At 46.5% G+C, this 69,863-nt stretch overlaps 4 protein-coding genes across 8 annotated transcripts; 2 read left to right on the forward strand and 2 right to left on the reverse strand.

Moving 5' to 3' along the window:
* The first annotated feature begins 770 nt into the window (after positions 1–770).
* On the forward strand, positions 771–15,493 carry FUNDC2 (FUN14 domain containing 2). Of its 2 annotated transcripts, XM_074964301.1 has the most exons (5): positions 771–891; positions 3,509–3,659; positions 6,423–6,498; positions 8,194–8,328; positions 8,999–15,491. In XM_074964301.1, exons 1-5 carry the CDS (start codon positions 876–878, stop codon positions 9,074–9,076), a joined length of 456 nt encoding a protein of 151 aa, XP_074820402.1. In that variant the 5' UTR covers positions 771–875; the 3' UTR covers positions 9,077–15,491. The 2 variants fall into 2 exon arrangements, with proteins under 2 accessions (XP_074820402.1, XP_074820401.1); XM_074964300.1 differs by lacking the exon at positions 771–891 and having other exon boundaries at positions 3,487–3,659; positions 8,999–15,493.
* CMC4 (C-X9-C motif containing 4) lies at positions 14,818–34,156 on the reverse strand. 3 transcript variants are annotated; one of them, XM_074964304.1, is made up of 3 exons: positions 33,914–34,012; positions 18,836–18,903; positions 14,818–16,185 (listed from the first exon to the last, which is right to left on the reverse strand). In XM_074964304.1, exons 1-3 carry the CDS (start codon positions 33,916–33,918, stop codon positions 16,016–16,018), a joined length of 243 nt encoding a protein of 80 aa, XP_074820405.1. In that variant the 5' UTR covers positions 33,919–34,012; the 3' UTR covers positions 14,818–16,015. The 3 variants fall into 3 exon arrangements, with proteins under 3 accessions (XP_074820405.1, XP_074820406.1, XP_074820407.1); XM_074964305.1 differs by lacking the exon at positions 33,914–34,012 and adding an exon at positions 19,989–20,157 and having other exon boundaries at positions 14,819–16,185; XM_074964306.1 differs by having other exon boundaries at positions 14,820–16,185; positions 34,012–34,156.
* On the reverse strand, positions 18,837–21,228 carry MTCP1 (mature T cell proliferation 1). Its single transcript, XM_074964307.1, has 4 exons — positions 20,731–21,228; positions 20,455–20,625; positions 20,244–20,295; positions 18,837–18,903 (listed from the first exon to the last, which is right to left on the reverse strand). The coding sequence occupies exons 1-3, from the start codon at positions 20,848–20,850 to the stop codon at positions 20,248–20,250; spliced, it is 339 nt and encodes a 112-aa protein (XP_074820408.1). The 5' UTR covers positions 20,851–21,228; the 3' UTR covers positions 18,837–18,903; positions 20,244–20,247.
* A 97-nt stretch (positions 34,157–34,253) lies between the features above and the next one.
* On the forward strand, positions 34,254–48,420 carry BRCC3 (BRCA1/BRCA2-containing complex subunit 3). 2 transcript variants are annotated; one of them, XM_074964309.1, is made up of 8 exons: positions 34,254–34,409; positions 35,719–35,838; positions 37,459–37,546; positions 42,119–42,207; positions 43,297–43,352; positions 43,863–43,994; positions 44,795–44,838; positions 47,122–48,417. In XM_074964309.1, exons 1-8 carry the CDS (start codon positions 34,305–34,307, stop codon positions 47,271–47,273), a joined length of 786 nt encoding a protein of 261 aa, XP_074820410.1. In that variant the 5' UTR covers positions 34,254–34,304; the 3' UTR covers positions 47,274–48,417. The 2 variants fall into 2 exon arrangements, with proteins under 2 accessions (XP_074820410.1, XP_074820409.1); XM_074964308.1 differs by having other exon boundaries at positions 34,290–34,457; positions 47,122–48,420.
* Positions 48,421–69,863: the final 21,443 nt, after the last annotated feature.

Raw genomic sequence — 69,863 nt, forward strand, 5'->3', positions numbered from 1 at the left:
GTTGGTGCCTAAGGTGCCACTTTTGATGTGATCAGTGGGGGGAGCGGCTCCTCCCCCTGCTCCCCCCCAGCTACGCTACCCTGCACCTAGGAGCCAGAGGGACCTGCCGGATGCTTCCCGGGAGCCGCCGCAGATAAACATCGCCGGGACTCCCGACCTCGTCCTCCGCAGGTCCCTCTGGCTCCTAGGGGCGCGGCGGGCACCTACTACAGTGGCCCACGAGACCCTCCTGCCCGGTTCTGGGGGCGGACAGGGGACGGGAGTGGATGAGGTAGTCGTCCCGGGGGGGGTATCAAGGAACACAGGGGGTTGGATGGAGCAGGACTCCCGGGGTGCGGGGCAGGACCCCCTCATGGGGTGAGGAGGGAACCGGTTGTTAAAATTTTGGCAGCTCATCACTGAGCCTACCCCCACCCACAAGGGCTGGGCAGAGGCCAAGGTCACCCTCCAACGCTGGGCGGAGGCAGGAACACGTGAGATTCCCATTAGAACCCATTGAGGTGGGACCTCCCACAGAGCCTGGGTCACATGCCACGCTGTAGCTGTGTCTGTGGTGGAGTGGTGATGACCACGAGTTGGGTGTACATCGGCGGGAACGAATCATGATCACGTGACAAAGGAGGCTGAGGGACGGGATCACGAATACACGCCGAGGGTACGTCGGTGGGGAATCAAGGCCACATGACCAGGGTATCTGTGTGACGTATCTCAGCTCAGGTGTCACGTGGCGGGGGCCTGGCGGAGTCCGCCACGGGTGAGATGGGGGGGAGGAGGAGGAGCTTGTGTCACGTGTCCAACTCCGCTCCTGCGCCTCGCTCATCCGGCAGCAGCAGGAGGCGAAGCGCCGGCGGTGGGCGCGGCAGCGAGCGCGCGGGATGGCGGCGGGCGGAGGTGAGAGCCCTGCTGGGGTCTCGTGCTTGCGGCCTGCGCGCAGCTCGCGGGCCTGACCGGGGGGCTCTGCTGGAGGCCGCTGCTCCCCACCACACTGGGCCGGGCTCGGGTCCGTCGGCACCGTCCTAGTGCCTGACTGGGCTCAGCACCCTCTCGGCCCCCAACCGTGGGTGTTAGGCGCTCCCAGCCCGAGGCCAGCGCCGCTCTTAGCGGGCGAGCGCTCTCTGTTCTGGGTCTGTGCAGGGCCTGGTCCGCGACTGGGGCTCCCGGCGCGGGGGTCAGGCCACAATCCTCTGCCTCGGCCTGCTCGGCATGGGGGCACGTATGCAGCCTTCGGTGTGTCCGAGCGTCCCTTTTTACGGGGGCTGCCGCTGTCAGCCCCTCTCTGCCGCGCCCGTGCCGCCCACAGCCTGGTGTAAAACAGCTTGTAAACAACAAAACGTGTTGTGTAAACTGTCAGACAGGATCTCTCTCCCAGTGAAAGATAATGGCGTTTAAAAATAAACGTGGTAGTCGCTAAGGTTAACTGGGGCTAATTCTGCTGCTGTTAGCCTGGTTTCTGTGGTTTTCATTTTTTAAAACCTGGTAGTGTAGATTGTGCTGCTTTGACAATGGCAAATATAGCCTTGTACATTTAGTGAAATCCTTTTTTTTCAGACAAATGGTTGGTGTCAATGGACCATGCTTACCTATATGAAAACATTTCCCCATCAGTGAGAATAGTAAACTCGGAGTGTGGTTTCAAAACAGCTAAAGTTGCCTTAGTTTGTAAGTTTTAGAATGTTTTAAAGCATCATTTTAATTGGCTCTTGATCACTGCTTGATTGTGAATTTTTAATGTTGATTAGGTAGTATGGTATCTTTAATATAAAATCAGACTCAAATTTCTAGTCTGGGTCCATTCAGAGTAAATGTTTCTTATGGGAGGTTCCATGTTCTGGCAGTATATGAGCAGATGTCCTTCTGTCTTATCTGTACATCCTTACTTGTAGTATAATGTGATCCACAGAGAATTGGACTTCTGTGCAGTCTCTTTTAACCATTTTTATCATCATTCCAAGTCCTGTAATGAGGAATATTTAGGGGGAGGGAATGGGAAAATTAGTGGACATCATAGTGATAGCAGTTCCCTCTCCCCCCTCCCCCCCCTTTTCTTTTTTAAAAAGCAACTGTTACAGCTGCCTGGACATCTGAGATACTGATCTAACATAGCATACCTGGCATCTGAACTCACCAAGTAACTACTTCCGCAGGGCGTGTATTCCCCAGTTGCCAAAGACATGAGTCCACTGTGATCTTTTCAGCTTTTGCCTCTTGTGTGTAGTATTTCATCTCCATGTTATAGGTTAGCAAATTCTGTGTGTATCTGAGACTGTTTGTCTGACTCAGCATGTTATATTGTAATCATATGGTTTCCAGTGCTTTCAGTTAACAGTTAAGGAGTCAACATTTTCATTATAAATCCCCTCAGCTGTAAAAGTTTTTGCTTCAGGCTAAAACTTGGTGTATGTCCATCTGCCAATAGATTTTATTTTTAAAAGTTTGGCATCTTTTGGTCCCTGTCTCTAGGCTTTTGAACTAGCATATTTGAACTCTTAGGATGCATCCTGCAAACGAGCCATCTATTAGCATCTCCAGAATACCCAGGGACGCAGGGTTATGTTGACTGTATGTTGCAGTGCTAAGATGTGCAGTAGACCATCTCTGCTGGAGAAGGACAAGAAGGACAAAAATAGGATCTCTAGAAATGGTGCAACTGGCATTTTTGGGCCTCTTATTCTTGGGAGGCTGTCGTATATGAAAAATCAGAAGAACAATTGTTTAAAAACCAAGCCACGTAAACATTCAGAAAGCCAGAACATGAAAGCTATGGCAAAACTAGTAAGCGTGGGATGAACGTCTATTTTGACTATATCACAGCTAGTCTTTACAGCAGTGCACTGAGTGCAACTCCCAGGAACAATGGAAAGTGATGGTTGAGGCTGAATTCTTTGGATTTTTTGTTGGTTTTTTTACATGAGATGGGGGGAGGTTTTTTTCTTGGTAGCAATTTGTGAAAGACCCATACCTTTTCTCTTCCCAATAGAATTTAATTTAAATAATTCAGAGATGGGAAGGATGGTTTCAGCACTTTAGCTACAAACTGGGAATTAGAAGACGTGTGTTCTGTTTCTGCCATTGATATACTGAGTGGTCTTTGGCAAGTCACTTACCTCTCTTTCTTTTTCCCTGTCTGGGAAGATGGAATGGGAGATTTGCTTAACCCCACAGAGAGGGATATGAAATTTTGTTTATGAATGTTTGCCCAGTGCTTTGAGATCTGAGGCAGACATTATGTAAGTATAAAATGTTATATTAGGAATTTGTAAGACTGTATTTGAGCTGAGAACAGGTGACTAAAGCCACCTGTTCTCTTTAAGGAGGTTCTGTTCCTGCTTCTTAAATTTCATCAGGACAGTACCATTTACCGTGCTCAAAGGCTCCTCATCTGAATGCTACTGGCTGAGAACAGTGGGTTGAAGTACGCTTGACTAGAGAATAAACCTAGTCTCTGCCCTTCAGTGTCATATTGCCACACTAGATACACCTATGCTTATGTGTATTTTCATATTCACAGCAAAGAAGGAGGACTCCTGCGAGGTGCTGGACCTGGCAGAGTACACCAAGAATCAGCCCTGGTGGCGCAAGCTCTTTGGGCGGAGCTCTGGCTCAAGTGCTGAAAAATACAATGTAGCAACTCAGCTGGTGATTGGAGGAGTCACTGGATGGTAATAAGTCATGGTGTGGTGGTTGTTTTTTTGCTCCCATTGGCAGGCATAGGGTTTCTTTAATGTATGAATGGGGATGGAGTGCTAGACATCAAAAGATCGCATCTGTTTGGTGAGATCCCATGAAGCATATGCATGTGGGTGGCAAACAGCATTTCAGAGGTGAAGGGAGATTAGACTGAGCTCTGTGTCTTCAGGCATATCCTGTTCAGTCACATGAGCTTTTCATAGAATTTAAGGCCAGAAAGGACCATTATAGAATCATAGAAATGTAGGTTTGGAAGGGACCTCAACAGGTCATCTAGTCCATCCCTCAGCACGGAGGCAGGACCAAGTAAACCTAGACCATCCCTGACAGGTATTTGTCCAGTGCTGCCAATGTTGGGGATTCCACAACCTCCCTTGAAAGCCTATTCCAGAGCTTAACTATCCTTACAGTTAGAAATGTTTTCCTAATATCTAACTTAAGTCTCCCTTGCTGTAGATTAAGGCCATTACTTCTTGTCCTATCTTCAGTGGACATGGAGAACAATTGATCAATGTGCTCTTTATAACAGCCCTTAACAGAGTGGTGCCAAATTTTTTCCTGTCGTGCCCCCCCACCCCCTTACCAGTAATGGAATCTGTCTATGCTGTGCCCCCTCCCTCCCATTACTGCACAATGCTGAAGGCAGAACTGGGGCAGAGCTGTGGCCAGTGGCAGAGCAGAGCTCCCTCCTTGCCCTGCCTGGGGGCTGGCCCAGGCCCTGCTGCCCACCTCCTGAATGTTCCTTTGCAGCCTGCCCCCTCTCCATCTTCTTTTCTCAAGACTAAATATGTACAGTTTTTTAACCTTTCCTTGTAGGTCAGGTTTTATAAACCTTTTAAGCATTTTTGTTGCTGTCCTCTGGATGCTCTCCAATTTGTCCATTTTTCTTAAAATGTGTGTTGCCCAGAACTGACCACAGTACTTCAGCTGAGACCTCACCAGTGTTGAGTAGAGCAGGACAGTTACTTCCCGTGTCTTACATATGAAACGCCTCTTAATACAGAATTATGGTCATCCGGTCTGACCACCTGCATAATACAGGCCATAGAACTTCATGCAGTGATTCCTGCATCAAATCCAATAGCCTGTAATTGAAGTAAAGTGTATATTTTTAGAAAGATATCCAGTCTTGATTTTAAAGGCTCTTAAGTTGTGGAGGATCCACCACATCCATAGGTCAGCTGTTCCAGTTGTTAATTATCTTTTCGGACAGATGCTTCTGAGTCTTCTAGGATGACCAAAACTTTGGGGCTATGCACTGGACCTATGCATTGTCTCTTGGGAGTCAGGCTACAGTATTTTCCCACAGAATTTTCTTGTCTCATCTTCTGAGAAGAGTTCGACCTAAAGGGTTCAGTGTACTCGGAAGCAAATCTTCTGCTGTTGAGAGGAAGAATTGGCTTGCTTGTGACCCTGAGGCCACTTCTAGATCTTCCTGTTGGAATATTCCGCTATCCACAGTGCCACTGGGGTGTTCTCTCTTCTAATTAAGATATAGTATAAATCAGGAAGTACAATCAGGACTGCTTTTCCAGCACATTTTTGCTTTTTGCCATAGTTCTCCCCATTCTACTCCAAAGATAAGCCACTTAAAGCATAAGATGTACCCCTACAACATGTATCTGTTCGCAGTATGAGCCTGTAACTTCTGTCTTGTGTCCTGGCCGTTTGCACCTGTTTGGAAAAGGATTGCTCTTCTGTTTTACAACCTGAATAGTGCATCTGTATCACCTGAAATAATACTTGATGTGGGTGATGTCAGACAATATATATAGGGCCCTACCAATTTCATGGCTGTGAAAAACGTGTCCCAGACCATGAAATAAGCCCTTCCTCGTGAAATCTGATCTCTCCCATGCTGGAAGCACCCCAGCTGGGGGGCTCCTAGCTGCAAGTCCTGGCTGGGCTGGGGAGGGACAGGACTTGTCCTTTCCCTGCACTGCCTCTCTTGGGGGGAGATCAGACCTCTCTGGGGCTCGGCTCTGGCTGTGAAATTGATCAAAATGGACCATGAATTTGGTAGGGCCCTAATTATATGTCTCCTTACTGCTTAACCAAGTAGCAAGAGCTGTGTTCATCTATGTCTTGATGGCGGGGATGTTCATGTGGGTAGAGGGGAAAAATTTCACAACACCCAGGTGGAAGCATAAAGGGGCACAGTCCAAATAGTCTAGACCTACATCTACTCAAGACTATCAGTCTTTAAACTTTTATCTTTACAAACTATCTTCTTCTCCCTTTTTGAGAAACTAAACAACTGCCCTGGAATGTGCAGGATCTGCTTCACATGTGAAGCGCTCCGCTCCAGAAGCGGCCAGAAAAAAATACCAATCCAGTTACAGTTTTATTCTCTCAGCTGAGAGGATGTTATCCAAGATTCTTGGTCAGAAATGACCATCAAAAAAAAAAATCCCATGTTAATGTCATTTGAAAACTTGACAGAAAATCAGTGGTAAAGGGATAAAAATCTATAGATGGAGTGAGGATATGCATGTGAAAATTTAAAGGGACTCAGTTTTACAGTCTGTTGTGGGGTCCCACAGAGATGGCTGCTTTGCCCTTCCTTTCCCTAATCCCAAATTGGCTCTCCTTATTCATCTATCTTTCTTGGTCAGTGAGGCTGTTTCTGGAGTCTGAGTGGTGTTTGCAGAAAGATGGAGTATCTATAGAAAGCCAAAGTGTGTGTGTGGTATTTGGTTGAACTCACTTTCTGGCCTGTCCTCCTTTGATTGTAGGTGTACTGGCTTCATCTTTCAGAAGGTTGGAAAGGTGGCAGCAACAGCAGTTGGTGGTGGCTTTTTCCTACTTCAGGTGCGTATGGTTAGTCTAGGCTTTGTGAAGACTGCTCCTGGGGATAGTTCTGAGCTGCACAGAGAGGTAGGCTGGTCCAATGGTTAGGGCACTAGCCTGGGTATCAGGAGACCTACATTCAATTTCTTGCTCTGCTAGAGATTTCCTGTGTGACTGTGGGCAAGTCACTTTAGATGTCTGTTCTGCAGTCCAGGTCTGCAGCTCAGGCAGACATACTGCACTAGCATGGCTAAAAATAGCAGTATAGATGCAGTGGTGAAGCCTTTGCCACTGCATCTACAGTGCTATTTTTAGCTGTGCTACTGTGACTAGAGCTAATGTGGGTATGTGGCTGCCCAAGCTGCCATCACACCTGGGATTCCAGTATAGACTGTACTTTTCTGGGCTTCAAGTCCCTCTCTGTGAAATGGGGATAATAGCACTGCCCTGCCTCTGAGGTGCTGCGAGGGTAAATACATTGCAAATTGTGAGGTGCTCATATACTATGGTAGTGGAGTTACATTAGTACCTTTATACAAGCATGCAGCATCACAGTGGGTGGGGCTTCTTCACTTTTAATAGCTGCAACTGAGTCAGATTTGCATTGTCTGAAGCTGCTGATTTTTTGAAGTTAAGGCCTGTTTTCAAATCCCAGACTGGGCCTCTTCCTCTCTGGACTAGCAGCACCGCAGAAACTGTGTGCTCTTAACTGAGCATTGGAGGGAAGCCATGTGCTCAGTAGCGACTACTGGCCAAGGCGAGGGGCAGCACTGAACTTCACAGGGCACTGTCCATGTCTGTTCAGCCAGGCTGAGTTTAGCTTTACTGGAAGGCCTCAGAGGGCACCACCCTCCAGAGCCTGGTTAGGGACAAGAAGCCCCCTGTTAATGTATTCTTTGGGGGCAGTGCAGCAATAGAAATTACTCATTTTCTCAACTATATTTTCTTTGGCTTTAAAAATCCTACCCTCCCGGAGCAGGGCAGAGTTTCCTGTGCTGGCTTTCTGGGCCAGGAGGGCAGGAAACTGAAATCTAGATTTCACTGTTGTATGTGAGACAGAATGCAACCACTGGACCCTACCTAGTGATCCCCTTCTTTGTTTGTTCCAGCACTTAAATCGTGTATAACTGCTTTCCCTCACCCCACTAGTTCTCCTTGTTCCGTTAAAGGTGGATGTCTCTTTAAAGCATTGCTCAGGCAGTGTTTCACTGTTGGCCCACCATGACAAGACAAAATACTTATACGGAGACAAGCTATTAATAAACCATGCCTTCCTATAGCAGCAGGAGATCTGGAATGTGACAGCTGCGTGTAGGCTTTGAATGATACCAATATAACAAACTTGGGGGTTAATAAATGCAGTTGGTGCCAGCTCTGTATTGCAAAGCAGAGAGGCTGACATAGGTTAATGTTAAACAATATGTAAAAATCTCTGCAAATGAACTTCCATTGGAGGATCCTACAGATAGAGGTAAGCTGAGGGGTCCTATGTAACTGAACTACTGAGTTAATTTCTCCATGCCTCTAGCCCATTTATATTCCCTTTCCATTAATTGAGTTAGTAGAATGGTTCTCTCATTATCCAAGATGACATGATACCTTTTAGAGTTGAGTGTGTTATTTGGGTTAGCAATGTGGCAGGAGGGAAAGGAAGGTCTTGCTAGCTAAAGGTTGTGCAGGATTCACTTCATATTTCTTACCACCCCTCAAATGTAGATTGCGAACCACACTGGATACATCAAAGTGGACTGGAAGCTAGTAGAGCAGGATGTGAGCAAAGCCAAGGAGCAGCTGAAATTTCATAGCAGTGGCAGCAAACTGACCCCAGAAGTTAAAAGCAGAGTTGATGAGGTGAGACCACTTCTCCTTCTCAGATCTTTGCCTGGATGTATCCAGATGCTGGAGAGAAGGGTTGGGAACTACTTCTGTGGCTCTTTAAGGATAGCTACACATTAGCAAGATAGGGTAGTGGGCAAATCTGTTAGATGTCCTGTGAGATCACCAAGATGGCTTCCAGATGGTGTTTCACCATACAGTGCCCTGTGGGAAATCCCTTGGAATCCAGAGAAGGACCTCCTCATAGCAATTAAGACAGCTAAGCAGATAGCACAGTATAAGAGTGGATCAGTCACTCTAGATTCCCTCTACACTCTGGGTCAATGTGTGCAGGGGGCATTTGTCCCCATGCCTCCTGTCTTCTAGATCCTTGACTGTTAATTGTGTACAGCTATAAATGTTTGAAGTCCCTAATGCACATTCAGCAGCTGGTCAGAATGTCTGCAGCATGTTGTGATGCCATAGTATGCAAGCAATGAATGAAGTAGGGAGGGCCACGTCTTTGCCTCCCCTCCTGTGGAAGGGGGGCAGAATAGCACTAGCTCTCCTGCTATTAATTTTGGCCATTAGTTGAATTAGGTAGGGATAGCAGCAAGCTGGGTGCAGTGGGTGGGAGGGCTCAGTGCTCATCTGACCTGAGTGACTGGTTCTAGAGTGTTTTGACTGTCCTCTCCCCCCTGCCCAGGTGATAACATTTCTGAAGAAGAACGTTATCCTGACTGGAGGGTTTGCTGGGGGATTCCTGCTTGGAATGTCTTCGTAGAAACTACACAGAACTGACTACTCTGTCCTTTCTCACCCCCTCCCACTTAGTAAACAGTGGATTGTGCTGACAGACTCTGCTTCCTCAGGTCCTCTTGCTCCTCCTGGGTTCAAGCCCCCCGCTCCCTGCAACACTGCCGTTAACTTTCCTCCCTTTCCTTTCTCTGTACCTGAGTTCTGTTGGTGCTGGAATCAATCTAGAGGGTCGTGACCCTCAGTGTCTGCTTGTCGATCTGACTCCCTATCCCACTCAAAATGCCTCACTGCAGTTTTCAGGATCAGTTGCAACCCCATGAACAGCCTGCAAGAGAGAGATCTGAGAACAGGCCCACTGCTGTGCTGCACAAGACTGACCGATATAAACTCTCCTCTTCCAGTGCACACAAGGTTCGTCAAGCTCCTAGTTGACTTGTATTCTCTCTTCTCCGGTAATAGGAAAGCCCATACTTCCTCCAGGAAAATGGTATTTTCATGTCTATCAATGGATGGAGGCAGAACTGTCAGAGGCTGTCTTAGAACATGCTCAGAAATGGACACAGGTGTTTGGGGAAACAACTAATTCTGCAGTGGGTGGTGGCAGAGTGAGTACATGGCAGAAATACTGTTGTAGATCTGTTCTTCTGCCTTCACTCCTCCCTAGACTCTTGCCATTATGTTACACGCAGATGATCACTTATCCGTGTTATTTATATATCCCCTTAATGGAATTGTAGCATTGGCACTGGTAATAGAAATTGTGAGTGTTGCATGTCACTATCCCAGATCCTTTCTTATCATACGTTTTGAAAGTCATTGGGCATCCCACCATTTAGAAGGTATTCTCCTCTCTCATTCTCTAGCTGGTGTCTCAGCCAGTGAACTTTAAAATGCACTGAGGCTGTACGTGTGGCAGAAAGGCTGCCTGAAATGTCTGTGCATATGACTGAAACCTGCACTACCAGCCCATCCAGTCTGGGATGCATTTCCATAGTGACAATAACTGTAACTTATCCCTAGCATCGTACCAGCATTTCTGATACCAAAGCCTTTCTCTGGCTAGTATGGAATTGCAGCTACCTGTAGGTATCTGGTGCACATGGGGCAGGCTTTCTGGAAAGTAGTGCCCTGGGCAGATGGAAGTGGGTGGGTTTCTTCTCTGTGTAGTACAACCTGGAATATGGTATCCTGGAGCAGGATTCCAGTTTGAGTGCAGACAGCAGCTGTTCGGGATTCACAGTTTACTTTGAATCCTGAAAGCCACTTCTCTCCCTTTGCAGAGCAGATTCCATCCGTCCTCAGCGAAAGGCTGAATCTTCCAGGCAATCCCCCATCCAGCTGCACCTTAAAATCTCTGGTGATTGTCTGTCTGTCTGTCATATAAGCCTTTACTGGGCAGTAGGTGACACATGCTCTTATAATCATGAGATCCTGTGTTTAAAGAGCTACTGGGCATGTAAGGGGAGCCATTCTCATGCATTCCTTCTCCAAACAGAAACTGGCACTTTAGTGCCATAGACAAAGGAGCAGGCATCCCAGAACAGCTCAGTCTGCCTGCCCCTCCCTGCAAAAAATGATAGCATGCTTACCATCTTATCTCTTTGGAAGCTAGAGAGTGGGTGATGGGAAATGCAAGAGCATGCTCTATGCTGCTGTCAATCTGGGTTAACTCTTTCCCCTTCCTCAGCTCCATTGACTTCTCCGATTCATGCAAAAACAAGCATGTGTGTCCAGTTGTCCTGAAGTTTATTTAATTCCTGCACCTGCAGACCCATCACTGGGCTATAACATGGAGATGGGTTTTGCTTAGCTTGGAAAGGCAGGTTAACTGTTACCCAATCCTTCAAGAAAAATGTAAAAATAACGGAGATCAATTCAGTATTGCCTAGTACTGGGCTTTGCTGATCCCCCTGCTCAGATGTAGTTTGGAGAGGAAGGAGCTCTAGCTGGTGATAAGCACATTCTTGCTGAAGGTTGGTTCTGTTCCCTTCTGAAATCATGCCCCAGAATTGTGTTGAACTCCAGGAGCTAGTTGTGTGCATGGCTGGACACTGTTCAAATGTAGTGTCCATGGCACAAGGATGCACTTTATTGTGCTACAGTAATTCCATGTTTACAGTATTTCGCGCTTGACCTGACTGGAAGCAAGGGATGTCCCCAAAAGAATGTGAGGAGCCCTGAGTACTGGTCCTGTTAGAGCTGTGGCAGCTTGGCAACTGCAGCTGTTTTCAGGAGAGCCCCTGACATTTCATCTGTGTTAACTTTATTTTGTCCTTAGTCTGTCCCCTAACATACAGAGTTTAGAAAGTTGGTCACATCACTTCAGCTTTTCTTTCCTCTCTGATCCCATAGGTAGACAGTAGAATACGCCTTTACACAGTCAGAATCTTTGCTGTCTTGCATTCTCTGGCTGTCTACAGCAGGGCAGGAGAAATTGGGCTTATAGCTTGTCTAATGATATACAGTCAAGTGCTACAGGAATTGTGCAGTGATGTAGGTGCATGATAACTGTTGGTTAGGGAGTGGGGCGGCTAGCTGCTGTGTAGGAAGAAATTCTGTACAGTGGAATGATCTTGATTTTTATAAGAACATATCGTGCTGGAACTCTCCTGTTCAAATAGGAAAATAGTGTACCTACACCTCTGCCTGGTGTACTAGCTAACAAAGCTTTTTATTCAGACTTCACTCTTCCAGCCTCCCTCCAAAGACAATGCTGAGTGGAAATGGCCCTCCCGCTTTTCCCTTGGGAGCGACAGTTTTGGGATAACAGCTGTAACTTGACCAATACCTTTGGCCTGGTACCTCTCTCTCCCCCATTAGCCTGATAATCTGCTGGAAATTTAGCAGTGAGTTCTGCTCATGTGGGTATAAAAACTTGCCACGGTCTCTTGACTTCAGTGTCTTCCTTTCCAGCTGCCGTTATATTCCTTTTGATGCACGCAGAGACTACTGTGCATGCAAAGGCACTGCTGGTGCTATCTTGCTGTACCCTGAGAAGCAAGCAACTTGCCACCAGACCTCAGGGTTGTTCCTACAACTTCCTGCTAACTGATGCCAGTTAATCAGCCCAAATCCTGGGCATAAGGCTCATTAGTCTAACAAGGAATATATTGGGAGTCCACTCTGACCCTGAGATATTTAAAAATAGCTGCTATTTGGAATATTATAAATGGGTGCCATGGAGCTAAGCAACTGCAAGAAGGAGCTAAAACTTTACTTCTCAAAGCTGGAAGGGTGATCAAACAAGCAGTTTAAGTACAGCCACAGTAGTTTCTGATATGAAGACATAGAGGGAAAGCATGGGGCATCCATGTGTTGTTACCACCAAAAGTGTAAAACTGCCAAACTGGAGCTTCCTTAGTACCTCTCATGAAACTCTGTATGCAGCTAAGATAGTTTGTCATGGCAAATGTGATTTTTGTACATAGCATGGAAATCAAATACAATTTTTGGTCATGTCATGGGTGCCAAGATGAAATCTTAATCCCCCTTCTGTTTTGTTTCAACAATCTCTAGCACCCATGCCAGGAAGTTGTGGTTTTAAAAATACACTAGGCTTTTAAGATATTTTTGTACTATCTATGTAGATGCTTGTTGAAGTGATATATTATTAAACTGTTGCTCTAGTCGCATCTTTTGGAGGTCTGTTTTGGGAACAAGCATCGCTTTGCCACTCCCTGCACTGCAAACACACTGTCTGTATAGCCTAGAGGAGTGAAAGTAGGAGCAGTATCCAGTACTGTAACTGAAGGAGCAGTCCCTGTAATTCTGGGGAAGGCACAACTGGGAATAAGACCAAGATCATTAGAGGTATTTAGGAGCCTATCTCCTGTTGAAATCAATGAACATGCTCCTAAATACCTGTGGGGAGCTGGGCCTTGATATCTATGAGAGGGGTTAAGTGGGAGTCTCTCAGCTGTGTGCTCCATGTAACCATACTTCAGTCAGATCTTGCATAGGATACTAGCCTATTGTGCAGGTGCCAGTCACAAGGCAGATGTGTGGGTGAACTGGGCCCTACCTGAGAGCTTTTAATTCACATTGGTTGTGAAAGGAAATTTTTCCAAACATCTCCTCCTATTTCTGGGCTGCTAACAAGCTCTAATAAGCTGCCTTTCGTGCAGTGTCTTATGTGAGCATGTTGGGGGCAGTCATGTGAATTCATGCATTTCTCAGGCTGGGTAAATGTGGACCTCAAAGGTAATCGTTCTCTTAACTAACCCTGGCTTATCTATGTTTGTGTTGATCCTTTCCCCAATGGGGCAGTTGGTGCAATCTCATTCAGCATATGCCTAAGGGGTCTTAGGTTTCCCTTGCTATTTTGCCTTCTAGGGTAAGAAATCAATGACACCTCTGCAAGCTCATGCTGTAAGAGTCTCCCTACTAAACAAATGTCAAACTCCATCCAGTCAAGGAAACACAAAAGTAACTTGTCCTAAGGCTTCTGCATTGGACACAATGAAAGGAAACTAAGCAGTCATGGGATAAGAGAGAAGGTCCTCTGGTGGATCATTAACTGCTTGAATGATAGAAATGGTCAGTTTTTACAAGGGAGAGGTGAACAGCAGGATTCACCAACAATCTGTGCTGTTCAATGTATTCATTGATGATCTAGAAAGGGGAGCAAACAATAAGGTGGCAGGGTTTGCAGATGATACAAAATTACTCAGGATAGCTAAGGCCAAAGCAGATGGCAAGGAGTTACAAAGGAATCTCACGAAACTGGCTGATGAATTTCTATGTTAATACAAAGTAATGCACAGTGGGGAAAAAATAATCCCACATATGGATACACAATGGGTTCTAAATTAGCTATTCCCATCCAAAAAAGAGATCTAGATGTCATCATTAATAGTTCTCTGAAAATATTTACTCTATGTGCAGCAGCAGTCAAAAAAAATTAGGCAGCATTAGGAAAGGGCTAGAAAAGACAGAAAATGTCACAATGCCACTATGTAAATCCATGGTGCATCCACACCCTCTGTACTGTGTCCAGTTCTGGTTGCCCTATTGCAAAAATATAGGAGAATGGAAAGGGTTCAGAGAAGGGCAACAATGATGATCAAAGATATAGAACGGCTTCCATAGGAGGAGAGACTAAAATGTTTAGCTTAGAGATGACTAAGGGTAGATATGATAGAGGGCTATGCAAAAAAGTGAACAGATAAGTGTTGCTTACCCTTACACAGAATACAAAGACCTGGGGTCAGCTGACAAAATTAACATGCAGTAGATTTAATACAAACTAGAGGAAGTACTTTTTCACACAGTGCACAGTTAATCTGTAGAACTCATCACTATAGGATGTTTTGATGGCCAAAAGTATAACTTGGTTCACAAAAGAACTGGATAAGTCTATCAATGGCTATTAGCCAAAATGTTCAGAGCCAGAACTCCATGCTTGGAACAAAGCTGGGAGCGGAAGACACTCCATTACTGACCTGTTGTACACCCACTCCCCCAAAAGTTCTGGTACCAGCCACTGTCAAGAGACAGGATATTGGGTAAGAAGGACTACAGTCTGATGCCATCAGGAAGTTTTATGTCCTTAAGGCAAAGTCATGGCTGTAAAAAAGCTTTGAGCCAGCCCTTTGTGCATTGCTGCAGCTTCTCTTTGAATGGGAAATGAGGTAAATATGAAAAAAAAAATTGCTGTAAAAAGCTTCAAAGCCACTTCACTTCATTACTTTCCTAGCTCTTAATCAAAACAAGATGCTAGGTTACTCCTGTGACAAATTAATTTATTATTACAGGCTCAGGATATAAAAACACCAAACAGCTTCCAAAAATTTGTGGGTGGGGGCCTGAATCATGAAATCAGCTAAGCTGCCTGACCACATGAGAGAAGAAGTTATGCTCTGACCAGACAACAGAATAAATACCCCTAGTGAGAACTCAGATTATTCCAGTCATTTATTTTGTATCATGGTATTTAGAATACAAAACATAAATGGATCTATCATCTGTGCTTTGATGTATCTGCCTATTATGTCCAGTAACTGAAGTGGTCTGTTGTGGTTCATAAAAACCTATATTTCTTAACTAAGTTGTGCTTGATAGTGTAACAATCACCCTGAAGAGCTCAAAGTTGCTTAGGCTTTGTATGACAGAACTATGTGTAAAGGGGCATTGTCGTCTCACAAATTCATTGCATGTCATATTGCTTAGAGATGTTCAGTCATACAAGATGACTGCTGCTCTCAACATCATAAAAATCCATTTTATACCAACACCTCAGTTTTCCATAAATATTACTTTAAAAGAATCTATTCCTTTAACAGTCCCTGAAATAAAATACTTCTGCAACATCTTTAAGATCATACAAATACTATTGTACAATGTGGTCCAACTATTCATTAATCCAATACCCCATTGCACAACTGAGGAAACAGGCACCTCGGTGAAGTGACTTATGGGCACAGACGAACTGTGGCAGAGCTGGGAATAAACCCCAGAGCTGAATCCCATTCTTGCTTTAAGCACTAGAAAAGCAGATCACGTCTTTGGGAAACTATGGCTCAATGATAGGAATATTTCTGCTACTCAAAGATGGTCTTGCTTAATGCATCACATTCAATAGACTCTCCTTGAACTTATTTTCTGTACGTCCTTTGCCAGAAGGCTGAAAAAGTTTTATATTTCACCCTCAAATTCTTATTCTGAGAATGGATTACTGAGTACATTAAGCATCAGAAACAAACTGTATTTAGAGAGATGTAATACACTGTAAGTCACAATAGTTTGGGATAGAAAACATAATCCTTTGAACAGCCCATCTGTTGTATTGCATTTTACATTTGGTGCACAGGACGTTTTATTCTATGATGGATTCTTCTCTGGCTTCCTTATCAGTGTGGATAATGCATTATTTTAACCGGTTTATTCTTATTTGCCACTTGCATGCTACTTTGTCTGTAGGAGAGGCCCATGCTCCATAACCTCCTGGAGCTGGAGCTGCAGCCTGTTACTGTGGTGCTGCATGAATCCCATTTGAAGCTGCCTTAAGCTTCTCCCTCTCTCTTTCCTCTTTCTCAAACCCCGAACAACAGATGGATCTGCCCTTGGGGTACAGGGCGCAGCATCTTCTCATGTCTTGGAGCACAGCCTCACATCTAGCCTCCAGATAGTTGTTGGCTGTAAAATAAAAGAATGGAGATGCTAATCCTGCACTAGAGAGCAAATTGCATGAAAAAGGGGGTTCATCTAACCCAGTTAAGTTCTTTCACATTGTGGAGTGAGCTTGATCCTCTTGTGGCCACTTCCCCATCCCATCCACATCCCTGCTCTGCAATAGCTATGCTGCTTAGTTCTGGGGAAATGGTGTTGAAATGAGGTGCAAACAACTTGCTTTAATGGAGGGAGTACAGCTAATGGGGTTCATGACCCACCTCCCAATTGTGTATCTACCACTGTTAGGTGGAAAACTTCACATTTATTAACAAATCTTCACTGATTCCCTGCCCTGCAACCCCTGCTCTCTCTAGCTGGGTTTGGACTTTGGTTCTGTTCTCCCACGGATTTATTCCCCATCCAATTCTGAGATCACCCATAAATGATTACAGTTGAATTTAAACCTTAGACACCAAATGAAGAACACAGTACAAATGCAGAGAGATGCATGGTTTGGTTTTTTTCACTCAAGTTAGTCAAAGAGGCCTTTGGGCACCATAAGAGGGGCCAGAGATGGGTTGCAACCAGCAAGAAGAATCATTCCTGGGGGGCAGGCAGAGAGCTCCGCAGAGCAGTGCGAGGCCCCCTGCACCCTTTCCTGTGTGAAATACCTTTTCTCACAGAGCCATCAATTAGCTCAAAAGTGCTGAGACTAGGAATGAGCAACCTTCTAGTGGATGTCAACTCACATATGCACACAGCTCTCTCCTTCCCTTCCCAGTGTCTACCGTACCCCAGGTTCTAAGAAGCAGCGATAGCTGTGGCACTCGTTGAGGCCATAGTGCCTCAGGGTGCTAAGCGTTCTCAAACACTGCAGAACATAGGTTACTTGTCCAACACCACCCTTAATCTTTACGTTCTGAAACTGACACTCGGCTTGGCAGCACAGCTTGTTCGATCCTGTAATGTCCCAGAATGTTTTACAGGTTCACCATCTTCAAAGAACATGAGAATTTTGAGGGAGGTAGCCCCTAGCATGACTGAGCAGCTATTGCTGCAGGTGGAACAGTGGTGCTAGCTAATAAAGTCTCTGTCTGCAGGAAGCTTTCCTGGCCAGAGGGTTACCTGCCTCCCCTATAAAGTAGGCTTGAAAGGACTAGATTTTTATTGGTAAATGTCACTTTCACCCTACACACACACACAAACTGAGGCATGCATCAATAATCATCAAAATTTCCAGATCAGCAAAGGAAGAAAAATGCTGCTTGAGAACTTATTAGAGTTTGATTTAAGGATATTTATCTTTTTGAATTTCAACATTTAATGACAGTCAATCACTGATCCCCCACACCCGATTTCCTGTAATTGTGAAAATTTAAATGGATAAAAATAAAAAATGTTTAAACCCCATAATTGTGCAATTTTGAAAATAGTTACAAATTGAAAAAAAATGAAAATTATTCGTTGAAATTATAAAAAACAGTGACAGGTTTCAGAGTAGCAGCCGTGTTAGTCTGTATCCACAAAAAGAACCTGTGGTCCCTTAGAGACTAACAAATTTATTTGAGTATAAGCTTTTGTGGGCTTATGCTCAAATAAATTTGTTAGTCTCTAAGGTGCCACAAGTACTCCTTTTTATCAAAAGAGCAAACTCTAATTCTGCCAAGCCTAGTTAAGAGAGATGGAGATTGCACTGCCCAAACAGGCACTGCTATAATCATTCTCCCAAGCTTTTTGAAGACTAAGAGGGAGGAAACAGTGACCCAACGAGAGACTAATAAAGAGCAACTTGGGGATTCCAGAACAAGCATTAGAATCTTTCCAAGAGAAGAGTAACTCTGTCTGGCTTACATCCTTCCAGGGTAACCCCAACTAGAGCCCACAGCAGTGATCTAGCCTAGGAGCAACACAGGCCTCCTGTCATCTCACCTGTACATCTCGCTGTGCGTAAACAGGAGCTGAAAAGACCAAAGGAGGGTACATTGCTCTGGTGCTTTCCCTGACCAATGAGCATCCCTTTCAGGTTAGCTGGAATGAGCCCTGGCCAGTTAGCTCTCATTCACATCCCAGCTTCTCTCAGCCACTGGGAAAGCAAGGAGGCTGATGAATCTAGGCTTAATGAGGAGGACATCTACAGCTCAGCATCATCTCTCCACAGAGAGCCTCTTGTGGTTTCCCCTACTGGCTGCAGACATATATAGAACAGGGGAGGGATGACAGACTGAAACCCTGGGCCTTGGCAAGAACAACTTACGGGAGAGAACCCGCACACCTACCCGAGATTTTCCAAGATGAGTGACCTGTGGCTCATTTTACCATGTGTGAGTAACGTGACCATCCCAAATTCAGGTTAATGCAAACTTTACCCCATACTACAACACCACTGCCTCTCCTATATATCTATCTCCAGACACACAAATAAGTACTATCCTTTATTGTGACAAACTCTTTGTCGTGCAGTAGTGGAGTTTAGTTACATCACATCAAATGCAATGTGGTGATATTAAAATCTGATTTTACAACTACATTACATTTGCAACTAAGTTATTTTTTGTCCTTCCCTTATTCCTCTTGCTCGGGAGAAAGGAGGATGGGGTTAAATTTAAAAACAAACAAACATACCAAAAACAACAAAAAAAAAAAGACACCAAAAAGAAAAGATTGCACATGGTACCTTGCAAGCATTTCTGTATTTCACAGGCTTGTTTCTGGCAGGGATCCTTCTGGGGCATATCCACAGAACTAGAATGATAGGAAAATGTTACTATACAAACAGTGGGGTGTGGGTTTTCTCTTGGGGCCGGGCAAGGCACTGCTTAAGACTTAGACCCTATGGAGCTCACATTTTCCCTGCTCATACACCCTCCTCACAATGGACAATTGGATGGGTCCCCATTCAAAGCCAGTCTCACGTTGCTTTAGGGTCACTGTGAGACACACAAAGAATTCCTTATCCCCACAAGCCGACCACAGAGCCTTCCCCACTTTCCTGTCCTCCACTGGCCAAGGGAGCAACAATGCTTTAAACACCCTAGGATATCACTGGGGACTGCTAGAGTTAGGCAAGAAATGAAAAGTGGATGATGGGTATCTTGAAGGGTTCATCTTGTAAAACCTGAAAATCTCTTCCTGGTCAAATCTAGTTCTTTTTCCACTTGGCAATTAGTGAACTCTCACCCACGTTGAATCTGAAGGATGCTTAAATGAACATGGTTGTTTTAGTTTAAGAGCTCGACTCAGAGCTTATTATGCTCAAATATCTTTTGATGTACTAACATTGCTGGGGGGGAGCGGCGCTTCTAGGGAAACAGCATTTGTCATAGAACTGCCTCTGGAGAAGGAATTTATAAATAAAAGCATCATTTTTGTGGTCCTAGAAAAGGATTACTTTTTTAAAGAAAATGTCTTGGCGATCAGTAGATTAAAACAACCTAGCAAAAAATGCAGCAGATGATCTTATCAGACTCAAACCTTTTTTAAGATAGGGTTTTTGACACCCAGTTTGACCTGTCTATCGTCATGACACTTTGAGATCAAAAGGAAAGCAGAGGTGGATGGGATTAGTAGTTGGATGGAAGACTCCAAAGAAAATGCAGATGCTGCAGGAAGTGGTGTTGGGGCATCACTCTTCCCTCTGAGCCACCATTAAGCCAAAGTCCCCACACACAGTGCTAGGAGATGCTGATGTACTGTCTTGTGGATAGGATATGAAAGACATTCTGACCATTCATGGTCATTAACAATCCCATGGCACTTTTCAAAACAGATGGGGCATTAGCCCCAGTATCCTGGCCAAACTCCAGTCAGGGAAATCACATTCTGCCTACCTAAAACTGCCCCTTGTAGTTTCAATTGGACATGATACTCTTCTTCACTGCCTGTCCTAAACTCTTGTGTGGTGCTGCTGTGTGCTGTTAAACAGCTGCCACCTCCCACCTCTGAGGTGAGAGAATCATATATTGTACAAAACAAACAGGGACATCTTCCTAGAGGCACCGCTCCTGAAAGACAAAAATTCATATTAAAGGACCACTACAAATAGTTAAAGAAGAGTAAGAAAGAGAGGAAATGGCAACACTTACCAGGTTAATCACCGGGCATGAGTCTAAGCAGCAGCTCCTCAACTCCCCTGATCTGTATATGACAAGGAAAAGTTCAGTACACCTAAACCACTGTGGCAAAGAGCTAATATACCTCAATAATAATATTTCTTTGCCCTACTACAGCACCTTTCCTCAAGGATCTCAAATCACTTCACAAACATGAATGACTCAGGTTTGCCACCAGTCTTACCATTAGATGGTGCTGTATCTCCCAAATGCGAGAGTTACTATCCCTGTACTGCTCGCCCTCGGAAAGCTGCCACATGTGAGGCAGTTGTGATGGGGGAAGTTGGCTGGGTCGCAGGGCCTCACCCAGGGGGACCCGAACTCGTTGAATCCGGGCCCTCAGGGTACCTGCCTCCTAGGGGAAAGTACACAAGAGAAGAGTAAGTCAGTTATTAGCAATGCAGTAAAGACATCCACAATATCAGAACTATGATCACTGAGAAGCTTGAAAGTCACTTGCCTCTTCCACAGCCACGAGCCATGTTTTACGGCGTTCATCACAGTAGACGCCTACCCGTCGCACCCACAGATGGATGGGCGGAGCACCGGCGTCCCCTCCTTCTGCCATTCCCTCAACCATTTGTTATGACACTCCCACTAGGCATGCAGCATCAACACACAGGACACACGCATGTTTCCCCTCAGCTCTGAACAAATTCATGGAGCAAACTGTTAGGCCTGAAAACTACCTGGTTTCAATGGTGCCATCGTGTGCTCACAAAAAGAGTTACTAGCAATATACCCAAAAGTCAATTCAGGAAACTAACAAGATACCCAAATGTTATGAGATGCTCATAGTTTGGAGCATATGTGGCTGTATATAGCTTGTAAGGCATTTTGGGATCCTTTGGGATGAAAGCTCTATATAACCATCATTACAACCCTTTACAATCGGTGTTACTTATTCCATTAACAGTTCTAATTAAGAAACAGGCTTTGTGCAACAATACCTTATTTTACGAAGTGCCTTTAAACAAGAGTCCAGAGCCAAGGATGCTCATACTCCCAAAGGCAGGACTGGCAACCAACAATAGGAGAAAGTAGCTTAGAAAGAACCAAAGTCATTCCAGAAACAATCCTGCCTATGCAGCATACGGCTCTGCAGGTCTGATTATCTCATACTTGGCACTTGCAGTGCTGCCACTCTGAATCATCAGATCTCTTTGAAAGGCTGGGAGAACTGCCCATTCATTTACAAACTTCTTGTCAATAGCCATTACTACTTTGTGCATTTCAGATCTTAGCTGCTAATTGAAGGGTCACGGATACCAGTGAGGGCAACAGAATATTAGTCACTGAGGTGGCTTTTTCTATTGGGATTCTTGTTTAACAGCAAGTTTATCAGCGCTCTTAAGACTGGCATAAGCTGACCTGTTAGCATAATGAAGGTCAAGAAAACTACTCCCCTTAGAACTACATGAGGCAACCAAAACAGTGTATTCTTTTTCGAGTGCTTGTTCATGTCCACACACATGCACGGTAACCAGAAGATTTTCCCATAGCAGCATCCGTCAGGTTGGTCTGGGTGTCCCCTAGAGTTGCACCTTTATGGCGCTCAATATAGAGCCCTGCCGACCCGCCACCCCCTCAGTTCCTTCTTACCACCAGTGACGATTTGCTGGAACTTCCCTGTGCTCTTGTCTTGGCAAGTGCATTTAGCAGTCTATATACATAGTTTTCATTAGCTCTGTAGTGTTAATTAAACAGTTAGGAGCCCTTAGTATTAGATTAAGTTTTCTTGGGGAGGGGGGGGTCCCCTCCTCACTCTCTTGACGCCAGGGCATGCCAGGGTCTCCGGGCTTCAAAGCCTGTGAAGTCTGCAGCAAGTGTATGCCCAGAAGCGATCCTCACACTTCATGTTTGAAGTGTTTAGGAGAGAACCATCAGAAGGATCGTTGTACCATCTGCAAGACCTTTCGGCTCAGGACATTAAAAGGACAGAGATTAGTGCCTGAAGGTCCTGTTAATGGAGGCTGCACTCCACCCCAAGTCTGACCCCGGGTCGACTGACCTGCACCGCGTTCCTCTTCCTCGATGCAGAGCGCTCCAGCACAAGCACCGGTGCTGAGTAAGGACAAGTACTCATGGCACCGACTCCATTCATGGCTCACATGCCACATGGAGTCACCGGTACCGCAAAAGAAGAAGAGGCCGGAGAGGGGTCGCTCTCCCCATTAGGCCTAAGGAGCTAGCCATCGTGAGAACCAAGTTTGGCTACACTACTTCCGCTCTACCACCGGTGACAGTCATGTAGACTCCTGCCCACGCGGAAGGACGGTTGAGTTCAGACCCTCCTCATTTGCCGAGGCCAACCTGGGAGCTGCACCTCCCTTCAACTCCGAAGGCATTCGAGGCAGCCCAAGAATTGCTCCATCTCATGGCACCGTTCTCCCCTCCTAGATGGGACAGGTCACCAACACTGGTCGCTCGCAGAGCGCCTTCAAGGGGGAAAGCCCGCCATGATGCCCTGCTGATCTCCAACTCCAGCGCGCCACTCCTGGGCACTGGAACAGATTCAGCAGCTGCGATGGTCCCCGAGCCCTCGGCACGAATGGTCGGCGCCCAGAAATACTGCTCCTCTGTGGTCCTCTTTTTCAGACACCTCAGAGTCAGACTCCTATCGGTCAAGTAGGAGCAGATGGTCCATGTCAACACAGGACCAGCACCCTTACCTGGCACCATGGCCCGCACAATGGCAGCCCCTGGCGCAGTGGCCCTTTTGGCCTCCCTGGGCTTTTCATCAAAGCCAAGGGTCATATCCCAGGGCAATGTTAGTGGCCTCAGCCATGTTTGTACCCCTGCCAGCACCATTGGCATCAGTAGGATCACGGGTAGCTGCATTGCTACCCAATGTCACCATCCCATCGCCTCTGGCACCGTGGCACTGGCATGGCCTGCACCAGCCCCAGTTGTTTTGGCTCCGACGTCTCCAACACTGACAACGGCTCTGGCACCAGCGACAGCCTCGGCACCGATTACACTTTGCATACACTGACACCGGTGCTGAGTCCTGACACCGAGGGGCACAACGCCATCTGAGTGGGCACCGGCCCAAGAAATCCAGGTGCTGCAGAACCCTTTGGGTGCAGAAGGAAGGGAGCAGCCACCCCTTACGTGGGTCTCTTCCTCGTCCTCACCAGACGAGGCGCTGGTGGGCCCGGCTACAGCCCCAGCCCTGGAGGACAGCAGGGTTCTACAGCAATTGCTGCAACGGTTGCCCAGGGCCTGGGCATTCAGGTGAAGGAGGTAGTGGAGGACGCAGATCCAATGGTAGACACCCTTAACCCCTCCAGACCTGCACGTATCGCCCTGCCTCTTACAAAGAACATCTCCGACACCACAAAAAACTTTGTGGCAGACCCCAGCCTCATTGCCCCCTACAACTAAGCACAACGAAAGGCGCTACTTTCTGCCGTCCAGGAGCTATGAGCATTTGTATGCCCATCCCCCACCTGACTCTCTTGCTGTTGATGCTGCCAACCAACGTGAACGCCAGGGCTTCCAGGGACCCTCCCCGAAGAATCATGAGGCAAAAATGATTCTACTTTTATGGGAGAGAGATCTATTCCACCGGCAGATTGCAGCTCCACATCTCTAATCAGCAGGCCATTGTCAGCAGGTACTGCTACAACACATGCGGGACAATGGCAAAATTTGCAGAGCTGAAGGACTCCTGCGCCGAGTTTTTGGCTCTGGTGGGAGGAGGAGAAGCTCATTTCACAAGCTTCGCTGCAAGCCACACTGGATGGAGCGGATGCGGCTACCTGCGTGATGGCTATGGACATAGCCATGATTCAGGGGTTCCAGGTCTCGGGCCTGCCATGTGAGGTCCAACAGACTGTTCAGGACCTCCCATTCGAGGGTTTGGCTCTCTTTTTCCAGAAAACAGACAAAAGGCTGCATAGCCTAAAGGACTCAAGAACCGCTCTCAAATCATTGGACCTCCATACTCCAACTATGCAGCAGAAGCATTTTAGACCACAACCTCCCCCACGCTTCTGCCAGCGGAACCATCAGGACGGTTTCCAGAGGAGGAACAGGAGTGGCAGGAAAAGGCCACACCCATCATCAGGCCAGGGTTCTGGCCAATCCAAGCCACCTTCCGGTCTGAAACAGGCCTTTTCAAGGTGCAGTCAAGGACGGCGCACCAGAACAAAAACTGGATCTACCCCGCCTTACCTTTTCGTCCCGACTGTCCCCTTTCTACTGTGCTTGGTCCCGTAACACTTCAGACTGCTGGGTGCGCCATATGGTAGAGAGGGGATACTTCATCCAATTCTGTGCCCTCCCACCATCCTTCACTGTCCCTCTTCGGGGATCCCTCTCACAAGCAACTCCTTATACAGGAGGTGCACTCGCTCCTTTTGCTGGGGGCAGTGGAAGAGGTTCCTCAGGAGCAGAAGGGCAATGGTTTCTATTCTCGGTATTTCCTAATACCGAAAGCCAAAGGCAGGCTCAGGCCCATCCTAGACCTGTGAGAACTCAAAAAGTTCGTGAAGAAGCTTGAGTTCCACATGGTCTCTTTGGCCTCCATCATCCCCTCATTAGATCCAGGAAACTGGTATGTCGCCCTCGACTTGAAGGATGCATACTTTCACATAATAACTCCATCCAACAGAAAATACCTCAGGTTTGTGGTGAACAACACCCACTACCAGTTCACAGTCCTCCCATTTGGTCTTTCAGCTGCACCTCAAGGATTCACCGAGTGCATGGCAGTCGTGTCCGTGTTTCTCCGCAGGCGACAGGTACAGGTGTTCCTGTACCTCGACGACTGGCTGATCAAGGCCTGATCCAGGACTCAAGTAGAAACGCAGTTCGCCTTCATAAGAGCTTCTTTCGACGAACTGGGCCTGCTACTGAACGAGGGGAAATCAAAGCTGTCCCCGGTTCAGAGGACAGAATTTGTAGGGATGCTACTGGACTCAACACACACCAGGGCATTCCTTCCAGATGCGAGATTTCAAGCCCTAGGTGACATTACTCAAGGTCTCAGACAGTTCCCACCACAGCACAGAACTGCCTGAAACTTCTAGGACACATGGCAGCTTGTACCTACTTACTACAGCATGCCAGACTTCGACCTCTTGAGTCATGGCTGGCATCAGTGTACCGGCCAGCCCGGGACAGTTTAGACAGGATTGTAACCCTGCCTCACCCGGTACTCGATTCCCTCCTGTGATGGCTCGATCCACAGGTAGTACGTGCAGGGGTCCCTTTCTCCGGCCCTCGGCCATCCCTCTTGCTAGTGACGGACACATCAGACTTGGGCTGGGGGGGCACATTTGGGAAACCTCAGAACACAAGGCCTCTGGTCTCAGGCAGATCTCACTCTCCACATCAATGTCAGAGCTGTACGCCTGGCATACCAGACTTTCTGAGCACACCTAGCAGGGAGATGTGTATCATTCATGACAGACAACAACACGGCTATGTTTTATATCAACAAATGGGGGTGCATGCTCCTCTCCCCTGTGCCAGGAAGCTTTTATACTATGGGACTTCTGTGTAGAACACTCGATACACCTGCAAGCATCGTACCTCCCTGGAGTACAGAATGAATTGGTGGACCATCTCAGCAAGTCGTTCCACGACCATGAGTGGTCCCTTCGCCCAGACATTGTGAACTCAAACTTCCATCAGTGGGGTTTTCTCCAGATAGACCTGTTCACCACGCGACACAACAGGAAGTGTCAGCAGTTTTGCTCCTTCCTGAATCACAGCCTGGGATCCATCGTGGACATGTTCCTCCTCCTATGGGGAGGCCATCTCCTATACGCGTTCCCGCCCATCCCTCTTGTTCACAAGGTGCTCCTCAAGATATGGAGGGAAGAAGCTTTGGTGATTGTGATAGCTCCAGCCTGGCCCCGCCAAGACTGGTACACATCACCCCTGGAAATGTCTGTCGAAGCTCCAGTCACCTTGCCACTCCTCCCAGACTTACTAAGTCAGGATCATGGCTGTCTCCAACATCCAAACCTAGAGTCGCTGCACTTTACGGTGTGGAAGCTCCATGGCTGAACCCAATGGAGCTCTCCTGCTCAGACTCAGTTAGGCAAGCCCTCCACCAGGGCTACCTACCTTGCTAAGTGGAAGAGATTTTCAATCTGGTTGGTGCAGCATCATTCACCCAATGCTCGCCTCTGTGCCACTTATATTAGACTATCTCCTCCATCTCCATCCAGGGGCTGTCCATGTCATCAATAAGGGTTCACTTGGTCATCACCTCTGCCCTTCATCCAGGTACAGAGGGCCACACAGTCTTTGCCAAATCTATGGTCAGCCGTTTCCTTAAAGGGCTCGACAGGCTATACCCGCATGTCTGGCAGCCTGTCCTGGCTTGGGACCTCGATCTGGTCCTTTCCAGACTCATGGGACCGCCCTTTGAACCTTTGGCAACATGCTCCATCTCTCATACAAGGTAGCGTTTCTGGTAGTGATAACCTCAGCCAGGAGGGTGTCTGAGCTCAATGCCCTGACTTCAGAGCCCCCGTACGCTGTGTTCCATAAGGACAAGGTCCAGCTCAGACCTCACCTGGCTTGCCTCCCAAAGGTTGTTTCCCAGTTTCACATCAACCAGGACATCTTCCCCCCGGTATTCTATCCTAAGTTGCACTCGAGCGGCAGGGAGCAAAGACTTCACTCATTGGATGTCCACAGAGTGCTAGCCATCTACAGCGAGAGAATGAAACCATTCCGAAACTCGGTGCAGTTATTTGTGGCCGTGGCAGACAGAATGAAAGGTCTTCCTGTCTCTTAACAGATTTCGTTGTGGATCACGTCCTGCATCCAGGAGTGTGACAACCTAGCAGGGGTACCTGCTCCTTCAATCACTGTGCATTCCACCAGGGCTCAGGCCTCTTCAACAGCATTCCTTGTGCAGGTTCCCACCCAGGAAATCTGCAGAGCAGCAATGTGGTCCCCCATTTACACTTTCACCACACACTATGCAATCACCCAGCAGGCCAGAGATGATGCGGCCTTTGGAAGAGTGGTGCTCCAATCAGTGGACAACTCTGACCTCACCTCTTGAATCTGGGTTTGTGAATCACCTGATTGGAATGGACATGAACACGCACTCAAAGAAGAAAAAACGTTTACTCACCTTCTTGTAACTGTTGTTCTTCAAGATGTGTTGTTTATGTCCATTCCAATACCCACCCTCCTACCCCTCAGTCAGAGTAGCCAGCAAGAAGGAACTGAAGGGGTGATGGGTTGGCAGGGCTCTATATTGAGCGCCATGAAAGAGCAACTCCAGGGGGCCCCCAGACCGACCTGACAGATACTGCTATGGGAAAATCTTCTGGCTACCGTGCACGTGTGCACACACACACACACCTGATTGGAATGGACATGAACAACACATTTTGAAGAACGGTTACGAGAAGGTGAGTAACCGCTTTTTCTTGGTTCTATCTTTAACGTGGAGTAAAAGAATTAAGAACTAATCAGTGTAAGGTCTTCCTGCTATAGACCAGAAGCAATATCCCAATGAAATACAGTGATCTCATCCAGAAAACTTGTGCATGTACAAGGCAAACATTGCATGTAAGTAATCAAATCTGGGTACAAAAACAGGAGGAGAGTTCAGAAAGAGAAAAAAATTAACAACTGCCTCAGTGCAACCTACACAGGGAAAATACACTCCCTTGCTATCCTATACACCTTGGACATACTGAATAATGAATTGGCACTTCAAGGAAATCAGTGCTGAAGTCATTCAACAACAGGCTTTCTGGAACGATCTGTAAAAGATAAGGTGACATTTCTATTGCACCATTCATTCTCGAAGATCCCAAAGTGCTTTACAGACTTGAATTGATTCAAAAACTATGCATAGGAGTCACTTTATCCAACACCGATATGTGGAAACCATCACTGTACACCTTAAGTCAGCAGAATGTAATTACCCAAGTTGGAATTTGGCCAGGATACTGCCCTACTCCATGGGCTCCATAATGATCACGAATGCTCAAGATCTTGATTTTATGTGTCAGTCAAAAGACAGAACTTCCAATAGCACAGTTCCCCCCAACACCACATTGGGGCATCAGTTCAGTTCCATTCTGACACCTATTGGATCACCAACTCTACATCCTACAGCACCTTAGTTTTCCTTGGTGGTCTATCATCCAAGTACTGACCCAATTTGATCTTGTTTAGCTAAATCTTAACAGGATCACAGCACAGGGTGGTGTGACTGTGACATCTGCCATAAAGTCTACAAATACTATTAGATTATGCTTGGATTAGAAAAATACAGATGTATATTTATTTGGTATGAATGTGGTGCTAGTGAAAGATGCAGCATGGGCAGCAGCTGTGCAAGTTTCCATTTTAGTCTGGGAGTGTAATGTAGTAAAATCTCATTCTGTGGGCAAGTTAGTGACAGAGAGGGGCCAGATAGACAGTGACAGCAAAGTGCCAGTTGATTCATAAAAATCTACAGAATCATAATTTCAATGGTATTATCCTCTGCGACAGGCGGGAACTCGCATCCTCCTCCTCCTCCCCCCAGCTCCAGGTCCTCCGGTCAGTGGAAATTTTGATAGAGTATTGTTGGAAATGGGTATCACTCAAAAGCCCTTTCTCCCATGAACATAATGGTATCCAACATGACAAACCTAGAACAATTATATTTGAGAAAATGCTTAAAAATCAATTTTATTTAATTATACTTCAACGCAGGAATGCATTGCTTTTATAAAAAAAAAAAAAACAAACAAAAAAAACTGATCTTTGGTAATCCTAGGGAAGTTAACTTTGACTTGTAGGACTCAAAACATTTATTCAGCAAAATCGCCATCCATGTCATCTCTATCTAGGGCACCACTGCTAGACGCTGTCGCACCGATCCTCGTCCATGCCGCACTCGCACATCTCCGTACAGGACAGGCTGATGGCCAAACATTTACGGGGTAAGCATCTGGTCTTTGCACACGAGCATTTGATTAGCTGAAGGATTAATTCAGGAGTATATGGTATGTCACACATAAGACTCATCCATGTCCAATAGAGAGAATAGTTTTGGATGTGTTCAATCATCCTGGAGTGATTCCATTGCTCAATAATTTGCCCTCGGGTTAGCAGATATAAATGCACCCCTTGTCCGTGGCAATTTTTCTCCATTTGTCTGCTTCTTGGAAAACAATCTATGTAGCTCTGCGAGTGTTGTCATGTTGGTCTTAAAATGATAAACTCAGCATACGAATGCCTCCAATGCATTTATGACCTCATCAGTGACTGTCTCAGCCGTTCCGAGTACCTTAAGAGCGAGAAAAGAGTCTTTGGAGGCTGAATCAAGTGCCTTCCAGTAAGATAATTTGGTCTTTCCAGTCAACCTTCCATTGTGACATTAGAGAAGTTTGTGGAGTCAATTATTTTGTATTGGACAGGTGTAATACCATGGAGTCTCTTCTTCATGGTAATATTTTTCATTGTTTTCTCTGCATACATGTCAAATGCAAGGTGGACTTCATCATACATCCAATATTTTCTCTGTAGCCTCATAATGAAGTGTTCAGCCAAATCTTGGCAGGTATTAACCATTTCTGGTTTGTTGAGAGCATGTATCTCAGCCATAGCATCTACGATTGCTATGCTGAAAGGCCTCTGCTGGTATAAGGTACAGGTCACATTGTTAATTGGTGGTGGCTTAGGAACATAATGGAAGATGTGCATTAGTTTGCTTTTCGCCTGGTACAATACATTGATGTTTGAATGTGATGGAACAATTGTGGTACCGCAGAGAACTTGTACTTTTTCAAAGTCTCACATATCAACATCATTTTGAGATCTGGACACAAACAGGAAAAGAGCAAATAATGTCCTATGTGTGGTTAGCTCAGTAATCGTTCCTGCCACCTTCAATCTGACTTTATCTCTTATATAAGAGCACAAGTTCTTCTTGACTGGAGCCCGTAGATTGAAAGAGCCTGGGATAATTCTTTGGGGTTTAAAGGTTTCATACAAATCATGACCAAAAGTATGCATTTGATTGACATCATCAGCTATCTCATCACAGAAGACTGCTTTTATCATAATATTAATGAGCTCCGGTTGCCAGTGCAAATAAGCTCATCCTGTAGCTTTAAAATTGACCCTTCTTGGCATTTAACTGCACCTAATGAATTTAGATGGTGCTTGGTTTTTTCTGGGGAAGTCATCCCAGCCATGCTTAATGTTTCATTCAAAACTTGATGGATGGAGTGCTGGATTTGTCAGGAAAAACTGTGAAAGAGCCTTGGGCATAACACAGTATCCAACTCTACCCCCTTTCACTTTCGTTGCTCTGTTTTTATGTTCTAGGGCATCATCTGAACCAAGTGCACAGAAGGGAGCTGGCAATCTTTTAACAACCCAATTTCCCTTTCAAAATTCCTCCATTTTTCTACACCTCTTATTTCAGGGAGGTACCAGGCAATCATCACAGTATAGCTGTTTAAATCTAAAGCAAAGGAGTATTTAACAAAGTCTTCCAGTGCTACGAGATACCAATGCCAATTAGCAGTCCTGACAGATCAAATAAAGAGCAGCAAAGACTCGCCCACAGATGGCACTGATCCTGGCATCTTCACCATTTTCCTGGGTGCTTGATGTACTTTCTCTCCAGCCTTTCCAAATTCAGTTTATAGGCGCACGTCTTATAAGCATTTGAGGTGCCACTGAAGCATTGTGTTTAACCCAGTCCTCCACGGTGGTATTCTCCAAAGATGCAGCTACTAGATGGTACTCTTTATCTCCACACTAATGCCTAAAAACGATCAAGACCAAAGTAAAAACAAAGATTTTGTAATAAATTACTTTGGGATTGTAATTAATTAAATTATATAATGTATGTTATGTAACGACGTGCATACCATTTGCAGATGGATTCCAGTAATTTCTGACTTGATGCTGACGTCTTAACCAGTGCCTCATTACAACTCTTTTGGCATTAAAACCAAAGCCGATAATCAAAGAACTGAACTGCTTCTTTTTTGCCAATGATGGCAAATCAACTCGAAGTACTCCTTCCATTTATAGTAATCTGTAACATTAAAAAAATTAATTAGGTATCCAGTTCTGGCATTAACTGATGACACAGCACAGTCAGTCAAGGGCCATGATTTAGATTTGTGAAGGCTGCATGTTTGACATGCTTGTGTTAAAGTATAATTTTTAAAAGTTGATTTTTAAACATTTTCTCTAATGTATATCTACACAATTGTTCTAGGTTTGTCATGTTGGGTACCCTTGTTTGTGAGAGAAAGGGCTTTCAAATGATATCCAACTTGACCCATTTCTGATGACAATGTATTATCAAAAAATTCCACCAACTGGAGGACCTGGAGCTGGGGGGAGTGTGGAGAGGAGAGAGAGATTGAGTCCCCCCTGCCATGCTTCAGAGGGTGACACCATTGAAATTTTGATCCTGTAGGTTTTTATGAATCAAATGACACCTCCCTTACCTTTCTATCATTAACTTGCCCACAGAATTGCACATGCTTCCAGACTATTTACTAACTCAGACATGTGCTCCAACTCTGCCCTGAATTCCACAGGTGAATTCAGTCCCCATGGCCCACTCAGTCCTGTCCCTCTTGTGTGAGACTGCCAACAAGATGCCCAGTTAGTGAGAGCTTGGTCTTGAGGACATGGAACTGGAGTAAGAAATATCTTTCTTTAAAAACAAAAAAGCTAACACAGAAGAGAAACATGGATGTGATCTGAAAAAGTAAAGAGCAGGGAGATTCATACCAAAAACCTTGAGAATAACTTGAAGGGAGAAAACATACAAAACTCCTATTCTTGATTATACAGAGAAGGCAATCAAACAGCTTACAGGAAGCAGCAGCAGAAAGGAGACGTAAGATTGCTTACTATTTATTTTACAATATAAGAACTGTTCCTTATTTTCTACACAATGTGGTTTGGCTCCATATTGTTCCACACTCTACACGGAATAATTATTCAGCCTGAAATTTTCATAATTAAAGAATCAATCTTTCAACATTGATCCTATGACCTAATCAATGTATTTTCAAAGAGGAGTGCAGATGTTCAGCCCATCTCAGTATCAGGCCGTTGAAGTTTAAAGGAGTCCTAGGACACCAGTGGCTTTCATGTATAGGCATGAAAATGGTTGGTAGGAGGGCTAGATCATGTGATAAACATAGTTTATTAGCTTTTAAGATTAATACAATAAATAACTTACAAGAAAAGATGAAGAAATTGTTCTAGCTGCATCTCAGACAATTGCCAGAGCTACAGTTCATGGAGTACTAAACAGTCAGTGCCCATGTGAAACATTTTGTAGTTGTTAATTGTACTAAATTGTATTTCAAGAAGGGGTCAGGTCAGATTTTCAGAAGAGTTCAGCTACCATTTAGGCACTTTAGTAAGTGGTCACTTTTTCAAAAGTTTGCAGCATCCAGCACCTCCTATTGTTTTCACGGGAATTTGTTTGGTTCTGATTTTAAAATCTGGCCATTTAATTTAGGCGCCTATATGGGAACTGAGCTCATCTGAAAATATAGCCCATCAACCCTAAACCAGCCTGTATCTTGCAAGATCCATGAGTCAGATGCGCCATCCAGTATTAAAAGAACACATTTAACCACTAATTTAACCACTCTCAACTCTACCTGGAGTACTTGCATAGAGCAGAGGCCTCTGACAGACACTCAGCTTTCCACTCTGCTCAAATTATTCAGGGGTAGAAGAGATTCACCGATCAGAGAGTGGACCAGAAGTTAGGAATGGAAGATCTAGGTTTGATGGGATCAGATGAGAGGAAGGCAAATGGAGCACAGCAAGGAAAAAGCAAGGCAGAAATAGGGTAAGATAGCCAAGAAGCAGGAGAGGATGAGCACAGGCAGTTATAAAAGGGGAGGTGAGAGAAATTATGGCATTTGAAGGCAAAATGTGTTGCAGATCCACTTGGCATTACTGGCCTCCCCCCATGCAGAACCATCCCTATCAATGCTTTCTGATCACTGTGCAGCCATTTACCAACCCTTGGCCACCAGACTACTGGAGGACATGAAGCTGAAGTCACAGTGAGCATGCAATTCAGGTGCAAAAAGGCTTCACAAGGGGATCCAGTGGGGGACAGACCCTCTCAGGGTATAGCTCACTGATGCCCATAGACAGTGCAACCCCTTCACGTGAGACTTTAAAATCTACCTTGAAACCCCTGCCAAATTAGAGTCATCGTCGTCCCCCCCACTTCCCTTCCCAAGTGAATGAGCCAGGCCTATGGGGGCACTGCATTCCAGGCGTGTCAGATGCAAACCAGCTGCCCAGCCTTTGACCACCCTGTTCTGAGCGAGGTAGCCTGTGCCCCGTCAGGGCACACTGCCCCATCGTGCCCCGCTGCCCCAGGCAGAAGTTAATTGGGGGATGCAGTCCTCACTGTCCCCAGGGGCCTGCCAGGCCTCTCCTTAGCCTCCCTCCCTGCGTGGGAGTGGGGAATCCCATCCCTCTGCACACTGGAGGGCGGGGGCCCCACATTCGCCCCCGACTTCCTGTGTCTCACTGAGACATCGGCTGCCTCCTTCCTAGAAATGGCCCAGCCTGGGTGGAGTAGCCAGCCCGGCCCCAGAGGGCTGGAGCCCCCCAGCGGGGCGCATACAGCTGAGGAGACGCCCTGCCCCACCCACCTCATCTCCTAGTGATCTACTTGCAGCCCCCAGGCAAGTAACGGCCATCACCGTGTGCGCCACTCAAACCCCTTCCCCTGTCCGCCCTCCCTCTGTACCTCCTGGGCCCCGGGCGGTTCGGAGACCCAGCGGCCAGTGCACGCTGCCCCCGCCCGCGGACTCTGCCCTCCACAGCCAACAGCGGCTGGTTCGAAGCGCCGGAACCGAAGTGCCTCAGCTCAGGCAGGTGGCCGGGCACTTCCGACGTTCAGCCCGGAAGTTGAACTGCCCCTAGAGACGGCGATTGGCTGTTGACTTTTCAGACTGCGCTGGGATTGGCAGTGAAGCGTCAGCCCTTGCGTGCGGCGTGTCCCGCGCTTCCGGTGTGGGTGGGTGGAGTGGCGCTGCCAAGATGGCGGTGCAGGCTGTGCACCTGGAGGCGGACGCCTTCCTGGTCTGCCTCAACCACGCGCTGAGCACTGAGAAGGAGGAGGTCATGGGGCTGTGCATCGGGGAGGTACCGGCTGGGCCGCGGGCAGGCGGGCTTCCAGAGCCGGGGCGCTGGGTACGCAGGGGTGCCCTTCCCCCCGGGTGCCTGGCCGCCTCTGCTCCCCATAGTCGAGGGGCTGGGCGTGTCCTCCACCCCGGGGATGCCAGCCTGCCCCCCAGTATAGATTAGGGGCTGGGTGTGTCCCCCACCCGGGGGGACAGTTCCAGTGTCTCTGCTCTTGCTCGGGAGAAGGGCAGCCACTGCCATTAGAACTAATGCGCCCTGCTCGGGTGGTAGCCCAACCACACCCGCCTCTCCAGTAGAAAGCTCTGTGTGTGTATGGGGTGCTTGTTAGTAGTACCGTGCCACCCCAAGGAAAGAATCTGTGTATGTGTAAGGAGGTCATGCTCCCCCAGCGTAGGACTCTGAGATTTAGGGACAAGGGGAGTGGGGATATATATACAGATAAAGAGCCAATGTTTACCTCAGGTAAACATTGGCTCTTTATCTATTGAGGGGGTGGGCTGTAATTTATTGGTTGGGGGACAACACGGACTTGTTAGTGGGGGATGACCCAACTGATAAGGTGTGTATTTTCTGGGTGCAGCATTTACTAGTGTTTGCTTGAGAGCACCAGCATTAATTGGGGGGATGGGGGATGTGCAGAGTCTAGCCAATAAGAGACCATTTCTGTATGTTCCAAGTCAAAGCAGCAGGTGAGTGTCTGGCCTGCAGAAAAGAGCATGGTTTGGGGCACCTGTGTGTTTTGACTTGATAAGTAGGTTTAGTTTTTGAGCAAGTGGGTATTGGATAGGTTTTTCATGCCCTGATTGACCTTAAAGTGAAATATGCAAAAAAGCAATTAAGTTACATCTTTACACAAAAGTAAACTTGCTAAATTCTGTCTTCGTGGGTGAACTTGATCCTCAGGGAATTGAAGAAATAATAGCAATGACCAAAGCTGGCATAGCATAGACATGTTCTGCGTAAGCATTTCTTGCACAGCTCTGGTAATATGTGCCTCACTCTTGCTCCGGAGCCTACATCTGGCTACTCTTGTCTTGGCTATCTTTTCAGTAGTTAGCAACTTGTGCCAATTCAGCTGTGAGACTGGTGTGACAGACACCCTAAACTCATAGCTTCAAGAATTTTAAATTCATGTTTTCAGAAGTGAAAACCTAGAATAAGTAACCCATTGAAAAACCTATTCCTATGTTTTAAGAGATCTAAGATGGAAAGCATAGTTTTTTTAATAAAGACATGATTGCAGCACCTTCTTTGAGAAGTTGATTCACTGAGAGAGATGAGTGACGCTTCCTCCTTCATTTATTATTAGGTTGATACCAGCAGAATTGTTCATATTCATTCTGTGATCATCCTGCGACGTTCAGATAAGAGGAAGGATCGAGTCGAGATTTCTCCGGAGCAGCTTTCAGCTGCTTCTACTGAAGCAGAGATATCCTTTTACAGAGACTGTAGCCAGAAAGGGCCATGTTCAGTAGGAAGCTTGTCAACAAGGTTTCTAGACCTCAAACCTGTTTGGTTTTAGTACCACCCTTGATTTACTGTAGTTAATATAAAGATGCCTACCACCTTTTCACATACACTCTGCCTGAGAGGCTGTCCTACAGCTCTCCACTGCTGCAGTCTCTTTCAACACTTTTTGAATTATGTGATGGAACCATATTGTAATTACCCGTTGTTCTTGATCACTTGGTTTTGTCACAAATATATTCAATGCTACAGTTTTTAATATGGGTAGAGAAGATCGTAGAATCATAGATGATGAGGGTTGGAAGAGACCTCAGGAGGTTGTATGGTCCAACCCCCTGCTCAAAGCAGGACCAACCCCAACTAAATCATCCCAGCCAGGGCTTTGTCAAGCTGGGCCTTAAAAACCTCTAAGGATGGAAATTCCACCATCTCCCTAGGTAACCCATTTCAGTGCTTCACCACCTTCCTAATGAAATAGTTTTTCCTAATAGCCAACCTAGACCTCCCCACTGCAACTTGTTCTGTCATCTGCCAACACTGAGAAAAGCCAAGCTCCAATCTCTTTGGAACCCCCCTTCAGGTAGTTGAAGGCTGCTATCAAATCCCCCCTCACTCTTCTCTTCTGCAGACTAAATAAGCCCAGATCCCTCAGCCTCTCCTCATAAACCATGTGTCCCAGCACCCTAATCATTTTTGTTGCCCTCCCCTGGACTCTCTCCAATTTGTCCACATCCTTTTTGTAGTGGGGGGCCCAAAACTGGACACAGTACTCCAGATGAGGCCTCACCAGTGCCAAATAGAGAGGAGAACTAGATAAATTCATGGAGGTTAAGTCCCTTAATGGCTGTTAGCCAGGATGGGTAAGGAATGGTATCCCTAGCCTCTGTTTGTCAGAGGGTGGAGATGGATGGCAGGAGAGAGATCACTTGGTCATTACCTGTTTGGTTCACTCCCTCTGGGGCACCTGGCATTGGCCACTATTGGCAGACAGGATACTGGGTCAGACCAAAGGTCCATCTAGCCCAGTATCTATTGAGGGGGTGTTCTTATGTTCTTAATGTTTAGACTAACACCCAAAGAATTCTAATTAATCCCTGGAGTTTTAGTTTAAGATTGCCTTTGTATTTTGAAGAAAGTTCACCTTTCACTTTTAGAATTGGCAAATGCAGCAAGAAAACTTCATGGAAAATGAAAGGTTAATAGGCTTGTGTTTTCAGGTTTGGTGTATTTGAAAACTCCCCCAGTAGAAAAGCCCTTTTTACATGTAATCTTTGTAATGGCAAGAGTCCAATTCTTTGGGTAGCTTACTAGCATTTGTTGTCATTTATTTCTATGTACAAATGCACATTGCTTCTGTTCAAGGAAGTGTTACATCTGTGAGGATGAGGTTGTCCATTGGTGACTACGAGGAAGACTGTTCCAGCACACACCATCACCTGTCATTCTTCCCTTTAATGTACTAAAATCAAATAATCCCTTGAGGACCATGTTTGGATTCTGCCCCGTGGTTATTTAACTTGCACAAGGGACATATAGTCTCTTCTGTTCTCTCACTGTTTTGAAAGTACCTTGACTGACACACAGATTGGCTGAGATTACAGGACGTTCCATGAGGGTTGTGGGCTGGTATCATTCTCATCCACACATAACTGTCTGGCCGTCTCATGTGGGTAAGGAGTGTCTCAGCCCAGAGCTTCATATGGATATGTGTTTCATTGTGAACAATACCACTTTGTCCAATTTTTTTTGTTAAAGTGATACTGTTGAAGTTTTTAATCCCACATTTTTCCCTACCTTCAAATTATCTAAAATGGGAAGTCCTCTGGATTCCTAAGGTAGGCAAAGTCTGTTTATAGGTGTTCTTCAAGACAGGAAGATCAGATCTGCAATCAGAAACACAAGGAACCGAAGGAGATACTCAAAGCTCTTTGGATGTCTTTATTTTTTCTAGTTGTACAGTAGAACATCAGAGTTATGAACGCCTCAGGAATGAAGGTTGTTCGTAACTCTGAAATGTTCATGACTCTGAACAAATGTTTACGGTTCTTTCAAAAGTTTACAATTGAACATTGACTTAATACAGCTTTGAAACAGTACTATGCAGAAGAAATATGCTGCTTTCCCTTTTTTTTTTTAGTAGTTTACGTTTAACACAATACTGTACTGTATTTGCTTTTTTATTTGGGTGGGGAGGGGAGGGTCTCTGCTGCTGCCTGATTGCTTACTTCCAGTTCCAAATGAGGTGTGTAGTTGACTGGTCAGTTTGTAACTCTGGTGTTCCTAACTCTAAGGTTCTACTGTACATAGATGTGTATGCTATAACAACAATGGAACAATACTTTTTCAAAGAGTTGTTGAAATCTGCTTGGGTGTCTGGTCACAGCTTTCATCTGCCTGTCTGTATACATGTTATACTCCTGGGGGAATACTGTGCTACTGCGCATGTGCATAATTAATGAGCCGCACATATTTTTAATTTTTGACAGAAGCTTTTTTCTGCACGAAAATGTTGCTGCAGTTCCATCTTTTGCCCACCAGAGGGCGCTGTGGTGATAGAACACAGCAGCAGCTCCTGTCCATCTTGGAAAGAGAAAGGTGCTGCCTTCTTCGCAGCACCTGTCGGGCCAGGTCAGGAGACAGGGGGAGACAGACAGCATGGGGTGCTGGAGGGGTCAGACAGGGGCTCATAAGGGGTAGTTGGGAAGGACAGACTGGGGCAGAGGCTGAATGGGAGTGGAGGCACAAGGGGGGAGGGGATGCAGAGCCACATGGTGATGGGGGAGGGGGTGAAGAGCCACATAGGGACAGGGATGGCTTAGTGGGGGCACAGAGACACATGGGGATGGGGGGGTGCAGGGACACACAGGGACAGGGAGTGACTGAGTGGGGGCACAGACACATGGGGACAGGGGAGTTGTTGGGAGGGGGCACAGAGACATGGGGAAGAGGGAGGGGGTGCAGGGCCACATGAGGATGTGGGGGAGTGGGTGTCTGAGTGGGGGTGGAGGGACTCGTGGACAGGATGCAAGGATACATAGGGGTGCAGGAACCCCTGGGAACAGGGGCAGATGTGCCTGACTCAATGGGAGAGGCTAGCGGTCAGCCAGAGTCTGCATGGGGGAAGCTCCCTAACAATCCCTCCCTGCCCCTGCAAAAAAAAGATGTTTCATACTTTTCCCACCCATACCCAACAACCCTCCAAGTTCACACCCAGGCTCTTCCCAGCAATTTACTTCCCTCTCCCTCAGCTCCTCCATTACTCCTGACTCCCACAGGCCTTTGCATTGCTTATGTATAAGTAGGAGCATTGCCAGCAGATCGAGGGACGTGATCGTTCCCCTCTATTCGACATTGGTGAGGCCTCATCTGGAGTACTGTGTCCAGTTTTGGGCCCCACACTACAAAAAGGATGTGAAAAAATTGGAAAGTGTCTGATTAGGGGACTGGAACACGACTTATGAGGAGCGGCTGAGGGAACTGGGATTGTTTAGTCTGCGGAAGAGAAGAATGAGGGGGGATTTGATAGCTGCTTTCAACTACCTGAAAGGGGGTTCCAAAGAGGATGGATCCAGACTGTTCTCAGTGGTAGCAGATGACAGAACGAGGAGTAATCGTCTCAAGTTGCAGTGGGGGAGGTTTAGGTTGGATATTAGGAAAAACTTTTTCACTAGGAGAGTGGTGAAGCACTGGAATGGGTTACCTAGGGAGGTGGTGGAATCTCCTTCCTTTGAAGTTTTTAAGATCAGGCTTGACAAAGCCCTGACTGGGATGATTTAGTTGGGGATTAGTCCTGCTTTGAGCAGGGGGTTGGACTAAATGACCTCCTGAGGTCCCTTCCAACCCTGATATTCTATGATTCTGAGGGGTGCGGGAATATGGTTCTGTATTGTAGTTTAAATGAATTATTACTCAGAATTCTGTATTAATATGCCTAGTAAGGAATCTATTTGTCAAAAACCATTTCCTGAATCTTTTTTGTTGTCTGTATTTGTTATAGAAATACTTGCTGACAGGTATTTTGAAATAAATGACCCAAAATAATTGAAACTGGTGTGATTACATTGTGTTATTTTGACAAAATACGCAGAATTGTGCAGAACTTTAAATTTTTAATGTTGCAGCGTTTTTAATTTTTTGGTGCAGAATTCCCCCAGGACTTTTTACTTCATTATTTCATGTTGCATTTTAAAGGATTTTAGCCTTGTTTTGTGTTAGATTGTTACTGGAAACTTTTAAATATTCCTTTAAAGTTGGTTTTAGAGTAGCAGCCGTGTTAGTCTGTATCCGCAAAAAGAAAAGGAGGACTTGTGGCACCTTAGAGACTAACAAATTTATTTGAGCATAAGCTTTCGTGAGCTACAGCTCACTTCATCGGATGCATTCAGTGGAAAATACAGTGGGGAGATTTATATACACAGAGAACATGAAACAATGGGTGTTACCATACACACTGTAACGAGAGTGATCAGGTAAGGTGAGCTATTACCAACAGGAGAGCGGGGGACCTTTTGTAGTGATAATCAAGGTGGGCCATTTCCAGCAGTTGACAAGAACGTGTGAGGAACAGCGGGTTGGGGGAAATAAACATGGGGAAATAGTTTTAATTTGTGTAATGACCCATCCACTCCCAGTCTTTATTCAAGCCTAAGTTAATTGTATCCAGGTTTCAGAGTAGCAGCCGTGTTAGTCTGTATTCGCAAAAAGAAAAGGAGTGCTTGTGGCACCTTGGAGACTAACAAATTTCTTTGAGCATAAGCTTTTGTGAGCTACAGCTCACTTCATCGGATGCATCCGATGAAGTGAGCTGTAGCTTACGAAAGCTTATGCTCAAAGAAATTTGTTAGTCTCTAAGGTGCCACCAGTACTCCTTTTCTTTTTTTTTAATTGTATCCAGTTTGCAAATTAATTCCAATCCAGCAGTCTCTCGTTGGAGTCTGTTTTTGAAGTTTTTTTGTTGAAGAATAGTCACTTTTAGATCAGAAATCGAGTGACCAAAGAGATTGAAGTGTTTTCCGACTGGTTTTTGAATGTTATAATTCTTGACGTCTGATTTGTGTCCATTTATTCTTTTACGTAGAGACTGTTCAGTTTAGCCAATATACATGGCAGAAGGGCATTGCTGGCACATGATGGCATATATCACATTGGTAGATGTGCAGGTGAACGAGCCTCTTATAGTGTGGCTGATGTGATTAGGCCCTATGATGTTGTTCCCCGAATAGATATGTGGACACATTTGGTAACGGGCTTTGTTGCAAGGATAGGTTCCTGGGTTAGTGGTTCTGTTGTGTGGTGTGTGGTTGCTGGTGAGTATTTGCTTTAGGTTGGGGGGCTGTCTGTAAGCAAGGACTGGCCTGTCTCCTAAGATCTGTGAGAGTGATGGGTCGTCCTTCAGGATAGGTTGTAGATCCTTGATGATGCATTGGAGAACTCAGTGATGCAGTGCAGAACACAATGCCATCCACAGCCTCAGAAACAACTCTGACATCATAATCAAAAAGGCTGACAAAGGAGGTGCTGTCATCATCATGAATAGGTCGGAATATGAACAAGAGGCTGCTAGGCAGCTCTCCAACACCACTTTCTACAAGCCTTTATCCTCTGATCCCACTGAGGGTTACGAAAACAAACTACAGCATTTGCTCAAGAAACTCCCTGAAAAAGCACAAGAACAAATCCGCACAGACACACCCCTGGAACCCCGACCAGGGGTATTCTATCTGCTACCCAAGATTCCCACCCCCCCCGTGCTGTTCCTCAGACGTTCTTGTCAATTTCTGGAAATGGCCTACCTTTTTTATCACTACAAAAGGTGTCCCCCGTCCCCCCCACCCCCGCTCTCCTGCTGGTAATAGCTCACCTTACCTGATCACTCTCATTACAGTGCGTATGGTAACACCCATTGTTTCATGTTCTCTGTGTATATAAATCTCCCCACTGTATTTTCCATCGAATGCATCCGGTGAAGTGAGCTGTAGCTCACGAAAGCTTATGTTCAAATAAATTGGTTAGTCTCTAAGGTGCTACAAGTCCTCCTTTTCTTTAAAGTTGGCTGTTTTTTGGACCTGGAGAGGTATTCTTTTAAACCAAAACTCCCCCCCCAAAAATCCATTTGACTAGAATGAAAATAAAAAGCAGTATCTGGAAAGGTGGCAAATCTTTGCCTGGTGCTTCAGGTGACTGGCACAGTCCTTCACTGCTTAGCAGCAGCCTGTTTGTTTTGTTTTCATTCACACCTGCAGATGTTCGCACTCAAGCCATGTATCAGATGATGGACCAGGGCTTTGTGGGGCTCATCTTCTCCTGTTTCATTGAGGACAAAAACACAAAGGTAGGCAACTTGCAAATGGAGAGAAACCCTTCATATGCCAGTTTGAAGCTTCAGCTTTGATGCAGAACTGAAGTCTTATGTTTAACTCTGAATGGTATCTGAAATAAGGGTTCGCTCTGGAGCTGGGTCAGGGGCCTGCTGGCATGTAATCAATGTAAATGCAGCACAGATGTGAATTAATCTCCAGGCTAGTTTGGTCACAAATATATTCAATGCTACAGTTGAATATGGTTAGAGAAGATGCTCTGGAGGAAGCAAACTTGTGTTTAGCTCCAATTTATAATTGGCAAATGTAGCAAGAAAACTTGATGGGAAATGATAGGTTAATAGGTTTGTGTTTTCAGGGTTGTTGCATTTGAAAATTTCCCCAGTAGAATTCTGCAGCCTGTAGATTGTTTCATAGCTCTGCTGGTGTTTGAGCTCTGGGACCAGACATTTTGTGCATCAAAAAAAAAGGTAACTTACTGCATCACAATAACACATTCCAGTCAGTATAGACTTCTTTTGTCCTGTTTTTCAGGCCTGTTGTGTCTAATTAGTTCAGAGTATTTTGTCAAACGTCATTGTCCCCTGTGAGAGGCTAACCGTTGGGATGAACTGGGAATGAAATGTTGCCTTTAACCAGGTTTTCCAGGTTTTTTTGGTTTAATCAGATGGTTCTGATTTAAGAGTTTTCATATGATAGTTAATATAATCTATAGTGCAGGGGTTCTCAAACCGAGGGTCGGGACTCCTCAGAAAGTCATGAGGTCATTACATGGGGGGTCGTGAGCTGTCAGCCTCCACCCTAAATCCTGCTTTGCCTCCAGCATTTATAATGGTGTTAAATATATAAAAAAGTGTTTTTAATTTATAAGGAGGGGTCACACTCAGCGGCTTGCTATGTGAAAGGGGTCACCAGTACAAAAGTTTGAGAACCATTGCTGTAGTGAGTGTCTCAGTATTTGCTTATTAAGAATTTTTCTCTCCTCCTTCCTCACCCAAAAGTGGTACATTTGAACTATCAGCGAAAGTATTATTTGAAAGTTTGGATTTCAGGTGAGCTCTCATTGCCCATAGTCTGATGTTTACCTCTGCTGATTCTTTTAGACAGGCCGGATACTCTACACCTGTTTCCAGTCAATTCAGGCTCAGAAGAGCTCAGAGTAAGCACTGTTTGAAAATATTCTTAACATTCGTCTCTCAGGAGAGAAATGATCAGTCTCTTCTGTCTCCTTTTAATTGTCAGCTTTCCTCGGTTAACTTAAATAAGTAGTACTATTACTGTTTGATCATCTGAACGTAGAACTAAATGTTGTGTTAATCCCAGTAATTATGGATGCCTAAAGGAGATCTCATTTCCTGCTTGAAATTGGACAAATTTCTAAAGGGGAATCTAAGCCATAGGAGCCTTAGAGTTCATACACCTATCAGAGGCTGTCGCCAGTGCTGACTTCCTAGCTACTCTTTTTTTTTCCCCCCATTCCTAAAGTGGGGAATGAGTACTATTGAAAACTGCTTCTCGTCTGTCAGTCAGCATGAGCAAGCCTGCCCAGCAGCAAAGTTATGGTGATGTCACTGTTGGGCAAGCCATTACTGCTGTATGGGATATCTGACTGGCTAAAGCAGCAGACCACAAGGGTAGGGGCAGTAACTTGTACATGATCACCGTGCAGGTATGAGAGGATTGAAATTCCTATTCATGTTGTTCCCCATGACACCATTGGCAAGGTGTGCCTGGAATCGGCGGTGGAGCTGCCCAAGATCTTGTGCCAGGAGGAGCAAGATGCATACAGGAGAATTCACAGGTAGGGGGAGTCAGGGTCACTTCCCTCCCACAGCACCAGAGGGTCTAGTTGATGACAATAGCTTTTAAGGTTAATATACTTGCCCCTCATAGTCCTTTGTCCTGAGCAGAGCACAAGTGTAGAAAGAAATAAAGGGTTAGCTATACCTAGTATCATGAGGGACCTTGAAGCTAGCTCTCAGTCCTAAAGTCCTGCTCTTTACCATATGCGTTTGTATGTCTGGCTAATGACTCCTGCTCCCTGAGGTGCCTCTGCAGGGGCACTAGTTTCAAAAAGTTCTTCCAAAGCTATCATCTGTAAGCCTGATAAGACTGCAACTCCTTGCTTAGTGGAATGTATCTCAGGCCCCACTCCCAGAGATAGAGAAGCTACAGCTAGCGGCTTTTCTACTAGCATAGAAAAGGGTAAGGAGCCTGCATAATGTGACAGTGATGCTGATACTAAGGCAACTGCATGATCCTCTCATGATCTTGGTTATCAAAGTGTGATAGGAGTGAAAATGGCTGATCAGAAGGGAAGGTATGTGAGAAATAAGACCAAATGCTAGTAGGATTACCGCCCTCCTGTCATAAGCCTCTGTCTATGGAGTTCAGCATGGAGAATGCGTGATACTCATTGTAATACATGGTTTGATGTGGCGTAATCAATGCAGTGGAATTCCCATTAAGTAAGGGTGAGTAGTTCCAAAGTGCCTGTGGTTTTAGACTCTTGTAGGTGGCTGTCTTCAGTAATTCAGGTTCACCCCTAATACTCAGTTCATTGCTGTCTTGTCACTAGCTATGTTTTGTTCTTTCCCTTAGCCTCACCCATCTAGACTCTGTAACCAAGATTCACAATGGCTCAGGTAAGGGTTCCTCTTCTGGGGATGAGAGTTGAATTATGGATGCTGGACTGAGAGTTGAATTATGAGTCATCTTGTGGTCTTGAAAAATGGTCATTTTGGGTCTGTCTGTAGAGGTCAGTAGATGACAATGTGTATCACCGTGGATTGTAACCATGTGTCCACTTGGAGATGTTCGGCATTGAGCCAGCCTGTGAACAGATTACTTCACCCAAGTTTAGCACTATGTTTTGATCTTGCCAAGTAGTTCATGTCTTGCTCCACAGCTTGGCTGACATTCAAACTTGTCCATTCTTATATTGGGGGCTAGGGAAGTTCAGCAGTGAATCAAATTATTCATTAACATTTCTGGTGTTTGGAAGGGTGAGGGCAACTGACTTCTAAGGTGGGCTAAATCACAAATGGAATGAACTGGGTGGCCTCCTTCAGTTTATCCATTTGGTTTTAAACCATGATAGAATTTGATTTGGTGTTACAACAGCACAGGGTATTGTAGTATGGATGCATCTTAAAGATTACTCCTGGGGGAATTCATGCTCCCTGCAGATATATTTGCTTCCCCTCAGAAAAATGACTTTTTGTCAGGGAACATAAAAAGGGGAAGCAAAGGGAAGCAGCAAGAGCGGTCACGAGGCCCTCTCCAACAGGGCAGGTACATTGTTTCGGGGGCCCGGAGCAGCTGGTGGAGAGGTAAATCACTGCCGAGCCCCAGGCCCCGTCCTCTACCCCCCCAACCTTCCACTGAGCCCCAATCACCTTCACCTGGACTTCCCTGCAGAGTCCCATTGCTCTTGTACACGGAGGCCCCCGTTGACCCGTTTGCATCCAGATCCTCCCCACATCCGGTCCCCCCACTGAGTTGCCCGCACCCAGATTACCCCACACAGAACCTGATCACCCCACACTAAGCCCCTTCATGACTGAGCCTGCCTACCCACACCTGATGTGCCTGGTGTGGAGGGGCAGGACCTTGGGATGTTTCTGGGTCAGGCCCGGACCTTGCGGTATGTCAGGGTTGGGTGCAGCCTCACCACTGAGTCCATACCCCTTGGTCGGGGGGAGGGAAAGGGGCTGCAAGGAGATCTCCCACCTCTGTGTAGCCAGTGGTCTGTGCTCCAGGATGGCAGTGGGGAGCCTCCACATTTATTTATTGACAAATCTTGCAGAATTTTCAAATACTGGTTGCAGAATTTTAATTTTTTTTGCGCATAATTCCCTCAGGAGTAATCTTAGAGATGTATTGGTCCGGAATTGAAATCAGGGTAAAGGGGGCCAATCCATTCTCCTGCGGACACCTGGTGCTTCTGCATGTGAGTTACACCAATGTAGGCTTCTGTGTGGTCATACATCACTGAATGGAAGTAGGTCTCATTAGTTCCATAGCATTTAACTCTGATCTCCATAGGATGGAGTGGTGGTCTACCAGAAGAATGGCCAATGTCATGTCTAACTTTCAGTGTAAAATATGTCTTCATTATATAAGATTCTCTTTCCCCTATTGACTGAATAAGGCTACGTTTTAGTCACAGGTATTTGTAGTAAAAGTCATGGACAGGTCACAGGCAGTAAACAAAAATTCATGGCCTGTGACCTGTCCATGATTTGTACTATATACTCCTGACTAAATCTTGGGGAGGGGGTTAGCCTGGGAGGGAAGGGGTTCCTGGGCGGGGGAGCCGCATGTGTCGGGGAGGGAAGCGGCAGCCTGGGAGGGGCACTGCGGATGCTGCGGGGGCAGGATCCTGCTGGTGCAGGATCCTGCTGGTGCTGGGAGGGTGGTTGACAGGGCTGGCAGGCTCCGTACCCAGCTCCGTGCCTCCCCAGAAGCAGCGACATCCCTCAGCTCTGGCAGAGGTGAGGCCAGGCAGCTCTGCATGCTGCCTCCTCCCCAAGCACTGCTCCACAGCTCCTACTGGCCAGGAACCACAGCCAATGGGAGCTGCGGGGGTGGTGCCTACAGGCAGAGCCCCCTCCACTCTAGGAGCCAAGGGGTGTCGCCACTTCCAGGGAGCACCCCTGAAGTAAGCGCCACCCGGAGCCTGTTTGTATGTCATTTTTTATTGTATGTCCCCAAAGGGCATCGAAAACTCAGGGTTAAATAGTTTTTATAAGTATTTTCCCCTCCTCCCCCTCGGACTGGTAGCTGTTGTTTAACCCTTGTCTGTGAGGATCAATGATGTCTCATGAAATACTGTTGTGAAACCTTTCTGCTTAAGTTTTGCAATTCTGCAGCCGGGTGAGAGATTCTTCCTCCTGTGCTGACATGTTGTTTTGTGTATTTTCCAGTGTTCACCAAGAATCTCTGCAGCCAAATGTCTGCTATCAGTGGTCCCCTCCTGCAGTGGCTGGAGGACAGACTGGAGCAGAACAAACAGCGGGTGCAGGAACTGCAGCGAGAGAAAGAGGAGCTCATGGAAGAACTAGCTGCCCTGGAGTGAAGAGGCAACCCCAGACCCTTTTAAAAAAAAAAAAAAAAAAAAAAATAGTAGTCAATAGGATTGGACAAGAGTGACGTGGCTGACGTGTAGTCTGTCTTGCCTTTCTCTGAAGATGCTAGTTGTTCCTCTCATCTCGCTTCATGTGACAGCTCCAAAAACACTTCCACAAGACAACCAAGGGCTCATATCTGTCTCCAACTAGATGGAAAGCCTTGTGCTGCCTGTGTGAAAAGTCTACTCTCTGAGTGCACAAAGGAGCAATCCAGCACCACCCTAACCAGGGTGATTCAGCAGCACGCTCTTGGGAAGAGAGCATAGCTCTAGGCGGGGGATACCTAGTACATTTATTTGGTTCCCTTCTCCCCTGTTATTCAACACAAATCTTTTTCCCTTTTATATATATTGCTGGGAGCCTGGAACCAGAGGATCATGGATGGGGTAACAGCTGCACTTCTACAGTGATCATGACTTCTCCGTTGTAGCAAATAAATGAAGCAACTTGCTAGTCATGGTCAGAGAAGGGGGAGGGAGGTGGTGCTATGCCATTGACATTGCCAATTTTGCGTCCTTTTGGTAGCTCCAGTTGACAGGTAGTGGCTTGATGTCCAGTAACTTTCTGGATTACTGATTGCCTACTCTTGCACATGTGCTAGGGTGGGGGTAGATGTGGCCAAGATGAACGGGGGCTTAAGGTTTATGCCTCCTGTATTTCAAACCAAATAAAGAAACCCAAAGTGAGGGCAGTTTGAGAGTGGAATTGAGTTGGAAGCTGCACCAAACACAGTGCGAGTGCTGCAGTTTGAGTGTTCTGTTTCCTGTTTCCTTCAGGATCTCTCACTATAGTTGTACCCTGGTCACTGAGCTGCTTCCCACTGCTGAACTGGACTGGATGGGTGACATTGTTTTACAGAGAGGAGTATGTGGGGGGAGAGCAGCTGTGACAGATAATGAAAACTTCTTCTTGTGTCCTGAGCTCCATTGCAAAGGTTTGTTTGCAGTAGTTTGCAGTTATTTTCAACTTCAAGTTTAAATTACCCTTTGCGTTTTCCTCCTTAGTGGGTTTTCAAGCAGGGTTTACCATCCGCCACCAGCCACATAAATATCTACCACTACTGAGGGGGAAGCCTGTATCAAGGGCTCTTGCGTATCCCAGAGTGATTTGGAGACAAACTGCATATTTAAAAGCTTTCTGTTTAAACTCCTTGTATTTGTGGTTTTTAAACTGAAACCATTAGCTGCTCAGAAAAAGTGGTATTCACATTTCAAAAAACATAAACTGCACATAATGCTGGGGCCCTCCTGACGCATAAGGTGCTCCAATGCACTCTATAGCAGTGGTTCTCAAAGCCGGTCCGCCGCTTGTTCAGGGAAAGCCCCTGGCGGGCCGGACCGGTTTGTTTACCTGCCGCGTCTGCAGGTTCGGCTGATCGCGGCTCCCACTGGCTGCGGTTCGCCGCTCCAGGGCAATGGGGGCTGTGGGAAGGACGGCCAGCATGTCCCTTGGCCTGCGCTGCTTCCCGCAGCCCCCATTGGCCTGGAGCAGCGAACCGCAGCCAGTGGGAGCTGCGATCAGCCGAACCTGCGGACGTGGCAGGTAAACAAACCGGTCCGGCCCGCCAGGGGCTTTCCCTGAACAAGTGGCGGACCGGCTTTGAGAACCACTGCTCTATAGCATGCCTATAACTTATCTTGCCACTTTGGGCAACCCATTAATTAAACTGTAGTCAGTTTAAAAAAAAACAGGTTAAAGATATTCTTACAATTAAAAGCAACTGCTGTAATTAGTGAGGCTAATGCATTTGAACAATGCTCTAGTGGCAATAGGCTGAAGCCATATAGGACATATCTATTCTGAGGAAAATTTCTAATCTATTTTAAATTCAGTTCAAATAAGTTGACTTTAAAACTTGTTAGAACTGCAGCATAGACCCAGTTGAAGACAGCCTGACTTTTTACTTGTGCCAGTTTAATCAAAATGGCCCAGGCCACCTTTTTCTATTGTACAACGCCTAGTGAAATAGGAATCCATGACTGGAGCTGCTAGGCATTGTAGGCATTACTGTGCTATAAATAAACTGCCTGCATCAGTCTGCACTGTGGTTCTAACCAGTTTCAATTTTGGCTTAGGTGAATTGGTTTTAGAACTTTCCCCAGCATAGACATACCTCACAATGGTGGGAGCACGTTGGGACTGGAACCACAGTGCTGAGCCACTCAGGTTTAGATATGGCATTGTTTATTTTATAAAGAAAAGTCTGGTTTTGGTGATTTTCTAGCACAGCCTTAGAATCTAATTTTAATGGGGTTTAAGCTTTGATGTTTTTCTTTTTAAAAACGACATGATCAGGAAGGACAGGCAGGGCAGAAAAGGTGGGGGAGTAGCACTGTATGTAAGGGAGCAGTATGACTGCTCAGAGCTCCGGTACGAAACTGCAGAAAAACCTGAGTGTCTCTGGATTAAGTTTAGAAGTGTGAGCAACAAGAGTGATGTAGTGGTGGGAGTCTGCTATAGACCACCGGATCAGGGGGATGAGGTGGATGAGGCTTTCTTCCGGCAACTCGCAGAAGCTACTAGATAGCACGCCCTGGTTCTCATGGGTGACTTTAATTTTCCTGATATTTGCTGGGAGAGCAATACAGCGGTGTATAGACAATCCAGGAAGTTTTTGGAAAGCGTAGGGGACAATTTCCTGGTGCAAGTGCTAGACGAGCCAACTGGGGGGGAGCTTTTCTTGACCTACTGCTCACAAACAGGGAAGAATTAGTGGGGGAAGCAAAAGTGGATGGGAATCTGGGAGGCAGTGACCATGAGGTGGTCGAGTTCAGGATCCTGACACAGGGAAGAAAGGTAAGCAGCAGGATACGGACCCTGGACTTCAGGAAAGCAGACTTTGACTCCCTCAGGGAGCGGATGGGTAGGATCCCCTGGGGGACTAACATGAAGGGGAAAGGAGTCCAGGAGAGCTGGCTGTATTTCAAGGAATCCCTGTTGAGGTTACAAGGACAAACCATCCCGATGAGTCGAAAGAATAGTAAATATGGCAGGCGACCAGCTTGGCTTAATGGTGAAATCCTAGCGGATCTTAAACATAAAAAAGAAGCTTACAAGAAGTGGAAGGTTGGACATATGACCAGGGAAGAGTATAAAAATATTGCTCGGGCATGTAGGAATGAAATCAGGAGGGCCAAATAGCACCTGGAGCTGCAGCTAGCAAGAGATGTCAAGAGTAACAAGAAGGGTTACTTCAGGTATGTTGGCAACAAGAAGAAAGCCAAGGAAAGTGTGGGCCCCTTACTGAATGAGGGAGGCAACCTAGTGACAGAGGATGTGGAAAAAGCTAATGTGCTCAATGCTTTTTTTGGCTCTGTCTTCACTAACAAGGACAGCTCCCAGACTGCTGCGCTGGGCATCGCAACATGGGGAGTAGATGGCCAGCCCTCTGTGGAGAAAGAGGTGGTTAGGGACTATTTAGAAAAGCTGGACGTGCACAAGTCCATGGGGCCGGACGAGTTGCATCCGAGAGTGCTAAAGGAATTGGCGGATGTGATTGCAGAGCCATTGGCCATTATCTTTGAAAACTCGTGGCGAACGGGGGAAGTCCCGGATGACTGGAAAAAGGCTAATGTAGTGCCAATCTTTAAAAAAGGGAAGAGGGAGGATCCTGGGAACTACAGGCCAGTCAGCCTCACCTCAGTCCCCGGAAAAATCATGGAGCAGGTCCTCAAGGAATCAATCCTGAAGCACTTACACGAGAGTAAAGTGATCAGGAACAGTCAGCATGGATTCACCAAGGGAAGGTCATGCCTGACTAATCTAATCGCCTTCTATGATGAGATTACTGATTCTGTGGATGAAGGGAAAGCAGTGGATGTATTGTTTCTTGACTTTAGCAAAGCTTTTGACACGGTCTCCCACAGTATTCTTGTCAGCAAGTTAAAGAAGTATGGGCTGGATGAATGTACTATAAGGTGGGTAGAAAGTTGGCTAGATTGTCGGGCTCAACGGGTAGTGATCAATGGCTCCATGTCTAATTGGCAGCCGGTGTCAAGTGGAGTGCCCCAGGGGTCGGTCCTGGGGCCGATTTTGTTCAATATCTTCATAAATGATCTGGAGGATGGTGTGGATTGCACTCTTAGCAAATTTGCGGATGATACTAAACTGGGAGGAGTGGTAGATAGGATACAGAGGGACCTAGACAAATTGGAGGATTGGGCCAAAAGAAACCTGATGAGGTTCAATAAGGATAAGTGCAGGGTGCTGCACTTAGGACAGAAGAACCCAATGCACAGCTACAGACTAGGGACCGAATGGCTAGGCAGCAGTTCTGCGGAAAAGGACCTAGGGGTTACAGTGGACGAGAAGCTGGATATGAGTCAGCAGTGTGCCCTTGTTGCCAAGAAGGCCAATGGCATTTTGGGATGTATAAGTAGGGGCATAGCGAGCAGATCGAGGGACGTGATCGTTCCCCTCTATTCGACATTGGTGAGGCCTCATCTGGAGTACTGTGTCCAGTTTTGGGCCCCACACTACAAGAAGGATGTGGATAAATTGGAGAGAGTCCAGCGAAGGGCAACAAAAATGATTAGGGGTCTGGAACACATGACTTATGAGGAGAGGCTGAGGGAACTGGGATTGTTTAGTCTGCAGAAGAGAAGAATGAGGGGGGATTTGATAGCTGCTTTCAACTACCTGAGAGGTGGTTCCAAAGAGGATGGTTCTAGACTATTCTCAGTGGTAGAAGATGACAGAACGAGGAGTAATGGTCTCAAGTTGCAGTGGGGAAGGTTTAGGTTGGATATTAGGAAAAACTTTTTCACTAGGAGGGTGGTGAAACACTGGAATGCGTTACCTAGGGAGGTGGTAGAATCTCCTTCCTTAGAAGTTTTTAAGGTCAGGCTTGACAAAGCCCTGACTGGGATGATTTAATTGGGGATTGGTCCTGCTTTGAGCAGGGGGTTGGACTAGATGACCTCCTGAGGTCCCTTCCAACCCTGATATTCTATGATTCTAGGACGAGGAGTACAAGCATCATCAGACACCAGAAGGAAGGTCCTATGGTGAGGATAAAGAAGGTGTTGGGAGGAGGCCATGGGGAAGTAGCCCAGGGAGTTGTAGCTGTCGTACAGCTGTTCCAGGAGGCACTCTAAACAGCTGCATTCCACAGGGCCTTGGGCTGGAACCCAGAGTAGAGGGCAGGCCCAGGTTCCCCCCAAACCTCCCAACTCCTGGTCAGACACAGGAAGAGTTGCCCTGGACTGTGGGCTCATGAAAATGGCCAAACTGAGGGCTGCTGTGAAGCTCCAAGGCGAGCACATCCGCCAACATGCGCAAGACCCACCAAGGTAGAGCAGGAACTTTGTCATAGTAGATATCAGGAAACCCATTTTCTAGGTGGGCAGCAGGAGAGAATGTCTTGCTCTGGCCCTCACTTGCTGTGGGGAAAAGAGTTGTTAATCATATACAACTGTCCTGACTCCAGTCTTCTGCTGTGAGCAGTAGCCCATAGACATGTCCTTCTTGTCCAGTACTTGAAGGCTAATGGGTTGTTTGTAGCGAGATCTGGTGTATGTTAGGTTGCTTGTTTCTACATCTGTTTATCTGCTGGCACCCACCCAAGGATAGAATGAGCCTGGCCTGGTGCTGCTGAGTTCCAGTGATGATCACCCTCGGGGTGCATTGCTGGAGGAACATGGAACAAAAGGTGCCCTCTCACTTTGCCTGGAGGCTATCATTTGAATTGGAGGCCGCTGTGGCGATGACATTATATAAAGGAAGGGGGCCATTTCTCCTTCTGAAAGGAGTGTGATTTTTATAATGGCTGGGCAGAGCACTAGCTGTATTCCTGAACCATGAAATTTCTTGAGTTGGTGGAAGATTTTCTGACATTTTATCATCAGAAAATAATTCAATGGAATTGACACATTCACAGGAGTGTGTCTAGTCTGTCAGACCTGGCAATGGAAAGCATGCGGGCAGGCTTGCTGGCTTCCCAGCCAACGTGGGCAGTGGGTTCTGCAGGCTCTTTGGAATATCTGGGCAGCTGGCTTTCCCAGCTGGTGGGTTCCCCAAGTTGCCCATCAGGTGGGTGGGCAGGCTTCCTGGACAAACAACTTCCCACCTCCCCTGCTGCTTCCCACAGAAAATTTTCCAGTTCAAGTTTTTTGTTCCCGTTCAGGATGAATTTTTCTTTTTCAGACATGCAAAATTTTCTGTGAGAAGGAAATCCCAGTTCTAGTAACTTCTCTACAGGTAGCTGTGGGGCTTGGAGGAGGTAAATTGCTGCATTTGGAATAAAAGACTCTTTCCACTAGCCAGGAATATACACAACTCTCCTCTCTCTTTTCAGGGCTCTGCTCTGAAGCATCTCACTCTGCAGCTGAGGGATAACTGCACTGCTTTCCAATAACCGGCACTAGAAGAGCAGAGCCCAGCAAACTCAAAAAAGGATAAAAGTCCTTCAAACTGTAGCTATTAATTCCCACTACCCAGAGGGACATCCTCATGTTGTGTACTCTCTATGGAGAATTGTTTTTCTACAGAGCCCCCTGCTGAGGCACATGGGGTACTGCACAATATAAACAACCTACCCCCAGCAAAAAAACCGCCCACTTAAAATATATATGGTATGAATATATCAGTAGTTTTTAACTAGGCTGAATGTGACTTTTATTTTCTTATATTTGATGTTTATTTTTAATTATTTTTATAGATGTAAAAACTCACAATTACAAGAACTATGGGGAAGGGTCAGACAATAATAATGACAAGAGACACTGAGATTCCATAAGTTAAAGCCTTGTAACCATTAAAACCCAAATTGGCAACATCTCATGTCAAAATATACAAACTCAATATCCTTAAATCAAACTCTAATAAGTTCTCAAGCAGCATTTTTCTTACTTCACACAGCTGTAAATTTTGATTATCAATGGAAATATTTTTGTCTGTGTGTGTGTGTGTGTGTGTGTATGGTGAAATTGACACTTAGTGACATTTACTGAGAAAAAAATAAAATCTTTCCAAGCCTATTTATAAAATGGGGGAATGGTAGTGGAATTAATGCAGTCGGTAAAAGTCTCAGGTGGAAGAGACTTTTACACATGGAAAAGAAAGCCTTGATTAGGGCATCAGATGCTTTAAAGTTGGGTTCTGTCTTCATACAGTTCAAACAAGTGCCTTCCGTGAATGTTTGTCTTGGCAGAGGGGGAAGGTGTCAGTATCTTTTGCAACTGCTGAGAGCAGCTGTAAAGACTCAACTATTTCATTCCGTGACAGCAAAAAAGGATGGTGAAATCTTTAGAGCAGCCAGGGGAAGGCCAGATGTCAGATTTCCTCTCTCTGGAAAAGGAGAGAGAATATCCCTGCCATTCAGCTCTGAAAAGGGTCCTTGTCCTATCTCATTACTTAGTACAGCAGGAGGTCCTGACCCATGACCCTTCTTGGAGGTCAGGTGCAAAGTGGTCATAGGGGTCTGTGTCTGCTGCTCCTAAGGGTTATATGACTTGTGAAAACTCTTCCTCTTCATTCCAGCACAGCCACAGTCTCTGTGTCAGTTTTCTGACTAAAACATAGCTTAGTTCCATCTAATCTCCAAATACCTGATCTTCAGAAACCCCCAGGCTGGACACATGTTGCTTACAGATGGTCATGAATGAATGGCCTGGCAGAGGCGCTGAGAATCCACAACTCCCATTGACTTCCACTGGAGCATAGGTGCCAACTCCATGGGTGCTCCGGGCTGGAGCATCCACAGGGAAAAATTGGTGGGTGCTCTGCATCCACCGGCAGCTCCCTGACCCGCTCCCCCCGCCTCTGCCTTCTCCCCTGAGCATGCTGCCGCATCCTGCTTCTCCCCCCTCCCTCCCAGCGCTTACGCTGCGAAACAGCTGTTTCGTGTGGCAAGCACTGGGAGAGAGGGGGTTGGAGGAGGAAAGTGGTGCCCTTGGGGAAGAGGTGGGGTTGGGATTTGGGGAGGGGTTCAATAGGGGCAGAGAGGGGGCGGAGTCGGGCGGGGCTGGGAGTGGGGGGGGGGCACAAGCACCCACCGGCGCCAAGGAAAGTTGGCGCCTGTGCACTGGAGTGGGGCAGGTTCTGCACTTCTGAAAATCAGTCCCTGAATGTTTAAAGTATACTTTGTGAGCTCATCAATGGCAAAAGGCTGGATCAATAGCACTGAAGACTGAGCCCCAGATCGTAAGAATGGCCATACTGGTTCAGAACAATGGTCCATCCAGCCCAGTGTCCTGTCTTCTGACAATGGCAAATGCCAGGTGCTTCAGAGGGAATGAACAGAACAAGGCAATTTATCAGGTGATCCATCCCCTGTTGTCCACTCCCAGCTTTGAGCAGTAAGAGAGGCTTAAGGACACCCACCCAGAGCATGGTGTTGTGTCCCTGATCAGCTTGATAGGTCCATCAATGGCTATTAATCAACTAATGTCTATGAAAGAGCGGCAGCTTTTCCTGGAGGACACCAAGGATATGGACACTTCAGGTGTGAAGCTCCTGCCACCTTCTTGGGGCCCTACATTTTCCCACTCCTACCCAGATGGCAAAGCACTGCAAAGATCTAGGTATCCAGCATGGCCAGGAGGAGGAATTAAGTGGTAAATCAGAAGATGATGATGATCTTCATGGATCAAGAGCTTGAGAAGCATTCCACAAAAGGTAACGGAAATAGAAGGAGTTAGGTTTACGGGCTGCACCATAGAGCATCATTACAGGGCTAGGACTGAACACAAAAGGCTGAAATATAGCCTAGACTCTACTCAACATGCAATGTGAGTGGCAGGGATCACTGGGCCTGTGCGCCCAGAGGAGTTATAGAACATTGATAGGGCAGCAAATTCTGGGAGGCCTCAGGTACAGTTCAGAGAGAATCCAAGACTTTTTTTAAAAAAACAAGAAAACAAATCCATTGTAAAATCCTTTCCTCTGGGGGGGGACGGGGTAATCTTTCCTAAAGCCACTCATAAGAGTCCTCAGCAACTTCTAAACAGAGGCACAAAGCTTCTGAGCACCCTCAACTCCTATTGAAATCTATGGGATTTATTGGGCCAAACATAGAGATCCAGATCCTTGAAAGGCATTTAGGCACGTAACTCCCATTGAAAGCAAGCCCCATTTCCTCAATCGGAGCTCTGCTGCAAAGCAAGCCCCACTTCCTGAGCACGTCCCCCATTAGACATGGCAGAGGGTCTCCTATGACCCCAGTGGGACAGGGCACAAGTCCCCCTCACCAAGCCCAGTTCTGCTGGCGTTTAAATCAGTGGCCAGGGGATAAGTTCATAGGAGGAAGCTAAACTGAGTCATTTGCTTAGCCAAGCAGGCAGGCCTCTTCCATGTCCAGGCAGCACCAGTGATCAGATGATCACGTCAAGTTTCACAGGAGAAGGATGATTTATTAGTATAGCTGCTCCTACCAGAAAAAGGGAGCAGCTGGCAGGGTGTTTTCAAAGAGGGCCCTTCAGCTTTGGAATTCTTCCCCACCCCCACCCCCACCCCGAAATAGGCCTAATTAATTGACAATCCTGACACACTGCAAGGCCCATTTGCTTTCCCTGGATGCAAGGACTCTGGCAAGAGATGTTGGTGATTGTATTATCTCTCAGCTCTGGTCTGTTTGTGTGGAATGACTGGCAAACAGGTTTTAAATATTACAAAGCTTTCAGTTTGCTAGTGACACTTATGCTGCTGCATTTTGTCAAACCCTCTCTTTACAATAAAGTATCGTAGGTTAAACTTGGCCCTCGATAAGTGGCAGCTATTCTTCTTGACTTGACTTAACAGGAAAAGTTGAACTCTTCCTCCCCAGTAACTGTTCCTCTTTTTTGACCTGAGCAGCTAGTCCAAGTTTGGGGCCCTGTGGATGTGCCAACTGGGAGTAGAAATTGGTGATAGATGTTTCTTTGATGCAATCTTCTTTATTGACAAAGAATCATAGAATATCAGGGTTGGAAGGGACCTTAGGAGGTCACCTAGTCCAACCCCCTGCTCAAAGCAGGACCAATCCCCAACTAAATCATCCCAGTCAGGGCTTTGTCAAGCCTGATCTTAAAAACTTCAAAGGAAGGAGATTCCACCACCTCCCTAGGTAACCCATTCCAGTGCTTCACCACCCTCCTAGTGAAAAAGTTTTTCCTAATATCCAACCTAACCTCCCCCACTGCAACTTGAGACCATTACTCCTTGTTCTGTCATCTGGTACCACTGAGAACACTCTAGATCCATCCTCTTTGGAACCCCCTTTCAGGTAGTTGAAAGCAGCTTTCAAATCGCCCCTCATTCTTCTCTTCTGCAGACTAAACAATCCCAGTTCCCTCAGCCTATCCTCATAAGTCATGTGTTCCAGTCCCCTAATCATTTTTGTTGCCCTCTGCTGGACGTCTTCCAATTTTTTCACTTCCTTCTTGTAGTGTGGGGCCCAAAACTGGACACAGTACTCCAGATGAGGCCTCACCAATGTCGAATAGAGGGGAACGATCACGTCCCTCGATCTGCTGGCTATACCCCTACTTATATATCCCAAAATGCCATTGGCCTTCTTGGCAACAAGGGCACAGTGTTGACTCATATCCAGCTTCTCGTCCACTGTAATCCCTAGGTCCTTTTCTGCAGAACTGCTCCCTAGCCATTTGGTCCCTAGTCTGTAGCGGTGCATAGGATTCTTCCGTCCTAAGTGTAGGACTCTGCACTTGTGCTTGTTAAACCTCATCAGATTTCTTTTGGCCCAATCCTCTAATTTGTTTAGGTCCCTCTGTATCCTATCCCTACCCTCCAGCATATCTACCTCTCCCAGTTTAGTGTCATCTGCAAACTCGCTGAGTGTGCAATCCACGCCATCCTCCAGATCATTTATGAAGATACTGAACAAAACTGGCCCGAGGACCGACCCTTAGGGCACTCCATACCGGCTGCCAATTAGACATGGAGCCATTGATCATTACCCGTAGAGCCCGACAATCTAGCCAGCTTTCCATGCACCTTATAGTCCATTCATCCAGCCCATACTTCTTTAACTTGCTGGCAAGAATACTGTGGAGACTGTATCAAAAGCTATGCTCAAGTCAAGGAACAAAAAATCCACTGCTTTCCCCTCATCCACAGAGCCAGTTATCTCATCATAGAAGGCAATTAGATTAGTCAGGCATGACTTGCCCTTGGTGAATCCAGGCTGACTGTTCCTGATCACTTTCCTCTAAGTGCTTCAGAATTGATTCCTTGAGGACCTGCTCCATGATTTTTCCAGGGACTGAGGTGAGGCTGACTGGCCTGTAGTTCCCAGGATCCTCCTTTTTCCCTTTTTTAAAGATGGGCACTACATTAGCCTTTTTCCAGTCATCCAGGACTTCCCCCGATTGCCATGAGTTTTCAAAGATAATGGCCAATGGCTCTGCAATCACATCTGCCAACTCCTTTAGCGCACTCGGATGCAGCACATCCGGCCCCATGGACTTGCGCTCATCCAGCTTTTCTAAATAGTCCCGAACCACTTCTTTCGCCACAGAGGGTTGGTCACCTCCTCCCCATGCTGTGCTGCCCAGTGCAGTAGTCTGGGAGCTGACCTTGTTCGTGAAGACAGAGGCAAAAAAAACATTGAGTACATTAGCTTTTTGCACATCCTCTGTTACTAGGTTGCCTCCCTCATTCAGTAAGGGGCCCACACTTTTCCTTGACTTTCTTCTGGTTGCTAACATACCTGAAGAAACCCTTCCTGTTATTCTTAACATCTCTTGCTAGCTGCAACTCCAGGTGTGATTTGGCCTTCTGATTTCACTCCTGCATGCCCAAGCAATATTTTTATACTCTTCCCTGGTCATTTGTCCAATCTTCCATTTCTCGTAAGCTTCTTTTTTGTATTTAAGATCAGCAAGGATTTCACTGTTAAGCCAAGCTGGTCGCCTGCCATATTTACTATTCTTTCTACACATCGGGATGGTTTGTCCCTGTAACCTCAATAAAGATTCTCTAAAATACAGCCAGCTCTCCTGGACTCCTTTCCTCCTCATGTTATTCTCCCAGGGGATTCTGCCCATCAGTTCCCTGAGGGAGTCAAAGTCTGCTTTTCTGAAGTCCAGGGTCTGTATTTTGCTGCTCTCCTTTCTTCGTTGCGTCAGGATCCTGAACTCGACCATCTCATGGTCACTGCCTCCCAGGTTCCCATCCACTTTTGCTTCCCCTACTAATTCTTCCCGGTTTGTGAGCAGCAGGTCAAGAAGAGCTCTGCCCCTAGTTGGTTCCTCCAGCACTTGCACCAGGAAATTGTCCCCTACACTTTCCAAAAACTTCTTGGATTGTATGTGCACCGCTGTATTGCTCTCCCAGCAGCTATCAGGGTGATTGAAGTCTCCCATGAGAGCCAGGGCCTGCGATCTGGTAACTTCCGTTAGTTGCTGGAAGAAAGCCTCATCCCCCTGATCTGGTGGTCGATAGCAGACTCCCACCACGACATCACCCTTGTTGCTCACGCTTCTAAACTTAATGCAGAGACACTCAGGTTTTTCTGCAGTTTCATACTGGAGCTCCTAGCCGTCATACTGCTCCCTTGCATACAATGCAACTCCCCCATCTTTTCTGCCCTGCCTATCCTTCCTGAACAGTTTATATCCATCCATGACAGTACTCCAGTCATGTGAGTTATCCCACCAAGTCTCTGTTATTCCAATCACATCATAATTCCTTGACTGTGCCAGGACTTCCAGTTCTCCCTGCTTGTTTCCCAGGCTTCGTGCATTTGTGTATAGGCACTTGAGATAACTTGCTGATCCTGCCTCTTTCTCAGTATGAGGCAGGAGCCCTCCCCTCTCGCGCTCTCCTGTTCGTGCTTCCTCCCGGTATCCCACGTCCTCACTTACCTCAGGGCTTTGGTCTCCTTCCCCCGGTGAACCTAGTTTAAAGCCCTCCTCACTAGGTTAGCCAGCCTGCTTGCGAAGATGCTCTTTCCTCTCTTCGTTAGGTGGAGCTCGTCTCTGCCTAGCACTCCTCCTTCTTGGAACACCATCCCATGGTCAAAGAATCCAAAGCCTTCTCTCCGACACCACCTGTGTAGCCATTCATTGACTTCCACGATTCAACAGTCTCTACCCAGGCCTTTTCCTTCCACGGGGAGGATGAACGAGAACAACACTTGCGCCTCAAATTCCTTTATCCTTCTTCCCAGAGCCACGTCGTCTGCAGTGATCCACTCAAGGTCATTCTTGGCAGTATCATCGGTGCCCATGTGGAGAAGCAGGAAGGGGTAGCGATCCGAGGGCTTGATGAGTCTCGGCAGTCTCTTCGTCACATCGTGAATCCTAGCTCCTGGAAAGCAGCAGACTTCTCGGTCTTCCCGGTCGGGGCGGCAGATAGATGACTCAGTCCCCCTGAGGAGAGAGTCCCCGACCACCACCACCCACCTCTTTCTCTTGGGAGTGGTGGTCGTGGAACCCCCATCCCTAGGACAGTGCATCTCATGCCTTCCAATCAGCAGAGTCTCCTTCTGTTCCCTTCCCTCAGATGTATCATCTAGTCCACTCTCCGCATTAGTACCTGTGGAGAGAACATGAAAACGGCTGCTTCGCTGTACCTGCGTTGCTGGTACATGGACGCTCCCCTTTCTTCTTCTGGAGGTCACATGCTGCCAAATTTCTTCACCATCCTTCTGTCCCCGCTGCACAGCCTGCTCTGAATCTTCAGAATGTTGTGTCCGTAGAAGCATATCCTGACATCTGTCCAGGAAATCTTCAGTTTCTCTTATGCAACGCAGGGTCAATACTTGTTTCTCCAGACCTTGAACCTTCTCTTCCAATATGGAGACCAGCTTGCACTTTGTACAGACAAAATCACTTCTGTCCTATGGAAGAAAGACAAAGATGGCGCATCCAGTGCAGGTTACAACAGCTGAACACTCTCCGTCCATATTACCATAAGAATGTACAAAGCCCTGTGTCTCTGAGAACAGAAGGAATCAATAGCAGGAAACAGCTTTTTTCGCTCTCAGCACGAGGAGTGTTTTCTTCAGCCTGCATCTCTGACTCAAAACCTCTTCACAGGTTTCTTCCACTCAGCCACTCTGCTTTCAGCGGCTTCTTCAGGTTGTCTGTGTCTCTCTCTTTTCCGCCATCTTTTTCATCATGTTCTCTCCCACCACACCTGGTCAAAATACCCAACTCTGCTCACCTGGTGCTAGTTTCTGGGCAGACTCTATTACACTTTGTTTTAAGTGTGGCCCCTTAATTGTCTCCTACAACTGACTTAAATGTGGTACTCAATCCCCTGTGTCAGGTCAAAGAAGTTTTTAACTCCACTCATAACAAGGTTTCACCCAGCTCATAACATATGATTTTAGGAGCTATTAAAAATAATCAGTTGAGTTCCTGGCTCCCAGCTCTGTGCTTACACCTTGTTTTCCCCTCTCTAAGTTACTGTGTGATGGGAGGAAGTTAAATGTGGTCTCAGGACGGTTAGGCCAGGGGATCCATACCAATGTGCTTGAGCTCTTGTCAAATGCATCTCAAAACAGTAACTCAAGTAGCTTAGGTTCAAAATGTTCCTTGCATTTTAATGCAATGCTAGTTACAGAAAGTCCTTTATGCTCTAACCACATGAGAATGGGTGTTCTTGGGGGTTTTAGTTCTTCTACCAGGTTAGTGCACATGGGTAATAAAACTAACAAACAAGAGAACTCTGGGATCTGGCTATTGAATGCTCAGTTCTTGGTCTGCCTAAAACATGTACTAACACTAATCCAGCTTTGCCTCTAAACACAAGACCACAGCTTGAGGTGCTCTGGACGCCTGCCAGAAAAGTTGCATTTGTCTCTAGTTTCCTCCTATTTATTGTTACCTTCCAGACTTGGTCAGTTTCCACTCTACTTGCAGGCCCGAAGTCCAAAACACCTGCAACCAAACCAGCAGCAAGTGAGATCTTAGCCCTGGTCTAGACTAGGAGTAGAGGTTGAATTTAGCAGCGTTAAATTGATTTAACCCTGCACTCGTCCACACGACAAAGCCCCCCCTTTTTTTTTTTTGACTTAAAGGGCTCTTAAAATCGATTTCTTTACTCCACCCCCGACAAGGGGACTAGTGCTGAAATCGGCCTTGCCTGGTCGAATTTGGGGTAGTGTGGATGCAATTCAACGGTATTAGCCTCCAGGAGCTATCCTGGAGTGCTCCATTGTGACCGCCCTGGACAGCACTCTCAACTCAGATGCACTGGCCAGGTAGACAGGAAAAGGCCCACGAACTTTTGAATCTCCTTTCCTGTTTGGCCAGCGTGGCAGGTGAGTGCAGAGCTCATCAGCAGAGGTGACCATGATGGAGTCCCAGAATTGCAAAAGAGCTCCAGCATGGACCGAACGGAAGGTACGGGATCTGATCGCTGTATAGGGAGAGGAATCCGTGCTATCAGAACTCCGTTCCAGTTTTCGAAATGCCAAAACATTTGTCAAAATCTCCCAGGGCATGAAGGACAGAGGCCATAACAGGGACCTGAAGCAGTGCCACGTGAAACTTAAGGAGCTGAGGCAAGCCTACCAGAAAACCAGAGAGGCGAACGGCCGCTCCGGGTCAGAGCCCCAAATATGCTGCTTCTATAATGAGCTGCATGCCATTTTAGGGGGTTCAGCCACCACTACCCCAACCGTGTGCTTTGACTCCATCAATGGAGGGGGAGGCAACATGGAAGAAGGTTTTGAGGAGGAGGTTGTAGATAGCTCACAGCAAGCAAGCGGAGAAACCGGTTTTCCCAACAGCCAGGAACTGTTTCTCACCCTGGACCTGGAGCCAGTACCCCCCGAACCCACCCAAGGCTGCCTCCCGGACCCGCCAGGTGGAGAAGGGACCTCTGGTGAGTGTACCTTTTTAAAATAGTAGGCATGGTTTAAAAGCAAGCGTGTTTAATGATTGATTTGCCCTGGCATTCGTGGCCAGTACAGCTACTGGAAAAGTCTGTTAACCTGTCTGGGGATGGAGCGGAAATCCTCCAGGGACATCTCCATGAAGCTCTCCTGGATGTACTCTCAAAGCCTTTGCAAAAGGTTTCTGGGGAGGGCAACCTTATTCCGTCCACCATGGTAGGACACTTTACCACTCCAGGCCAGTAGCACGTAGTCGGGAATCATTGCAGAACAAAGCATTGCAGTGTATGTTTGCTGGCGTTCAAACAACATCTGTTCTTTATCTCTCTGTGTTATCCTCAGGAGAGTGATATCATTCATGGTCACCTGGTTGAAATAGGGTGCTTTTCTTAAGGGGACATTCAGAGGTGCCCATTCCTGCTGGGCTGTTTGCCTGTAGCTGAACAGAAATGTTCCCTGCTGTTAGCCATGGGGTGGGGGGGAGGTGTGAGGGGGGACGGGTTAGCCACACAGTGAGGGGAGGCAAAATGCGACCTTGTAATATATAGCACATGTGCTTTCATGTAATGTTAACAGCAAGGTTTACCATGAAAGAGTGTACCCATTGTTCTATAAAATGTGTCTTTTTAAATACCACTGTCCTTTTTTTTTTTTTTTTCCTCCACCAGCTGCATGTGTTTCAAGGATCACGGGATCTTCCCCTTTCCAGAGGATAGTGAAGATTAGAAGGTGAAAAAAATGCACTCGCGATGAAATGTTCTCTGACCTCATGCTGTCCTCCCACACTGACAGAGCACAGATGAATGCATGGAGGCAGACAATGTCAGAGTGCAGGAAAGCACAAAATGAATGCGAGGAGAAGTGGTGGGCTGAAGATGATAGGTGGCGGCAGCATGACGAGAGGAGGCAGGATTCAGTGCTGAGGCTGCTGGAGGATCAAACTAATATGCTCCAACATATGATTGAGCTGCAGGAAAGGCAGCTGGAGCACAGACCACCGCTATAGCCCCTGTGTAACCAACCGCCCTCCTCCCCAAGTTCCATAGCCTCCTCACCCAGACACCCAAAATGCGGTGGGGGGGCCTCCGGCCACCTTGCCACTCCACCCCAGAGGATTGCCCAAGGAACAGAAGGCTGGCATTTAATAAGTTTTAAAGTGCTGTGTGGCCTTATCCTTCCCTCCTCCACCACCCCTCCCAGGCTACCTTGGCAGTTATCCCCCTATTTGTGTGATGAATTAATAAAGAATGCATGAATGTGAAGCAACAATTACTTTATTGCCTCTGTAAGCGGTGATCGAAGGTGGGAGGGGAGGGTGGTTAGCTTACATGGAAGTAGAGTGAACCAAGGGGAAACAAACAGAACTTTCATACTGTAGCCTGGTCAGTCATGAAACTGGTTTTCAAAGCTTCTCTGATGCGCACAGTGCCCTCCTGTGCTCTTCTAACCGCCCTGGTGTCTGGCTGCGCGTAACTAGCAGCCAGGCGATTTGCCTCAACCTCCCACCCCACCATAAACATCTCCCCCTTACTCTCACAGATATTGTGGAGTGCACAGCAAGCAGTAATAACAATGGGAATATTGGTTTCGCTGAGGTCTAAGCATGTCAGTAAACTGCACCAGCGCGCTTTTAAATGTCCAAATGCACATTCTACCACCATTCTGCACTTGCTCAGCCTGTAGTTGAACAGCTCCTGACTACTGTCCAGGCTGCCTGTGTATGGCTTCATGAGCCATGGTATTAAGGGGTAGGCTGGGTCCCCAAGGATAACTATAAACATTTCAACATCCCCAACAGTTATTTTTTGGGCTGGGAAGAAAGTCCCTTCCTCCAGCTTTTGAAACAGACCCGAATTCCTGAAGATGCGAGTGCCATGTACTGTTCCCAGCCATCTCACGTTGATGTTGGTGAAACGTCCCTTGTGATCCACCAGTGCTTGCAGCACTATTGAAAAGTACCCCTTGTGGTTTATGTACTTGCCGGCTAAGTCTCCAGTGCCAAGATAGGGATATGCATTCCATCTATCACCCCACCACAGTTAGGGAATCTCATTGCAGCAAAGCCATCCACTATGACCCGCACATTTCCCAGGGTCATTACCCTTGATATCAGCAGATCTTTGATTGCATTGGCTACTTGCATCACAGCAGCCCCCACAGTAGATTTGCCCACTCCAATCTGATTCCCGACTGACCAGTAGCTGTCTGGTGTTGCAAGTTTCCACAGGGCTATTTCCGCTCGCTTCTCAACTGTGAGGGCTGCTCTCATCTTGGTATTCTGGTGCTTCAGGGCAGGGGAAAGCAAGTCACAAAGTTCCATGAAAGTGCCCTTATGGATGTGAAAGTTTCGCAGCCACTGGGAATCATCCCAGACCTGCAACACTATGCGGTCCCACCAGTCTGTCCTTGTTTCCCAGGCCCAGAATCGGCATTCCCCAGCATGAACCTGCCACATTAGCACCATGATGCCTACATTGCCAGGGCCCGTGCTTTGAGAGAAGTCTGTGTCCGTGTCCTCATCACTCTCGTCACCACGCTGACATCGCCTACTCGCCCGGTTTTGCTTTGGCAGGTTCTGGTGCTGCATATACTGCTGGATAACATGTGTGGTGTTTAACGTGCTCCTAATTGCCAAAGTGATCTGAGCGGGCTCCATGTTTGCCGTGGTATGGCGTCTGCACAGAAAAAAGGCGCGGGACGAATGTCTGCCGTTGCTCTGACGGAGGGAGAGGCGACTGATGACATAGCTTACAGGGAATTAAAATCAACCAAAGGGGGTGGCTTTACATCAAGGAGAAACAAAAAGAACTGTCACACAGAATGGCCCCCTCAAGGATTGAACTCAAAACCCTGGGTTTAGCAGGCTGATGCTCAACCCACTGAGCTATCCCTCCCCCTGGTATTCCAGGCAGGACTGAATCTCCATTAAACTTTTCAAGGTGCCCCTGACAGACCTCACTGAAACGATTGTCAGCTGTTGATTTCATGGAGGGAGGGAGGGGGGAGCAAATGAATACAAAACAAATCTGGTCTATTTCTTGTTTTGATCCACTTCATCTATCTTTTACATCTTTGGCTGGCAGCAGACAGTGCAATAGGACTGCTAGCCATCCTCATCTCCTGGCTGCTTGCCAGAAGATGGTGCAATACGACTGCCGGCAGGACTTAAGAGAATGACCTGGTTGAGTCACTCCTATTTCAGCCCCTGCACCCATGTCTGCCCAGGTGCTCCTGACTGACCTTACCGAGGCGGCCAAGAGCACCTAGGACATGATGAGGATGGTTATCAGGCCTATTGCACCATCTGCTGCCACAAGGCAATGAACTGCTGCTGTGTAGCAATGCAGTATTGCGTCTGCCAGCACCCAGGAGACATACGGTGACAGTGAGCTGAGCTGGCTCCATGCTTGCCGTGGTATGGCGTCTGCACAGGTAACCCGGGAAAAAAGGCACAAAATGATTGTCTGCCGTTGCTTTCACAGAGGGAGGGCCTGATGACATGTACCCAGAACCACCCGCGACAATGTTTTTGCCCCATTAGGCATTGGGAGCTCAACCCAGAATTCCAATGGGTGGCGGAGACTGCCGGAACTGTGGGATAGCTACCCACAGTGCAACACTCCAGAAGTCGACGCTAGCCTCGGTACTGTGGAAGCACTCCGCCGAGTTAATGCACTTAATGCACTTAGAGCATTTTGTGTGAAGACACAGACAATCAACTATATAAAAACCATTTCTAAAAAACCAACTTCTTTAAATTCGACCTAATTTCGTAGTGTAAACATACCCTTACACTGCAGAAAAAGACAGATCTATTTCTATTAGGGCAGTTCAAAAGGGCCATGCTCAGCTGTCCATTTTTAACCTAATCAGTATTGTCACCTCCAGTAATCAGAAATCATGTGACTGGCTTAAACAATCACAAGATCATAAAACAATAATTGTTGGGTTCTTTTTATTTGATTTCTGGCTTTTGCATCTTTAGGGCTCATGTTTCCATATACCCCTGAGGGCAGGAAACCTAATTATTTACATTTTTTTTTAAAGCAGGATTCTCCCATAACCGGTTGACTTCAGGAACTGGGCTTTTCATGGTACTTCATGTTCTGTGACCTATGATAAAATCTTGCAAGCTGACTACACAGGTTGCTTTCCAGATACTGCAAACTAAACTGCCAGAATGTAGTTTGAATCAAGTGTGGGGGATGGGGGAGGATCAGACTCTCATCTGTGAGATTCATTCACCTTCTTCTGTGCTACTAACTCCTTTGCTGCTGCTGCTGGTTCTTGCATTCCCATCATGCTCTTGCTGGATCAATCAGCACTAAAGTTAGTGTCCTGAGGTGGGACCGTTGAACAGAATGATTTTCTGTCCATTTCATAGGGACATTAGTTAGTCTGCTCATGGCTCAGTGAGCCCTGAGATGCACTCTCCTGGATTAATCTGCCCATGAGGAAGGCCACAAATATAATCTTTCACCCCCTTGCTCCTTCGTCTCTTGATTCCTGCCTCATGGGGAAGGCTGAGGGTGGGAAGAGACTCTGTTAACGTTGAGACTGCTTTGGGGCCAAGCTACCATACAACTGCATGGGAGGGGAGGGAGACACTGACATCCACGGTCTGGTGCCAGCACTTTACTGAAATATGTCAAAGTCTAACAGGACTAAAACCATCCTTTTAATTCACTGAGGTCCTAGATATTCCTGAATTCAAGACCTTCTTCTCTCATAGTGCACTGAGACCAAAGGCATTGCATATGGGCTTAGCATGCTATCTGGTTGTCTAGTGGTTAGGGCAGGGGTCGGCAAATAGAGACTTCTGGGTTGTAGATCTGAATGCCACTGAAGTTCTGAGGGTGTACAACCTTTCCGAAACACGTCTGATCTTCTTTGCAACTGCTGTTGTAACTCTGGATGTTCTTGTTCAGTCCCCTTTAGAATCCTGCTAAGCTCTTGGCCTCCATAATATCTTGTGGCAATGAGTTCCACAGGCCAACTGCATTTTTGGAGGGAGGTGGAGTGACTTCCTTCTCGTAGCTTTAAACTTGCTGTCTTTTAATTCCATTGACTGTCCCCTTGTTCATGCATTGAAGATGGAATAGAATCATAGACTTTAAGGTCAGAAGAGACCTTATGGTAGTCTAGTCTGACCTCCTGCGCAATGCAGGCCACAGAATCTCACCCACCCATTCCTGCAATAAACCTCTCACTTCTGTCTGAACTATTGAAGTCCTCAAATCATGGTTTAAAGACTTCAAGGTGCAGAGAATCCTCCAGCAAGTGACCCGTGCCTCACGCTGCAGAGGAAGGTGAAAACCCTGCAGGGCCTCTGCCAATCTGCCCTGGAGGAAAATTCCTTCCTGACCACAAATATGGCGATCAGCTAAACCCTGAGCATGTGGGCAAGATTCACCAGCCAGACACCCAGGAAAGAATTCTCTGTAGTAACTCAGATCCCACCACATCTAACATCCCATCACAGGCCATTGGGCATATTTACTGCTAATAGTCAAAGATCAGTGAATTGCGAAAATTAGGCTATCCCATCATACCATCGCCTCCATAAATTTATCAAGCTTAATCTTGAAGCCAGATATGTCTTTTGCCCCCACTGCTCCCCTTGGAAGGCTGTTCCAGAACTTCACTCCTCTGATGGTTAGAAACCTTTGTCTAATTTCGAGACTAAACTTCCTGGTGGCCAGTTTATGTCCATTTATTCTTGTGTCCACGTTGGTACTGAGCTTAAATAATTCCTCTCCCTCCCTGGTATTTATCACTCTGATATATTTATAGAGAGCAATCATATCTCCCCTCAGCCTTCTTTTGCTTAGGCTAAACAAGCCGAGCTCTTTGAGTCTCCTTTCATAAGACAGGTTTTCCATTCCTCAGACCATCCTAGTAGCTCTTCTCTGTACCTGTTCCAGTTTGAATTCGTCCTTCTTAAACATGGCAGACCAGAACTGCACACAATATTCCAGATGAGGTCTCACCAGTGCCTTGTATAATGGTACTAACACCTCCTTATCTTTACTGGAAATACCTCGCCTGATGCATCCCAAGACCGCATTAGCTTCTTTCACGGCCAAATCACATTGGCGGTTCATAGTCACCCTGTGATCAATCAATACTCCGAGGTCCTTCTCCTCCTCTGTTACTTCCAAGTGATGCATCCCCAGCTTATAACAAAATTTTTGTTTATTAATCCCTAAATGCATGACCTTGCACTTTTCACTATTAAATTTCATCCCAATCTACCTTCTCCATGTACCTTTATCATGTCCCCTTACTTATCTTCTCTCTAAGGTAAATGCCACTCTTTTTCCAACTAACTTCTCCACTTTTGAGAGACACAGGAAACATGCTAACCTTCATTAGAGCTGAAGAGGCCTCTCTCCTTCAGGAGAACTCCACTAGTGTGCTTGCCATGTGAGCTGGTGGAAACTCTGGGGACTAGAACTCACTGATGTACCACACAGTAGTTTCTCTAAGAAAAAAATCACAATATAGAAATGACACACAAATGCATCTGTGGCAAGAGACTGTTGTGCAACTGTTGCTGGGCTGTGACAAAGGGAATGCTTTGCCTGACGTACACAGCCCAGAGAACATTGGCAAGCAGAATACAATTTCCCAAGCCAGAATTTTTCCAAGCTATCCCCTCTACTTCTGAAGAAAGGGCCACGGGCTAGCCAATAACAAGTAATGAGGACCTCGATTTTTTTACATCTCCTTGGAGAAATGGCAGCTCCATCAG

The sequence above is a fragment of the Natator depressus genome, chromosome 9 (genome assembly GCF_965152275.1).
Source record: "Natator depressus isolate rNatDep1 chromosome 9, rNatDep2.hap1, whole genome shotgun sequence".
NCBI classification, from domain to species: domain Eukaryota; kingdom Metazoa; phylum Chordata; order Testudines; family Cheloniidae; genus Natator; species Natator depressus.

What these genes read in the sequence shown, in the direction of transcription:
- FUNDC2 (XM_074964300.1), top strand. Translation starts at nt 3,487, where the DNA reads ATGTGTATTTTCATATTCACAGCAAAGAAGGAGGACTCCTGCGAGGTG. An exon ending in ATTGGAGGAGTCACTGGATG is followed by an intron (nt 3,660 to 6,422) that starts GTAATAAGTCAT and finishes CTTTGATTGTAG; the next exon opens with GTGTACTGGCTTCATCTTTC. An exon ending in GTGGCTTTTTCCTACTTCAG is followed by an intron (nt 6,499 to 8,193) that starts GTGCGTATGGTT and finishes CCTCAAATGTAG; the next exon opens with ATTGCGAACCACACTGGATA.
- MTCP1 (XM_074964307.1), bottom strand. Translation starts at nt 20,850, where the DNA reads ATGGTTGAGGGAATGGCAGAAGGAGGGGACGCCGGTGCTCCGCCCATC. An exon ending in GGCTCGTGGCTGTGGAAGAG is followed by an intron (nt 20,626 to 20,730) that starts GCAAGTGACTTT and finishes ACTTTCCCCTAG; the next exon opens with GAGGCAGGTACCCTGAGGGC. An exon ending in AGATACAGCACCATCTAATG is followed by an intron (nt 20,296 to 20,454) that starts GTAAGACTGGTG and finishes TGTCATATACAG; the next exon opens with ATCAGGGGAGTTGAGGAGCT.
- CMC4 (XM_074964304.1), bottom strand. An exon ending in AATACAGAAATGCTTGCAAG is followed by an intron (nt 16,186 to 18,835) that starts GTACCATGTGCA and finishes TTTATTTTACAG; the next exon opens with CCAACAACTATCTGGAGGCT.
- BRCC3 (XM_074964308.1), top strand. Translation starts at nt 34,305, where the DNA reads ATGGCGGTGCAGGCTGTGCACCTGGAGGCGGACGCCTTCCTGGTCTGC. An exon ending in TTGAGGACAAAAACACAAAG is followed by an intron (nt 42,208 to 43,296) that starts GTAGGCAACTTG and finishes TGATTCTTTTAG; the next exon opens with ACAGGCCGGATACTCTACAC. An exon ending in GCATACAGGAGAATTCACAG is followed by an intron (nt 43,995 to 44,794) that starts GTAGGGGGAGTC and finishes TCTTTCCCTTAG; the next exon opens with CCTCACCCATCTAGACTCTG.